The sequence below is a fragment of the Haliotis asinina genome, chromosome 12, assembly GCF_037392515.1.
Source record: "Haliotis asinina isolate JCU_RB_2024 chromosome 12, JCU_Hal_asi_v2, whole genome shotgun sequence".
Classification (NCBI taxonomy): domain Eukaryota; kingdom Metazoa; phylum Mollusca; class Gastropoda; order Lepetellida; family Haliotidae; genus Haliotis; species Haliotis asinina.
The window spans coordinates 4,888,057-4,960,145 of record NC_090291.1 but is presented as its reverse complement, the minus strand read 5'-3'; the positions used below and the strand labels follow the sequence as shown (position 1 = coordinate 4,960,145).

Sequence of the window (72,089 nt, the reverse complement as noted above, 5' to 3'; positions counted from 1 at the left end):
CTGTAGGTGTGTAATGTGTGCGAGCAAACCTGTCAGAGATAGCACTGATCCACAGTAGGAACAGTCAGATCAAAGGTGTTTTCTTCGTCAGTGTGTTTAATGATTAATATTCCAGTTCAAATAAATTGTTCCACTAAATGCCAGAGTTAATTAGTTTGGTGATCGGATATCCCGTTAGATTCTGTTTTGTGGTTATCGATGAGAACGTGTGATTGATTTGTGAGGATATTTTTGAGAACGCATAAAACGCCGATTCCTAAGTACACAACCATCCCTGCAGCCGTCGCTACAACAGGTGTGTGGAAATATATGGTGTTTGCTATTCCTTGCCAAAACCAGGAATGCTTCTAAGAAATGGCACACAGTCGTTCCATGGAAATGAAAGAGAATTTCAGACATCACCAAATATTCAGAAGGTGATGCACACTGCGCTTGTAATTATCCTCTTCATAGCAAATATACCGGTACCTCACTCCGCTTCATATAGCAAATATACCCGTACACGCACTGCGTTTCTAAATATCCTCAACATGACAAATATACCCGTACACGCACTGCGTTTGTAAATATCCCCAACATGACAGATATACCCGAACACGCACTGCGTTTGTAAATATCCCCAACATGACAAATATACCCGTACACGTACTCCGTTTGTACATATCCCCAACATAACAGATATACCCGTACACACACTGCGTTTGTAAATATCCCCAACATGACAGATATACCCGTACACGCACTGCGTTTGTAAATATCCCCAACATGACAAATATACCCGTACATGCACTGCGTTTGTAATTATCCCCAACATGACAAATACACCCGTACACGCACTGCGTTTGTAAATATCCCCAACATGACAAATATAGCCGTACACGCACTGTGTTTGTAAATATCCTCAAAATGACAAATATACCCGTACACGCACTCCGTTTGTAAATATCCTCAACATGACAGATATGCGTTTGTAAATATCCTCAACATGACAGATATACCCATACACGCACTGCGTTTGTAATTATCCTCTACATGACAAATATACCCATACACGCACTGCGTTTGTAAATATCCCCAACATGACAGATATACCCGTACACGCACTGCGTTTGTAAATATCCACAACATGACAAATATACCCATACACGCACTGCGTTTGTAAATATCCCCAACATGACAGATATACCCGTACACGCACTGCGTTTGTAAATATCCCCAACATGACAAATATACCCGTATACGCACTGCGTTTGTAAATATTCCCAACATGACAAATATTCCCGTACATGCACTGCGTTTGTAAGTATCCCCAACATGACAAATATACCCGTACACGCACTGCGTTTGTAAATATCCCCAACATGACAAATATACCCGTACACGCACTGCATTTGTAAGTATCCCCAACATGACAAATATTCCCGTACACGCACTGCATTTGTAAATATCCCCAACATGACAAATATACCCGTACACGCACTGCGTTTGTAAATATCCCCAACATGACAAATATACCCGTACACGCACTGCATTTGTAAGTATCCCCAACATGACAAATATACCCGTACACGCACTGCGTTTGTAAATATCCCCAACATGACAAATATTCCCGTACACGCACTGCGTTTGTAAATATCCCCAACATGACAAATATACCCGTACACGCACTGCGTTTGTAATTATCCTCAACATGACAAATATTCCCGTACCGCACTTCGCACGTGAATGTCCCCTATGGAACAAACATAACCGTATCCCCCTGCGCTTGCAAATGTCCTCCATATAACATTTATACCAGTACTCGCACTGTGCTTGTAAATATCCTCCATATAACACATATACCCGTATCCACAATGCACTTGTAATGTCCGCCATATAACAAGTAAATATCCTCCATATAACAAATATACCCGTATCTCCGCTTCACATAAGCATGTTCATGATGAGGTCTAGACTGGGGTATGTATGGACACCTTTACCTCTCTGTGCTATGTGCATTAAATGTTTGCTGGAATCATTCATAAGACATATGGCAACGAGAAATGATTATTGATGAATTTCCCCTGGCTAGAAAATGCAAATAATGAAAATAGCCAGAAAAAAATGCCTCATCCACACGAAATCCTGCCTATATAAACCTGTCGATTATACAATTTGGATAATATCCTGATCCTCTATCAAGTCTGTGAATCACTACCAACGAGTGATGATAGAGGTGTTCGAGAAAAGATCTTTCCAATGCAACTTTCCACGTGTGTTTGTAACAGAACTGAAGGTATAACCAAGTAGGACCTATTTCAGTGACTTATCGATCCCAGTTAGAACGTTTAACTGTATAACAGACATAACCCTTGTCCACATTAATGAGTAATCTCTACTGAAAGCTTAGTTCTTTGTACGACTCTGACTGTTTTACCATAAGCATGTGTGTATAAATCACTGATGACGACGACGACGCTGCTGCTGCTGCTGATACCAGGTGTAAGTAAAAGGTTGAGCATGTCCTACTTGTACAAAGATTTTGCAATTTTGAAAGAAAGTAATCTATTTCTTAACATCAGTACAAACAAAACCTTAGATAACAAAAGTAAATCTCAAGCCGATTAATTCGGCTAATTCTACCTTGTATTTACAAGGTATGTAAAGATATACACTAAAGATAAACACTAATGACACTGGCATATCTCAACGTTGGATAAAAGTATATGTGAAGTTTACAGGTTATTACAAATTATGACAACGAATGATTAACGATAGCCGGTGTTTTTGGAATTGATTATCTTTTTGGTTGCATCTGCAAACGACATTTTTCAAGGTGAGTGGTTCTTTATGAATCACGTACATATGTATTTATCAATCTGACACAAGATGATCCGACAAGACACACCTGTCTGTGCATTATTATTCTAAACCAATCAGACTTGAAAGCTGGGATCGTCTTCTCTGACGTCCGCGCGACTGTCACATAAGAGGATGACTTTGCATGTGAAATTTACATGTCATGTGTCGTGAGGAGATCGTGAGAAAACTGACAATTCACGTTTCACAAAAAGATACTGTCAAACTCATTAACCTATCAGTTACTTGTGCCAATAGTGTTACTTTGCAAACAAGGTGGCTTAATTGTGATTGTTCACTGTACCGCTTGAACTGCGGGAATCGGTAAACGAACAATATCTACAACTTGACTGACAGATGTACGATGTCTTATTTCACCTATACAAAAACAAGTGCGACACTCAATATAATTTGTTATTTTGAAATGTACAACGACGTTAATGAACTAGTACATTTTAATTTTTTTCTCGGTCAGTTATGTAAATGTTGATTAAAAACGCGATACAACCTGGTGGTAAATGGAACTGCGGAGCTTTAAGAAGTATTTCCTAAGTTTATATAATAAGGCTCAATAGTATTTATCAGGCATGCAGCCAGGGACACAATGTCGCCAACCAGCAGAATAAAAACCTCTACAATCTCCACGCTACCGAAGTACGTGTTGTGCCCCTTGCGTCTCCGTGCCCACACAGAAGCTATTGACAGCGATTGCAGGATTCCGTAAACAGTCCGTGCTCTTGCTATAAACAAGTGTATCCATTCTAGCCTTGTAGCCTTAATTAGAGCCGTACCTGGTTCATAGGGGACCGGCCCGAAATGCCCCACATTGAAATTCCTCATTTAAAGTAGTAGTGAGTATTTACCCTAAGGAAATAGAAATCTTCCACCTTCTACTACACCTACAATGAAGTGTCACTCACAGCTGCAATGTGTGTTAGCGACATGAAGAACATGGTACGTAGCTTGAGGAGAGCAGTGAAACACTGGTTCCGGTGTGACATATGTAACTGACCACGTCCGCAATGCATGACATTCATCAATCGTATTCTGTAACCTAATTTGATTTTATCGGCGATTATTCTTGCGACCTGTGGGGCAGGGTGGAAGAGCTAGCTGTCTAAGGCGCCGTAATAAAGTAAAGTGTCGGGGTCGATCCCCATTTGTGACCAGATGTAAAAAGCATTGGACCTAACATTATTTGCGGGTTCTTTTGATGATGTCACAACCCCTGGTGTGCATTACACAACCCATTCATCCGATTGTAGGTGACCAGATGGTGGACCGTGCGGACAACTGTTTGCGGGTATAGTAATGTGCAGTATCGTTGGACAAATACCGGCGTCCCTGTTCACCCAGATGCAAACAGGGTACATTTTGAGAATGAGGCTATATGATAACTGACTGCACCTAGCAGGCTGCAAGAGCTGAACAGTCCCCAAGGAGTTGAGTTGGTTAATAGATGGCCCGTACAAAGACATCCGTTGATCAGGGGACCACTCCAACGCCTTGAGCATGTACTAGCAGCGTATATACGTATGTAGTTATATAAACCTCCTATAATACATATCCTACAATACAATACCAGCACATAAGACTATCGCTTATTACCCGAGGCAGCTGTCCAACAACTGAGGTCATCCACCCCATGTGCCTATACTCGCCACGAGGTCAAGAAGGTCACGCTAACCTGTTATGTGACCATCGCCAGTTGTACAGAGGTCAAGGGTCGCTGGAGGCACTATAGTGACCAAAGATGTGTGCTCACTAAATAAATGGAGTGTAAATTAAGGGAGGTTGCGTTTATTTTAGGGAAAAAAGGAAACTGTGAAACACTCTCAAAAGCGTCTCAAGAACCAATCTGACATTTTACGCTAAACGCCCCCATTGCCTCTCCGATGCCTTGTACAAAGCCTGAATTCTTCAGCCCCACATGAAATCTTACGATCCAATCGCCCTCAGAGAACAAGTTTTCCTTTTGTACAAACTCAAATTGTGAAGCTTTTGTATGTGTTTTACCGTTCTCTTACTGGTGTAAAGTTCATTCCTTATCGTACGATTTGTCAGAATTAAAGCAGGTGATTACTGAGTGCAACTGCCACGGGTCAGTGTGTAATGGAGTGGTCATCTTGTCTGCTGGACACTACCGTACCTTACACGAAATGTACATGAACACGTGCTTCACAATGACCGCCGTTGTGACACGTAAACACCTCAGTTGGTCTACTGTCAGTAATTGATATGTTTACATTTGTCAAAGCCGCCGTTATCAGTGAGTTAATGAGTTCACTGTTGGGTTTGAACTAACGCACTGTACAGTTTGTACTAACGCACTGTACGGTTTTTACTCACGTTGGTAGACTTCGGAAGTTTATTTTTAAAATTGACGTCTAAAATAAAATTGAAAGGCGTTCAAAGACTGTCATTTTATTCTGAAGAAATCCAGACTTCCAGTTCAGCCTTCTTATCCGCCATTTAAACTTTGCCTTCCCGTCTTGCTAATGGCCGTGATCTGGTCATCAAAACATAGGTTCCGTCCCATACACATGCCTCAACTACAGTGAGATCGAGGGTTCGAATCCCGGAGTCGTCGTGAGAAAGTGTTTTGCTCTAACATTGCCAGGCCACGATATAACTGAAAACAATATAGAAGCTTCAATGAACCCAACTAATATCAGAAAAGCAAGATTCAGGAATGTCAAGTTCTTTAGGGTGAATTTCTCGAAGTCATTAATAACACGACGTTTCGGGGCGTGTGCTTGTACCATTTAAGAAGTTGACTGTCATCAATTTTGCTTTACCTATCCTTTCCACTTCTAAATGCTCTTCAAAGATTTGTGCCAACTACTTTAGTATTAAAAGGCATCAAAGATATTCCACATCTGTTATACATCAACAAACGAAAGGTAAGGCAAACGTTACTAAATTTACCGTCTACCGGGTACCCCGTTGACGGACGTTATTGTATAATGATGACAAAATATGTTTATTCCTCCATACCAGCTCGGTCTCCCTAAAACTGCATCAAACCAAACTACAACAAGCGACTGTTCTTCAGTATACTCTGACTATAAGGAAGCCGTTCCTCTAACGGCTCACTGCTCTCATGGCGGTGGTGGAATAGTTGCCTAATCCAAGTCGTGCATGATTAGCATGATAAGCATATATAATTCCTGTTTATACTTTGTGGTTAGATTGGGTCTATCTGGTGTCGATGTTGTGCCGCGTGTGGTAGAATTATAAACAGCTGTGCGAGACGGTGCTCGAAGAGGGTCCTCAGGCCGCGAGCACATGCTCCGTTCTAGCGTCATATATTTTAAAACTGACTTCAAGTTTTGTCGCGTGTTAGATGTAAATGTGTAAACGGGTGGGCATGTTGTGTAAATTTGAGTTTGGTCTTTTAAACAAATACGTCAGTGTTACAGCATCACAGATATGTCATTCAATCAACATAATATTGAGAACAATTCGTGTCAGCGACATTATTCAGCGCCATTCCCGCCATTCTTCGATCAGCCGGGCAAAAAGCTTTTGATAACTGACTTTACATCTTTTCATGAACAACATGGTTCTACATAGTTCTGTGATGAAAGTATTTGTCCGCATGTTTTAGCTTTCCAGAACCACAGTGAGCAAGTTTACGTCGTTATTAGCAATATCCCATCAATATCACCCCTCTCCTCTAGGCTACCTGCTTGGAAGGCTTCCGTCACACGCTTACTCACTCGGTTATCAACTGCTCTGGTTAACAACAAAACACGAGAATGTCGGTGGAGACAAACCATGGATTTTATCCAGGGATTCGAACATAGAAAGATAATCTGATAATATTAATCATCCATTGCTGCATTTAGTTGCTTTAAGACACGCAGCCATGACAGTGGCGTGCTTATCAGTGCCCCTTGTTCACTGCTACACGTGTTTGGAGAGTGATAATTTTCGCCTACGTGTGCGCTCGTGGATAGGCGAGGAGTCGGTTTATCAACCCAGGATGTTGTTTTGAACTAACTGGTTGTTTACGACGTATAAAGACTCCAAACAAACATATTTACTCATAACTGAAGTGCAATCACTTTGTAACTGATAATGACAACAGAAAATGTTTGACATAATTTCGACGTGGAATCAATTAGACACGGAATTCCTTCAATTAATAAAAACTATCTATTTCAAGAAACAGATAAACAAATGTTGATTTGGGTATGACGCTTCATCAGAGAATCAATATAAGGTGGCCAGTTTTCCATATGGGTTGTTGATGCAACATTCACTTTGCCATTCACAATCTCGTCATGCATTTTAATATGGACAGAGAGAGGGGGAGAGGGAGTGAGAGAGAGGCAGGGGGGGGGGAGAGTGAGAAAGACTGAGAGGGAGAAGAGAGGGAGAGAGAGATGGAGAGAGAGAGAGTGGAAGGAGCGGAAATTGTGTATGTGTAAGTGAAAGGCATGTTTATTATCAAAGTTTATTATCGTTCACTTAATGCTAGTACCTTACATCTAGAATCCTGAAATATCGGTTAATTTGGCCCGGAAGGAAATTGTAAGTGTCATTCACCTTCAGTGTCATAAACACTAGAATCAACTTATTTCTTAGACCGGATGTCTTGAAATCATTGCAGTTTATAGATACAATCTTCATTGATATCTGCCAATAAGACTCAATACGTCATCATGCCGCCATGTTTCCAATCAGGAGCTATCGATATATCTCCCGATAAGCTCTTCCTTTTCTAAAAGTCAATTCTACAAATGCGTTCTCCTAGCCAACGATCTGGCTTCAATTTGGGCCTCAGATAAATGTGCATCATTTCGGCTCCAACTGAATCGAGACGGCATCACATGGTCAGATGTAAGCGGATCACTGTTCCTACCTATATTGGAACAGTGTCTAGATGTGATGAAGGAGCAACCCATCTGTATAACTGTATCTGATAGCGGCGATAAGCCAGGCAGCTTAGGTGTCCCCTTAACGAGATCTCTCTGTCCAATTTATAGATATGAATAGGGTTGTTGGCTTGGTAAAATTAACTTTTTGAGTGAGTGAGTGAGTTAGTGAATGAGTGAGCTGGATCTACCCTTTGAAGAGTATTGTTCTTGCGTACTGTGATGCTGGTTTCACTAGTGGGGTGAAACCCACGAAAAAGGCGATGTTCCCGATGACCTCTCCACAGCAACACTGAACAACTAATGACTCTAGAGTGAAGTTGAAAAGAAATAACTACATGCAAGATAGGATGAGGTATTCCTGACGATTCTTAGACGTTATAATTTATAGCCCGATAAATGTAGCACAGTTTAAAAGTACTAGTTCATGATTGGTGGACAGCAGCTTATCGTGTCCAGATCGAGTATCGGTCTTTCATCCGTACAATACATGACTGCGGTACGTGAGAAATTGGAACTCGTGTGCATTATGATATTAGCAAAGTCGATTGTTTTGTTTTAACATGCTTTGATTTTGAAGCGGTTGTGTCATACAATGTTGAGTGAGTGAGTGTGTTTTGACCTCGTGTATTAACGTGCTAGAAGCGATTTCACCAACCCGAGATTCATCTCGAGAATCAGACATATTGCAGAAGGTTGTAACTGAGACAGAAGAACTGGAATTCATTTATACGCTAGGATACAGTGTATTCATATTTCACGTGTGACGTCTTTAATTGACAATGATATGACGATAAACTGTTCTAGGTATGACAAAACATTACCATGACAATCATGGATTACATTTAGTATTTAGACCCTCAGAGTGCCTCTTTCACATTCGCCTAATTATGACGGCATGTATTGAAACCTGACACTGTCAGGTCATTACGTCGAGTATTCAAAGGAACATCTGAATATCCAGTATTTTCACGATTCCACATTTAGCTGACATAATCTTAAAATGATTTTAGTATACGACATTAAATATCAGTCGCTGCCATTCCTCGTTGTTCTGACAATCATCATCTTTGATATTCGGTGCTTCACGCATTCCTCAAAGAGATTAACGGTTACCTTATTTGTTTCTGTTCATAAGACAAAAGAGCAAATTGGACTAATTTGGAAAATTCAAAAAAGAAGCCTACATTCATCCTATAAGCATCATTATTGTGAAAGTGGTAAATTAGGGAAACACCAAACTCCTCAAGTTCCATGACACTTTTCGTCAATAACGTATATACTTTCTTTTATACTATACCCTGTCTGATTCGGGATTTGGGATTGGGGATTCGAATCCAGTATGTATGCATGTAAGTATGTATGTATGTATGTATGTATGTATGTATGTATGTATGTATGTATGTATGTATGTATGTATGTATGTATTATGTATTGATTGATGGATGCATGCATGCGTGTGTGTGTGTGTGCGTGCGTGTGTGTGAGTGTCTAATCTGAATCGAAATTAATCTGATTTGAAACTCTGACGAACAGTGTCAATATGCATTATTTCACTCCTTTTAATGCATCAGGTGATCTTTGTGATCCTGGGTACATGAAAAACAACCAAAATGCAGTTTTCCATATTTGATCCTCAAGTTTGAGTTTTCTTCATATTCGGGTTTCGGCATTTGAATCCCGAATCTGAATATTTTGTTCAGAATTATGACCAACAGTGTCAGTATACAAAGTCATTGTCTCACCCCTTCTAAGGTACTAGGGGCCCGTAGTAAACCTGGGTATCTTAAAAACATGAACACCCAAACCTACATTTTTCCATATTTCAACCTCAAGTTTGACTTTTCTCAATACTTTTATCAGATTCGGGATTCAAATCCCAAATCCCCAATCCCCAATCCCCAATCCGTTTCTAACGTCATGTTGCTGGAGGAAGATCCCTTCCGATGTTATATTACGACAGTAAGAATGGCAGCTGGTGCGCGTGGACTGAATACCCCGAACTCAGCGTGATACACCAATTCTAGGAATCCCTACACTGGACCAGTGTATACACGACACGTAAAGACTGCTCTGGAATTTATCCAGATCAGAAGGCATTTATTATTTTAGGAAGATTCAGGATTAGACAATAAAAAGGTTCCGTCATACCAGTAAGTTCCGGAGCAGTCCCCTTGTTCCCGAATGATCGGTGTTCCCCGGCAGTGCAGAGAACCTGCTCCCAAGAGCGTGCTTTGATCTAGGCTGCCATCTATTCTAAGTAGCTTCTAACGCCAAGAGTTTCACGTTTTTGCCCTATGGGAATCTGCATGTTTTAAGATGTTTGAAGACCTTTGATAAACTAAAATTCCTCAGTTGTTTAATTTGGTTAATTTGTGTATAATTCGTCCAGATCTCTCTGATATGGCCTAATGTGTTTCTTTAACCGCTGCTTTTCTTGGAGCACAGCTAACAAGCAATGCGTGTTGGTGCTTATTGTAGCTGATCCACAGCTTTGCCCCCGTTAAAAACGTGAACATGGCACAGCATTGCTTGTGATGATCCATGGGCGAGAGTTAGCATTAGGACTTACAGGGGGAAAGATAAGGTTTTTGTTTATGCCAAACAGGACAAATTCCTCGTTATCTAAGAGTATTAGCATAGAAACCGGCTGCAGTTCACAAAGTAGACAGTTTGCACTCTAGTGCAGCTAAACTCGCCATCGGTAAACTTTCCATCGGTAGTGATAGATTGTAGGAATGTCCCCAGTGACAGAAATGTACGAATGTAATCATAGGCCAGGTCAGCCTATATTTTCGCTTATCAGTCTTAAGGTGATGATGACTTAATCTGTGACATCATTAATTTGTGACATCATCATGGTCATTAGGTCAGTAAACACGCTCTTACAAGGGGAGGCTACTCAGTCGAACTTCCTTCTTAGATTTGTCGTGTTGATTCTTGTTTTATGCCGCTTTCATGTATCTTTCAGTTATATCAAGGCGGCCATTAAACTATAGTCCTTGGCTATGGAATCAGTGGTTGATATTATGAGTAATGCCCAGTACCACCGGGCTTTTCCGTCACATTTCCCGAGAACCATTAAGTGTCACTTTCAATGGACAGACCACTTAATGAAATAGATTCTGTGTTGCGCAAATTGGAGTGAAACCTAACAGTGACTCAGCAATACATCGTGACACGTGTCCATACGTCATACACATTGAATGGAACCCTGAACTAAGACGTGACAAGTGAGCTTGTACTCTGTTACTGAGAGTACATCTTTTCTGAGAAGGTTTGATATGACGGAATCATCTGGTAACTTAGTATACTTGGCACCACACACTTACTTCTGAAGGGTGGTGGCGTAGCCTAGAGGATGAAGCGTTCGCTCATCAAGTCGAAGGCACGGATTCGACTCCCCAGGTGGGTACAATATGTGAAGCCCATTTCCTGTGTCCCCCGACATGATATTTCTGGAATAATGCTAAAAAACAGGGTAAAACTAAACTCACTCACTCCCTCAGTCCCTTACATTTCATTTTGTGAGTTGTCATTGTTAGTACCACCCTTTTTGTTTGAATATGTCACCTAACGTATCCACATACCTGCTGTATCTGTACATGTCCAATGACAAGTTAGGAGCCCAGTCCAGTTTCAACATGTTCCCGTTCACACTGCCTGTCGCAATACTGATGTAGGTGTGTTAATCTCAGACACGTCATAAACAAATTCATTAAAATGTTACGAGCTGTTACACTACGCACACAGACGCACACAGACGCGCACACACATGTACGCACGCACCCACACACACGATCCCATACATGCACGCACGCTTACACACGTGGATACACGTCGCAGTGGCCTTGAAGCTCCACATTTAAGCCGTCTTTACCCGACCAATGTACCCGCATGATGTTAACCCCTGACGAAGGTAAGCCAGTGTGAGCTTCCAGCATGCCGTAAAGAAATCCCTCCCTCGCTTCAAATTGACGATAACCTTTATCACGCACCCCAACAAAGAGATGTTGGCAAGCCGACAGTTCTTTTCTCCTGCTGTCAGCTGATAGATAGATATGTTCGCTGACATTCTATAAACCAAAAAATCCTGGTTGTGTCATATACAGCGTAGGTCGTCGCACATCGGGAGATTTCAGCAGGGGGTTGGAGAGACTGCCCTCTTGTGATCCTTAATCCCCTGAACAGAAGCACTCAGATATCGGGGTGAATATGGCAGTTCTGGACAGTGATATAGATTGGCTAGATAGAACAGACCTATCATGTCTCAGGATAACACTTACCTTAATAGATGACGCGAGATTATTGAGGGTGTAGTTTCGCTGAGACATACGATATATGTATCCAGTTTTGCTAGTATAAAAAGGTGTATGGTAAGTTTATACGCCCCTGCCATGTTACAAATTATGTACTTAAAGACCGGTTAGTAGAGAGTAGCTGCTTGAACATTTCATCCAACGTTATGGATAGAGCTCTGAAACACAATAAAGTACAAATATGATGCCCTGATTGGTTTATTTACAACAACTAGATGACTACACCCCAATGTTTACTTTGAGTCTGTTAACGTCTGTTTAAATGTGTTTGGTTGAAATGCAAGCTTTGTAGGTCTGTTAGTTCGTTCGTGCAAGGTCAAGTGGTCATTACCGCGCCGGTCACACAACGGTCAAGACCACACGAGCCAACGTTCAAGGAGAAATCTAGATATATGATATTGCAAATGTTGATCTAAGCTTTACTCAAAGAAACTTGACAAAATCATCGAGTTTGCTTCATCCCAATAACGTTGTTGTTTAAAATTAGCACATACATAAGATGTTATAGATATATAGAGGAAAAATGCAAGAACCATTGAAAAGCCTCATCTGTTTGATAGTTGGATCAGATTCAAAATGTAAGTGTGAAAAGTCTGTAACCGCGTGGAAACTAGATGACGTCGACTTTCCTTACTCGTGCGGCAATATCTCATCGGTTTCCAGTCGTCAGTGTGGACGGTGAGGTAGACTAGTGGGTAAAGCATTCGTTCGTCTCGACGAAACTCGGGTTCGCCTCCCCACACTGGTACAGTGTGTCAAATCCCTTTATGGTGTCCCCGTGTATATTGCTGGTATATTACTTAAAACAGCGTAAAAACTCACTAACCCACTCACCAAGCCGCTGGTATCGATGTTACCGTCAGACTGTGATATTTCTACGAATTGACTGACGTTACAGTCTGACTGTAACATCGGCACTTCATATTGTGGTACAGTCGAACCTGCTGTTTACAGAACATTTCACGTCGATTCGTATTCGTGCACAACATTTGTTCAAGGCCTTAGTTTTACACTATTGTGGAGCAGGATTCAAAATTTGACGTGACTTGGCATGTCATATCTTCCTGTGCCTGTGTGTCATTACACCTGAAGGATTAACTTGCTCTTGGATATGTTTGAAACGGTTCGCACCAGTTGGGTACATGCGTTGACAGCTGCTAAGGATATTGTGGTAATGATACAGTGAATATCTTTTAATCGGGAAATTGATTTTGTCGATTTTATATATGTATGTAATTTTCAACTGTAGCTTCTGATGAGAAACGCGACTCTTAAAGGGTCTGTTGGTATGTATTGAGAGACCCAGGTCAAGGTTATCTAGAATTATGTCATTTGAGCAAATATGTTTACAAGTACACAAGTACACATTCCTGGTCATATGTGTCTACATATACGCCTTGATATATATTCTTTTGCTTTTATACTCACATATCTTGGACACGCAAGTAGTGTTAAAAACGCAATAATGCATGTTCGGGGCTGGCTGATATTTGATGTGACCCTATGTGAAATCTACGTCATTAGGTACGCCTTGATTATTCTGACAATTGTTGTTATGAAAACTTGCTGTGTCTTGAAAGTATCCTGATGGGTCGACAAAACGGAAGATACGTGTGGAATAGCTGCTTGTTGTCAGCACAACACAGTATGCACAAATAACTCAGGCAAACTAGAAATGGTCGGTGGTGGCGTATTCTTTATTTTAGTTCCACATTTGTGCTTTGAATCTCATGTTTTCAACATTTCACTGACTGTTATGAGATCGTTATATTTTCTCGATCTAATGTATTATATAACACGTGTGTACTTTATAATGACCTGGCGTGTATTAAATCTTTGTACTGATGTTTCTACTCTTCAGTATCTAAAGTTTTCAAAATATATTTCTTGAATATTTGTTTTTTTACGAGTAATGTACTCATGTTCTTATTCAAACAAATGCCCAGTTCCTGCTTCTGTCCAAAGTAGGTCAACTTAAGGCATGGTCACAAACTACAAAGATTATGCTATACGTATTTTATGGTATATCAGTTTAGATACGCTATATCTATCTCGGATAACAGAGGATAAATCTGTTATTGCAGCCGGCGGAGACCATCCCGGAATCAGCATGGTCAGAATCAGTGTCAGGGCTTGAAATGTACATGCTGTCAGTGAGCCATATATCAACTTCCCAGACGCCCCTGACGTGCGGTATGCACTACAAATGCTCAGACACCTTTGTGTCTGTATGCAAATGATCACTCAGTGTACAGATAAATGACCATACCGTCATTAAAGCGGGGGTATATTTCCTCATTACAGAGTTCTCGCCATGTCGTTGCGTCATAACAGGTGTCTCTTGTATCGCGTTCTTGCTAACAGGCATTTATGACTTTGATGTTTAGCTGACCGAGGTGACGTCATCACATACCCAGACGGTGGTCAAACGGGCACCTGACCACCTGCATAAGTGATTTGACATAATGATAAGAGCCAGACCGTCTAGACATGTTAATGTCCGAATCTGGGGTCACGACCCCGGGTTTATGGTAGCGGGATCGTATGTGCCACGTGTGCATGTCTGGCATAAACGGGGCAGGCACGTTACCCTGCAACATTCCAAGTCTCTGGTGTTTTACGTATCGTTTTCTGAAAACCAAGACAAAAAACCCAAAACAAACAAACCCTCTGAGCAAGTGATTCTTGTTTTTATCGCTTATGTAATGTCCCAGAAATATTACGTCTAGGCGATGGACTGGACGTCTGAAGTGTGTTTGTGATAAGAAGCAAAATATCGAACTCTTTGTACAAAAAAGAGCATAAAACCTTCAGATGGTATATTTAGGAAGTATATTTAGGACGAAGACGAAAAGTATTTTCTTAATGTGTCAAGCATTTTCAATGTCAGACCTCTATGGCCTATTAAAATCAAGCACAGATTAAAATATATGCATTATTAAATATGGCTTTGAATAAAAAGAGAGTATATATTCCCATATGATGCATCACTATCCTAAAAGGAGTTAATACAATGCACAAGAGCACTCACTCGCAAAAGGTAAGTCGTTGCTTCATACATTTAATTGCAGTTGTGACTAAAGAGTTTGATAGTTTAAACTGCAGCTTTATGACTTGACTCCTCCAAACAGAACACACGAAGAAACAAAATCCCAAAACGACACAACAACAGAATAATCTGGCAAGACTTAATTGCTACAGCAGACTAACAACTAGTTTCTGAAATGAACATGTTTTCCAGAAATAAAACTTGCATGTGCTTGTTTTAGGGTCTGTATAGGAGACTCTTGCTACCCGTCCAGGGTTGAAACCGTGCGTTGTTTTTTTAATTTCATTTGCATTTCTTGTTTATATGCGTACATTCGGATAAAAATTTTCTTTGGGTGATCTAAATTTTATTCTAAAGGGGTGTCTTCCAAAGGCGTGGAGCTTTTGTACCAAGGAGTGTTTGTCCTGGGGGGCTTTTGGCCGCTCCCCCTTCCATCAAGGCCAGGTGTACTACGTGCTATAGTCTGATTCTTAGTGTCTGAATATATGCAATTATGATAATAACAAATATACCCTTTTGAAAGGAAAAGCAAACAAATGAGACGGGAAATTCAACCTTAACCTAAGGGAATCTAGATTTGCTTCATTTCGGGTCTTAGCACTGCAAGCTGTGTTAGGCTGTGGGGAAAATAATATGGTTTAGGGACTGTGAGACGTGATGGTAAATCTTCGTCTAATAAGAGAACAAGTAAGGCTGCATAAAAAATTAAATGTTTCAAACGTGACGAGCGCGGTAGGAGGCTTTTTAAAAGTTTTGATAGAAAGAAAAGTGACGCGGGAGGAACACACGTTTTCCTCTCAGAAATACAGTTTGGGAAGTTTAGCACGCGGTAATGAGTTGTGGATTCAGTCTCATGCATTCTAACAGACACTCTTTCTAATAGTCTTATAGTGGACAAATAGATGATTTTTTACGCGCACAAATAAAAGTGACTCGCCGATGCCCGAGAAACATTTCACTTTTTTATTTAGCTTAAATGATAATATCCCACGGCATTATATCAAAAAGATGCCAAGTACCAAATTTTGCGTGGTTAATTCCATAGCATTTTCTCAGCATGAAAAAGAGATGTTTTGTTTTGTTAGTGTTTTTTTAGGTACACCTGCGTGTTGTGGATTTTCGGCAACAATTTAATTGCGATTAGTTGTGACAAGCAAATGTGAGTTATAGATGTTGATAACCCACCCCAAGAACGATATAGTGTGTTCACAGGTACATTCTGAGGCTCAACAATACCATATCTCGTATGTTTATAGCGATCTGAACATATGTCCATTTCATGTGTCAATCAAGGCGGCCTGCTATCTACAAGTCTTCCACCTATAAATCACCCGATAAACACGACACGCTAGATAGGCAGTGATAAACGCGATCTCAAGTGATATGACAATCTGAGCGACTAGCAATCCGTTGCACTGGATGACATTTCCATGTTTCACCGTAGTCCTACTTTTTGAGGGACCACTTATCACTAGACACGACATATGTTGTTTTTTCACTTTTTTTATGACTAATTGTTTGGAGGTTCATGACACCATGAGTTCCATATTTAGACAAAAGAACTTTAACATATTTATATCTGATCTCAACAGTGAAGGCCTGTCTCCATCCTTTGGGATGGTAAGTGAGTGATTGTGGTTCTAAGCCGCTTCTTGCAATAATCCAGCAATATCAAGGCGAGAGACACCAGAAATGGGCTTCACATATTGTACCCATGAGGGGAATCGAACCCTCGGGTGTGACAAGCGGACACTTTAACCACTAGACTACCCTACCGCTCCTCTTGGTGATGGCTTGTGTGAACAATTGATCTCGACAGACATTCAGTGTTTGATACATTCATTTTATAAACCAATTGTTTCCGATCCTGTTTTTCACCAAAAAACCTTGTCTAGACTATATTGATCACGGCTGCCAATTCCCTTTGTCTAGATCCTGTTAATCTGGAAACCCCATTAATCCAAGCCCTGATAATCTGGAACCCAGTTAGTTCAAGCACTGTTAATCTGAAACACCACCAGTTCAAACTAGTTAATACAGAAATCCCATTAGTTCAATCACCGTTAATCTGGAAATCCCATTAGTTCAAGCGATGTTGAACGGGTGAGTACGGGTGAAAATGAAGTGTGTGTTTCTCACGGGTGGGTACCCCTCGTTTCCCCGAGAGCTGTATCCAGCTCTGAGTCTGGACACGAGAGTCAAACGAAAGACAAATGTCTTAGTCTGAGCTGTCACGGTAGTGTCACGCTGACGACGTTTGACGGTAATGAGGTTGTCACATGAACACATCCCCAGCACCTGTCAAGGCAGATCGAGCCAGTCTCAGCCAACGAGCACCACACAGTCCAACCCGTGACATATCACTGACAGATCATTGATACTGTAATCGATCTAACAACTGACAATTATTACAATAAAATTAATCCATATTATAGAAATAGAAAAGTTCAACTGTAAGTTTAAAAAGGTCAAATAATCAAGACGAGCGTCAATAAAAACGAATTTAAACACTTGGGTCTGAGGTTTCGTGTTAAACATACAGATTGGAGAGACTGGAACTAAATAAGGAAGTTACTGTTCTGAATGTCAGCTGATCGTAGGTTCGAATCCCAGGCGGATACCATTCGGCCCACTGCAGTTTAGCACCTGTCAAGGTTCGGCTCACTGATACACAGGTAAAACATACGACGTCAGTGACGACGACAGTGACAATTCCACACAATATGGTGTTGAAACTGCCTCACTCATTCTACCCAAATACTACTAAATATGTTGTCGTTACACTGAATTCCCAAATGAATGTAATACACGTATTGCACGACAACCATTGACAACGGAGGACAACAAAAGGTGTTTTTTCTTCCGAAACTGATTGAGGTATCTACGCATGTCCGTGATTCAGAAAGGCCAACGGTCAGCATGGCACAGTGACTATTCGCCACAGGAATACCCCACTGTTCCACCAAGTACGTAGATGTAAATACACACCAGTCAAACATTAGTTTGACGCCTGCAGTTTTTTTCTGTATTTCAATAACTTGACTCATCGACGCGACTAGTCCGGCTCATTTCATTAAATACGTCTATTTCAAGTCTCGATTTTTATCGTTGTCAATCTTACCACGAAAGAAAAGAACACTTCAGGTTGTATATTTCACTTCCAAATAAAATCATCCTTCTTTTATATCTATTGTTAATTTCATAATTGATAACTGTTGACTCATACTCTCTCTTGAAAGCTCTTTTAACGCGGGGAGACGCGTTCTCTCAAACGCTGTCATATCTCCACCACCGGGGGTTCCTCCGTACACCACGTATTGTCGTTCAGAATATGGGGTACTGTGAGGGACAAAGGGGGGATTTGAAGGGGTAAGCCCCAACGTGGAGTCGAATAGAACCTCCTTCCAATTCTTATGGAGAAAGGTATCTTCCGTTTGGACGAGTCAGTGACTTACCATCATTTCCATTCATAAGACATAGGTAGCCAGTAGAGGATGTAGACCTCAACAGAGATGATGGTGTTGAAAACCTGGCTAACATAGGGTAGCATCTGTAACCGCATCCACGGCTAGATTAAGTGGGATTAAATACGAACAGCGTGTTCATAGCGACGTGGTTTAGCCCTACACTTCTCGAGTTGCTGTTGGTTTAGGCGATACGTACATACACCAGTGCCGGGTGACTTTGATATCATGTATCGCTAATCTCTGTAGTTCGTACAACGATCCTGTCAGTTTCCTCTACTATTATGCAGGGACAGCATGGTCAAGTTGCTGACCTCCGAGGAGATCATCATTGTTATGCTGACCTTCCACGAGGTCACGTCAGATCAGTATTTCGTTTGAAGTACACTGGCCCCTTTGCATGATATTTACGTGAAGATACATGGCAGTCTAATGTAAACTTAAGCATTTTAGTTTCCATTCTCTCATTACGGCTTTGCAACAAGAATTAACAAAGAGAGTTTTCTGGCAGCAAGTAAAGTCCTACTGAATTAATAAATCGTGGTCTTCATATATTAATCACATGACCTCAAGGTTCCCTAGAATATCAAGCTAGGGAATTCATGAAACACATATTTCACAGATCCTCAATGGTCAAGGCTTCTGTAGAGTGAGTGAGTGTAGTTTTACGCCGCATACAACAATATTAAGGACATCTCTAGAGGATGTACCTTGGTCTATGAAAATCGGCCATGCATTGCGCATCCTGGCGGTCATGACCTTTGTGTGTTAGCAAAGTAGGTAAAAAATCCAACACTATACTGGAGATCACGACCTCAATGTGTCATAGACAATGCGATACGTGCCATACAGAGGTCACGACCTCTAAAGTAATACAGGTCATACATGGCATGGACTTAGTGCAATCCATCAAGAAATCATATTCTCCGAAACCAATACAGATCACACAGAGGTCATGACCTTTAGTAATACAAACCATACAGAGATCATACAGAGATCATGAGCTCTAATAAAAAAGGTCATTAGAGGTCATGGCCTCTAAATAATGCAGACCATGCAGAGGTCACGACCTCTAAACATATACAGGTCATACAGAGGTCACGACCACTAAAATAATGCAGACCACTTAAAGACTCTGAAACACGATTTAATGGCAGTGCGAGATGGGACGTGCACCTGAGAGATAACGGATCTCATGGTTGTATATGACAGGACAAAAGCAGTGTACAAAGTGATTACTTCTGTGAGTACGGTTCTTACGTGTCCATGTGACTTCGTGGTATGACGACCCATATATGAGGATACATGTCAAATGTAGGCAAATGGACGTTCCTTTCACCTCGCCTCGTTCGAACACCGAAATGATATCATGAGCGAATCCCAAACGTGGCGACTTCGGCAGTTTGATTCCACGAATGGTCGGTTAATGGGATTAAACATACCGATGTGGAGAAGTCTATACCCTTGCCATTTTGCAATTGTAAAGTCTTAAACTATATCCTTACCACCGGCATCCTGCAGTGTTCCTACCTGCCCATCGTCACATCAACCGTACATTTATATCCATTGTATGGAGTTTCACACAGCATATTTCAAAGAAGAAAATCAATTGGACGAAAACATGGTTCAGATTAAACATTGCAAGAGCTATCAAAACGTAACTTGTGTCGTGGAAACACTGTGGAATCTGTGATATCCATAAGACGCAGATCGCCATCGAATAACTGTTTTTGGTGGTGTGATTTGTTTGTTTCTTTTTTATTATTTTCTTGTTACCGTCTTGCTTTTATTTTAATGATCATCAAAAAATAGGCGCAAAGGTTCTTTTGCTGGACAGTGTATATGCATGGGCCAAGGACATGGTTTACAGGCCTTGATGTCCTAGCATGGAATCTCGGACAGAACAAACCCGATAATACAAGTGAATGTAACCATGATACCTAAAAACATAAATCTGCTCTGAAACAGACTGCCCCGGGTTCTCGTCTTTGCAGACTTGAATGGTTCAAGTCTGATGAAACCGTACCCCATTAGATGACAGCGCAGAGAACCGTGCATACCATCACACCCTCTTTCCATTTACCTAAACACATTTAATTTTGTATTTAAGAAGTGATATTCAAGGAGGGCCATACATGACGAATTTTCTGGGTAAAGTTCCCACCAAGTCTGATGCCCTTGATGTAGTACACTAAGAACGTAGACAGGTTGTGTGAGATGTATTTGCCGTTCTTTCACCTCGTGTTGTAAACAGACAATGGCAGCCTGTCACAATACAGAAAGGAGCATAGTGCCTGTTTTCCTCCGACGAAATTAGTTTTTTCCTTTGAATGACATTGAAGTTATAAGATGGTCTTGTGTTGGTTAAATGTACCCCTCATCTGTTGCAGCACATCTCGGTTAAATCTCAAACGCCTCATTTCACATTTTGTCCAGGACCTGTTGATTCTCTTTACCCTGTGTATGTAGCCTCACCGAGATGACATTGACATGATATAGTCCTGCTGGTTCCTGAGTCAATTTGTAAGATGACTGACGGTGGAAGGGTGATTGCTGACAAGTACATTGATGGCCATGTGCACATCTAACAAGGCTGGTAGTTTGTGAATTTATCATCCCGGGAGCACAATCGATTACACTCCTGTACCAACCTATCCATGATGAAACGTATTATAAATTAGTACTGGCCCCCAATGTGTATAAAACGTACGTTTGGGATTATGCATGCGATACAAATGCACGCCATGTGTTTAGCTGCAAGGATCCACACATGTGTGGCTTGTAATTAACAGCGGAACGCTGCTGGGGTAGGCAAGACGTCGACATAGGGAAGCCTCCCAACGCCTTGTAACTTTCCATCAAAGACGTCTTATATAAACCTATTTGCCTCGGAATACCTATTTTGCCAATGGTTTTGTAGAATTCTTCGAGGTGTTGGCACCCGGTAAGCAACAACCTTACGACAAACTAGGTATATCAACGGAACCGCCACGTCGATTTTGTTGGAAAACGTCCCTCGCCCCTCTCGCGTAAACGTCCAGTGCAGACACGGGGTGGGGATGAGTTGAGTGCGGCTTGAAATATGTATGCGTAAGCAAAAATAACGACAAAGGAATGCAAGGAGTTTTAGTCTCATTTGGAAAATAAAATACTGTAAGCAGTGCTTGCCAGGTGTTAGTTAAGAGTAGATCTGTAAGGTGCGGGAGAAAAGACATGGAGCGGAACATGAACATACGGATCTGCGATACTGAGTATTCTCACGATACTGAGTATTCCCATGATACTGAACATTCTCACTGAACGTACACGAACTGAAAATGTCCGTGTTAACAACGAATGGTCTGGATTTGCAACGTCTTTAATATGTATAACGCGACGTTTCTGGGCTACTTCTTGACTTCATCAGATAATCCATACTATTTGTTGTCATGTTACCTTCCAACTTCAAAATGACAAGCATTCTGTCCGCCTTGCGCAAGTTAAAGAGTCTCTCAGCATTACAACACCGTGTATCTAAATCATCTTTGCGCGGCGGTGAGGTGTGGTGTGATCGTAGCGTGGCGTGGTGTGTGGGTGTTGCGTACTGTGTTGTCTACCTTGCTGTTGTGTGCTTTTATGTGGAGTTCTTGTTTCTGAACACGCAAGACGACATGATGTGAGTTCAGAGTTTCGTGTTTCTAAACACGCATGATGATATGTGAGATCAGTGGTTCTTGTTTCTGAACACGCATGTATGACACCATATGAGTGCACAGTTTCTAGCTTCTGAACACGCTCACGACAGGTGGCTTCAGAACGTCTTGTTTCCAAACAAGCATGTATGACGCCCTGAGACTTCAGACTTTCTTGTTACTCAACATGCATATATGATGCATATTGACATCAGAGATTATTGTTTCTGAACATGCATGACGCGGTATGAGTTCAGAGAGTTTCTTGTTTCTAAACACGTGTGCATGACGCCATGTAATTTCACAGTTTCTTGTTTCTAAACATGCATGATACCATGTGACTTCAGAGTTTCATGTTTCTGAACATGCATAACGCATATGAGTTCAGAATTTCTTGTTTCTGAAAACGTTTGGCTACATGTGACTTCAGAGTGTTTCCTGTTTCTGAAAACGCACGCACGACGTCATATGAGTTCAGTGTGTTTCCTGTTTCTGAACACGTATGACGCCATGTGACTTCAGAGTATTTCATGTTTCCGTACATGCATTACGTCATGTGATCTAGAGTTTCTAGTTTCTAAACATATAAACACCAATCACATTGGTTCCGAGTTTCTTGTTTCTATACCCTCACAACGCCATGTGGTTCAGAGTTTCTTTCATCTTAACAAGCCCTGCGCAATGTACGTTCTGCTCAAAAGACGAAATTGTTTCCCTACGTCTGAGCTTACATGATGCGATGACTAAACTCACATGATGTGTGTTGACAGCTTAATCATTCACTGGGGGTCTTTCTAACGAGGCCTAACCAATATACTGAGCGTTGGACGAAGCCCGATAACGACCAGAGAACCACCGAGCGCTGTAATATTTAGAACAAACACTACTATCGACCGAGATACCAATCGGATCTATTTCATTCAAGGAACATATTGATTCTACAAGGATGGGACCTGATGATGCAACATACACGATATTGACACAGTTTTTGATGCCTGACCACACATATCTGATCAATAGCTTTAAGAAAACCTCTGTATTTCGGCAATGTAAAACACGATCAGGGCTTGTGAGTTACGTATAGGAGCCCTGATTCAGGTTACTGAATTTTGTTTTTCAGTAAACACACAAAGCAAAGAACGTTATCCGTCAATTATCGAACTGTAAGGGAGTAAGAAGTACCTTTATTGTGCGCAGTTCAATATTCCCAGAAACCGATGCACTCCTGTTGGACGAAATGTACCATGCTACACCCACATTGTCAGCCACAGTGGTACAATACCCTTAGCTGTTCGTTGTCCCTGAACTAAACCTAGTTTGGTAGGAAAGGTATATTTATAGTTTGGCTTGGCTGCATGTATAGTTCGTTTCAATCTGCACTAAATACCTCGACCAATTGTGCAATTTGTGTACTATTAAATTATTAAATTTCTGAAACCAGAACGTGTCTAAAAACGTAAATTGTAAAGAATTCTGTGTACGATTCTGTCCTGATAACGGCCATGTGATCATGCCACAGTGCCATCTAGCAATGACACCAGGTGTCCCTGATATTAAAGCACATGGACTCCACGGAACAAACAGATATAACCCAGCATACATAACTCAACCATGGACTGTCAATACTTCAAGGTTTAATAATTAAATATTGAATAAATATTGAATTAAAAATTGAAGTCATATGTACACTGAGGAGGTACACACACAAGTCGATAGTAATACTGTCACTGCGTTTTATCAACAACAAATAGCTACTGAGCGTTGGGTTTTTATGTACACAACTAACAACCACGACTGCTGCTTCTGCGTCTGGAAGTGACATGGTATTAGGTCTCGTATTTCAACCCAGGGCAGGGCAAACATTCCTGTTTATAAATACGTAACCACGGCTTTGAATATTTGACTAATCCCGCTTCCGATTGAAATACGAAACTAACATCACAGCCCTACTTAGTATCAGGACTCGAAAAGTGAGAATCCTCGTTGTGCAAACTTTGAACTGCAAAGCGTGTTAAAGTCACGTAATTTATAAATATTGACACCAGAATTACATGTCAACTGTACATTGTCTCTCAGTTGGTCGCCATGGGAACAAATGACACGTGAGACCTGTCTGTTACTGTCAAAGTTACATAGAACACTGTTTGAAATCCCAAGGTGTCTCCATAGTTGGTTTGGTATTCCTTGAATGATGCGACATTTTCACGTGAAGTCAAATATACAGCTTTGTTCAACATGGCGGTGTGTACACAGTTTTTGATGACGTAATACACAATGTTTGTTGATGAAGAGGTAGAATAAGCACAAGGATGCAAAGAGGTCATGAACAGTAGTGATCACATCCAACAATTGAAAAGTTGTGAAAGAAGTGAAACAGTTCTTGGTGTTGCATTATAATAAATTTCAAGCCGGTGCATTAAAACACGGCTCATTGCCGTACCCGTTACCCGTTCACAATCGACAACGTCTTTGGCTAAACATTCTGCCGTCACGGTGCAGTCACTGAAAGTGTTTTGCAAGACGCATCTCACCACCATATTACGTTAAAAACACGTCTTTTCTAGAGTCTATATTGCAGGAACAAGAGGCAGAAGTGAGCGTCCAATGAACGCTCGACACGTCACCATCACCTCACCATGCACGTGCAAGACATATGACGTCATGGCTTGGGTTACATCAACGTAACATCCCCTGCGAGGTAATTGATAATTTATCGATTCATCACCCTGAGAAAAATCTTCCTCTGTTCCTTATTTGGTCATGCAGGTTGAAAGTAGATGTCGATATTCTGCATTAAACGGCTATCTGTCAGTAGGCGATCTATGGCACGTTTTATCATGATCTGTGAGTCGGATTGCCTTCAGCCGTCGTTTACTATAGTTGGTTCGTTTCAGGAATTTCGCTCCCTCTTTTTTACCGCTCGTTGAAAAGCACCGGAAGTTCAGGGCCGGGTGTCAGCTGTGTTCGGACTGAAGGGGTGATGTCAAACTTGTCACTCAGCTGGAGACAAAAGTTCTGGCAAAGCTGCAACATGTAACAATAGACCCATAAATATAAACATCACACTTGTCAGTGCCTGCAAATAGTAGTAAGGGGGGAAGGCCCAACCCGCTAGTTGCACCAGATTACATGTCCACGAGATATGGGGCAACAACGTGCATTGTGGGTTAGTTATCGTAAATATGGCCACTACACGACAGGATAGAATGACTCATTATAACAAGGTTATGTGTGAGGGGGACTGTGTATATTAATGTCTCCTCTACACGAGATGGGGGATGAGCTACACCTCTTTCTATACTGAAAGGAAACTAGGTCAAGCGAAAGCCATCATCGACAAACGTTTGTGTGTGGAATAATTAAAAACCGCAAGCGTTCAACAGCAGGCTTTAAGTACATTTAAGGGATGTTTACAACGGTAAGAAGAAAACTACCTGAATTGTGGCGAGGTACATCTCCGTCTCGGCAATTCGTCGTCCTGAAATCAAAATCAGATCAGCTATAATTCTTCGAACTGGAGAGTGAATGAGTGAGTTTAGTTTTACAATATTCCACGAATATCACAACGAGGGACACCAGTAAGTGGCTTCACTCATATTACCCTGTTGGGAATCGAACCTGGGTCTTCGGCGTGACGAGCGAACGCTTTAACCATTTGGCTACCCTACCACCCTCAAAAATAAGGTTGCCGAAAGCAGATACTTTCCTCATTTCCGCACAAAATTATATTTCATGAGTGAACTATTTTGCATCTGTCTATTACCATTCTACACATTGTTTCAAGAAAATTCATTTTCTGTTTCTAACATATCTATCGTACGATTTGTGTTAAAAATCAAATGCAAACCACACATGTTGTAAAAGAGATGAACACTAATATTGTCGACGTTCACTCAAATAATGGAATGGACAGTCCTATGAACCAGTTTTTCTCTAACGAACGTGTACATAAAACGACCACTACCACCACTACGACTTTTACGACAACCGCGGCCTCTACGACAGCTTTGTAGCTTTGTACCTACCAACACAGCTTCTCGCGCCGTATCCGAACGGGATGGCTGAAAATGGATGCCAGTCCTTAGCTTCTTCCCTTAGCCATCTCTCTGGCACAAATTTGTCAGGATTGGAGAAGATCTTCTCATCTCTCGACATAGTGTAGTTGTTTAGGAGAATGCAAGTCTGGATAATAGGAAAGAATACCGATTAGCATGAAATTAGATTGACAAAACAGATATTAACGTTTTTTGTTCTTTATTGTCTGGAATGACGGTTTTGTTAATGTTCCTGGAAGTACATACATATGTATACGGTTGCTTGTTCAGCTGAGGGAATGGGTCTGGTGTTTGCCTGATCAATCAAGCTTACGGGGTTGGCAGAAGTAATTAGACACTATGATCCAAGGTACACAATAAATCGTGTTTGAGCTTAGGAATGAGCGATTTGTTTTGACGTGGACCATGCGTGGGATCGATCGTGACAGATCTAGAGTAAACGCGCTGTGATTTGCAGTAACCGGAGTGTCAAAAGGTCAAGGTTGAAATGTCTGCTGCTGAGGCCAGAATGTGGGTCACCTAGTTTTATTATTGAAAAGTGAAAAAGTGACTGACTGAAACCGATATTGGGCTGTTCAAATATTGATGATGCTTGCCAATAGCCGTAAGCTGATTACATAACTCGTGGAGTATTCATTAAAATGCAAATATGCCGTACAGTTTATGGAGTGCGGAACCAATTCATCTGCTACAAGGGCTTTCTGCTGGCGTTTTAAAATCCAAAAAGGTGACACAATGTTTTAGTAAACGGTGGGATGTTTTACTAAACGGTGAGATCATGTTCCACCAAAAGGTGAGATCGTGTTTTACTAAACGGTGAGTTCATGTTGTACGTAACGGTGAAATCATGTTTGCAGTGCACAATAACTAATGACGTGTGCGCAAAAGGCGATGAAACGTACCCCCTTGGGTATGAGGTAATTGTCCACCACGATCTCTTCCTGTGTGACGCGAGCGTTGATTGGGATTGGTGGGTAGAGACGCAATGTCTCCTTGATGACCGCCTTCAGGTAGGGCATGTTCTGTAGGTCCTCATAGTTGGCCGTCCTCCTGTCCACCACACGGTCCACCTCTTCTCGAAGCTTGTCCTGTACGTGTGGGTTCTTGGCCAGAGCATACACCAAGAACGACAGCGAGTTGGCCGCCTGTAAAACAACGTTCCATGAATGAAGTGACATTTGTTATTGTCCTTTGTTGCCTTTGCCCTAACGAACACGGAGTGTTTCGTCATTGTTTCAGTTGTACAACAGAGAGTCATAACGAGAAGAAAGACAAACGACATATCACATCTCGGAATTGTTTCCTACCGTAGTTTGGTAGACATGCATAAAAAAATTAATCTCAACACGATCTCTTTTGGTCTGACTAGTTGAAATTCGCCTCTCCTTGGGTTGAAGATTCTAAGGGTTGAAGTTTCATGACAGAAATAAGGGAACGCGAAATATCGTATGTAAATATATAGTTTTCCACGTCAGTGACTAACTTACCGTATCAACACCACCGAGCAGTATCTCAGCAATATTGTTGTTGATTTCTTCTTTTGTCAGGTTCTTTCCCGTGACGAGGTATGTGAGAAAGTCCACCCTCTCCCCCTCCTGGGGCTCGCTGACCGCCAAGCGGCTCTCCACCTCCAGCAACTTCTTGTCTAAGTGCTCCGTAGCTGCAACGTACATGAGGCTAAGTTCATTTCTGTCAGTTTGCGAAAGACGTGACAAGTAAGCTCATTTCACTTTCTCATTGTGATATATGAATATGCTTACAATATTTCAAATACATCTCAGCATTGCAGCATAGGCTTGTGATATTTTACATCTAAACCTTAAGGTTAATGAGTACGGCGGGTAGCTCTGTCGCTAAAATGTTTGCTTGTCACGCCGGAGACCAACATTAGAGGTCATTATGTGAATCTCATATATCGGGTGCCCTCAATTATCATATACTGAAGGAAACAATTAAAGTAACACCACTTCATGGCAGTGTTCCTTTATTTACTGTCAGATCCCCCTTTGCATTTATTCATTAATAAAACATCTTCGCCAACACTCGTTCTGTTGTGGAAAGTCTGTCATGATGTTAACTAATGCATACATACTGATATCATATATTGTATCCCACGCTTTCACGTGATCCCTCCAAATCTTTGTCCTGAGCAGTTTGTGGACACTGGCGAAGGCCACCAGTTTGTGTCCAGTGAGGAACAGTGTTGCCACGGACTTGATGAAGTCCTGTATCCGGGGAGACGTATCCTTCTCCAGACATCCCAGCCTCGTCTCCAGTATCACCCACGTTAACGCTGAAACATACATCACCACGTGACTAAGGGAGATCACTCTCACGAACTGTGAATACAGTTGAATTATGATGACTATGCAATTGTTTCGTTATTTAGAAACTGCGTATCAGATAGTTTGTATGTCATCTCGTAGGTGATGTTGGTATATTGTTAACGCCATCGTTAACAATATTCGAGTTATATGAATGTGTGCAAATAATCCCGTTTTGATCAAACAACCTAGTGATTGATATCATAAGCACCAATCTACGAAACGCGGATACGACATCTTGCAACAACCATGTGGCCCGATCCGCAAAGCGTTCGTGGCATTGCGTCATTGGTAATCCTACGATAAACTGTCATCTCGATAAACTACACGGTTACAGTACCTCGTAACGCTATGAACGCTACGAACGCTTTGCGGACCTTAACCTCTGATTCCGTACTTCTTAAGACAAGCAAAGGTTGCTGAATGCCAACCATATCTAGGATCTTCACTGATCACCTGAAGTAGATTCAGTTCTAACCTGGAGTAGGGATAACAGAGCCATCGGCTTCATTGTACAACTGTGTAGTTTCAACACTATCACTCGCCTTACAAACAACCGCCACGTAGTTTACACTTTCCCTTGCATATTTAACAAATCGGCGGATTCGAACCCAGACCTGTTATTCTGCTTGAACTTATCACCTATCACACACAGCTGTCAGATTATTGACACAATTGGGAGACACGCATGACACTGTAGGGACATGGAAAGGTCATCGGAAGCGGTTACGACCTTTCATAGCTAATTAAGGGATTAGTGTAACCAAACTTGTGTCACTTACAAACAGTTCTTCACTCGGCCTTCCTTTCCGCCACAATTAACGATCCTCTGATATCGGTGTTTATCATAATTTTCTCGACACCTAGTTAATCCTTTAATAGCCAATAACTTCTCCTAAGCCCCAATTCATGAGAATGAAGTTCTTCCTCTCTCCGGAACACACAGATGAGAGACATTGACTTACCTATACCTGTTAACACACGTCTCTCAAATGATTTATGTCCCGGGCAAATGTGAAATGTATACTGCGAATGTGCGAATTCACATTGACACTATGTGAATGTGAAACTCCACTAGTACTATATACCTGTATGACGTTTTCACATAGAGAGAGGGGGGTGGGGAGAGAGAGAGAGAGAGAGAGAGAGAGAGAGAGAGAGAGAGGGAGGGGGCAAGTGAAGATGGCGGTCAATAAATGTGTACACTTACTTTCCATTGTGAATTTATTGAGCTCGTTTGGTAAGTGAGGAACAAACTGCCCATCTCCCTCCACGTCCTTGAGGTATCTTAACCTCTCCATGAACGATGCAACAACGTCATTGATACCGTTGACGTACTCGCCAACAGACTTGGGTCTCAGCAGCTTGGGGTTCATGGCGCTCCGACAACGTTTCCACTGTTCGCCTTGTCTGAAGGAGAGATTTATTATTCTATAGAATAACGGTTTCTCCTCGGGTTCAAACAATGTCATGCATTTGCACACAAATAGAATATTTTCTTCTAAAGTGGATAAACATAACGTTCTTCGCCTGTGGAGATCTAAGGCCAGAAACAGCACCCAAAAGCACATATATGTACTTGGTTGTAAGCAAGTGGTTAAGTGTGAAAAAGACAGCGGGAGTGGCCTAACTGGACGTACAACCATGGACTGAACACTGGCCGTAAGCTCTCACTGGAGCACAATGACCAATCCGTTTTCCTAATGCTAATCTTTGTTTAGAGTAAATACCTTCAACGTATTTCACGTGAACATTAATCTAAGCTTATATGAATATGCGAGCATGAAGACAACTATGGGAACAGTACACCCATGGAAACTCGGAATATGTTGCAAAATTAAATTTAGAATTTATCAGATTACATTTTTAGTGGAACAATACACTTACATCAAACATATAATTTAAACATTATCCTTTTATATTTATTAATCGATCGTTCATATTTTAAACATCTTTCTACATTACTCCTTGTCATTCCCGAGTCGTTGATATCTAAATGTTGAAACCGTGATCAGTTCTTCTTCTAATTAATGCAGTGAGTAAAGAAACAGTTAACTGTCAACCGACGACGGCCTGTGTGGAATAGGGACTGTTTGCCTCGTGGCATGACACTATGGCCCATCAAGACAGGTCATTTACCTGACTAATATGTGACATGTACGTGTGTACTCACGCCGTCATGATACCGCCCTTCTTGTTCCTCATCTCGTTGTACAACTCCCACGATTGGTACGGGGGTCGGAACGGGTACTTCCCCTCAGACCGCAGGATCTCTTCAACAAGGGAGGGGTCGGCTACTGAGAGGTTGGTGACCGGGCCGAATGGCTCTTTGAAGATTTTGCCGTACTTTTTATGCGTACGACGCTGAAAGACATAAGAGTTCTAAGTATATAAGATGTGTCATAAACAATGTCACAGGCGCTGAACTGAAAGGTTTATCATTTTATTAAACAAAGGGGTGACTAGACATTTAAGACCTATATAAACATATACGGCTGTATACCCGGGGAAATTTTGAGAGCTCTCTTTACGCTAAGATAGTCGTGAGTTTATGTTAATGCAAGTCACTTACGACTATCTTAGCGCTAAGAGAGCTTCGAATATCTAGGGACGGGTATCCATATGGGAGCGGATAAAGATAAGCAGTTGAGATATAATAATAAACTATACATTTAATAAATTGTACATTCAAAATATATCACCAAATATTCATCAACATCTATCATGACGAGGGACTCCTATCTGTTACCACGTCATTTTAAACAAGCCTGGGGTTAGAATATTTCTTGACTCGGCCCTGTTTCCTGATTTCTATCCTAAACCTTTCCTGTTTCTACTCGGATGCAATAATAGCGCTTCCCCACCCTTCCAGTTAGATAGTCATGTCATTGACGGGATCTGGGCATTGTCGGTGAATCGGGGCTTTCTGTGGGCAAACCCTCAAAGATCCCATCACGATAGAGGGCAAAGTATCTAAGTATGGAGTCGTTTAATACAGCTTTATCTCCGCTTAATGTACATAGAGTGATAACGCCTCCGTTATTTGTTTCTTCTGTGTAACCGAGAACACAATCAAAGCAAATATGACACATTCAAACAGCTGCTGGCATACTTTATACGGATTGTAGCGTTTCGGGAGAAAAAGCAGTGTATCTTTTCGACACGCTCGATCATAATGGAACAGTAAAAAAGTTGGATGGAGATGTCTCAAGCTGGAACGAGATGTCCTACAAGTGATGATTGATAGCAAGACTTGCCCTAGTGGGTCTTATTTGACTTTTTTATACACGATCTCTTCTGAGGTGAAGCAAAAAAAGTACGATTTAAGACTTTTACCGTAAATAAAAAGTGTAAAGTGGAAATTATTGATAAAACGGTTGACTTCAGGGAACGGTTTCTGTCCCTGAACTAGATATAGAATGCAAGCTTTATGTTTTGACCAAACTATAAAATTCACAATCAGTGTTTGCGCTATCAAAACACGTAAAGTTGACGTTATCTTCAGCGGCTAAACAAACGACGGAATGGTAATCGCTGCTTGAAATAATAAACTTAATTCCACTACAAGAACAAATGGTAAATGTTATGCTTTATCGGTAGAAACTTCAAGATTCCAGACCGTTTTGCTTACGTTATGCGTATAAGGTTCACCTTATCATATACTCCATGCATGTTCCGACTAAACAGGCAAATTAGGTTTATGAAAAAAATACGCTTGGATTGTTTAGATTTACATTCTGCGAAACCTACATGGGATACTTTATATGGGTGTCCTTACAAATGATAATCTGGATCTTGAATATTAGCCAGACAAGATTCAGGGTGATTATAACCCTACATAAGAACTACGTCAGAAAAAAAAGACAAATGCCATCGGTTGTCCCACTGAGTGAATTAAATCCGGGTAAAGATAACTCTTCTCAACATGAAACACTCGAGAGTGGGCAATATCTCAGATATAAATACATTTGTTAGCGGATGTCACATCAAAAAGTGAAATGACATAATTAATACGTGTTATTTCAGCTGACAGATTGTACGACACGTGGTGAAGAGTTAAAAAGGTACGGGATTAAATATGAGTTGATCAGCGGGGAGGTGCTTGCTGCTTGAAGACGTTTTGTTGTGTCATTCAGACAGAAGATCATGAGTCCTGCCAATAAAACTTTGTATTATCCCATATCTCTCTCGTAAAAACTGACGAGGGCCCAAGTACGATACTCATTTTATGAGGGACGTTGGGAATCTGAAAGTCGGGGACGTCTTGAAGCAATGTGCCTACATAATGTTCCCAATTTGCCGGTCCTGATTGTTTTTGCTAAAGGTAAAGCCTGGTAGGAGGCCGTATCTCATGCATGCTGTCTCTGTTATTCCATGCACGAAAAGAGAAACATTCTGTGCATATTAACTGGAATAAAACCTCACCTCCTCGTATACTAGTCATGTTTAAGCCAACGTGATGAGATGGGGAGGTCACCTTGGATCGTAGCATGACAAGATTCTTACGTTACGTTAAATTAGTAATGTAAGGTACGACAGTTGGGTGACATTACGATATTTAAATTGTATTTCGGGATGTATGTTTGAAAGGAATTGTGCGACCCAACGTTGAAGAATCCCGTATAATGTCATAACGTGAATACTGTGTAAAACACCTCTAGTGGTGAGGTATAACTGTACGAGGTTAAGGGGATTAAGGGTAATTCAATTGAAAATCTTTCAATTGATTTAAAATATATATGACAAAGGAACAATGGTATCGACAGTTTCGCGATTAAGTCATGTGATATACGGGTGTGATTGCGTCGTACATATTGCTTCAGCTTTAGTCAGGCTGTGCCCCACGTTGCCCCACAAGGCCGACATTGAAACAAATTTATGCATGTTTGAAAGTGTTGGTTCAACTTTATCACAAAATCGACCGATAAGGACGCACACGGTGTTTGTTTGAGAGTCTATTAAAGTATAGCGTGTTTGAAGGGCAGCCAACGCACCATGCCTGATCCAGGCCACTGTGTAGTTGGTATTGCTGTCTCAGGTTGTTTTCTATCTTATCGGTTAAACTTCGAGGGTGGCAAAAGGGTGATCGCATGTCACTCCATAGAACAATGACGTCAACAATGAGTGAGTTAATGAGTTTGTTGGCCAGCGCAACTCTCAATGAACCAGCCTCTGGTTGTCGGTTTGTCAGACGGAAAAGAGATCACCAAGGTCAGAGATCCCTGTAAAGTAAGCTCTGTGAACACAATATATTTTTTTCAAAATGTCCTTTGCACGTTAGGGTGAATTTACCAATAGTATTATGTACACGTGATGTCACACTGTCAGATGGTATGGTTAACCCTTTATGGACTGGTCCTATTAGGGTCAAACACTGTCACGTGTGGTGCACAGGAACACCACGACAAGAGCCTGCTGAATGGATATGCGCATATTGCTTAACCCTGAAAAGTCTAGAATGCCCCATACCTTAGGAGATGCTATTAAGGTAAGGCTGTCATAAGGCCATAGGGTTAAAGGACATTTTTTATGTAGAAGACACACGGCAAGGGTAGGACAATGGGTCGGCACAAACCCGTATTGTCCTCTCGTGTATTGTCCTCTCGTTGCAAAGGACAATGCAAAACCCTGAAGCTGACCCCTACAGGCAGTTAGAATGCTGCCACGCTAGATGATGAATCAATCACTCAGTTCAGCTTTTGTTAGAGATCTGGGCACGTGGTCGTAAACATCCCAGGCTTCGCCTTGGCGTAGGGGTAACAGCAAGGTTGTCTTCTCCCTGGGCCCTTATTACAAAGACCCCTCTGATCCCCCGGATAGTGCGATGGCTGTGACTAACAGTGGGTAATTGGGGGCTTGCTAAGTGCGAAAAATGACAAGGGGTTACGTTGAAGGACCTCATTCGATACCCAGGGAACCTGCAAACCCTGTTTATTTGCTTACTTTAGGTGACTTTGTCCAAATACCTGACACTTCTGAAGACATTGGACTCCACTACAAAGAGGTGGAATGGTCCTTGCACGCAAGCATAAAACTGCCTATAACAAGAAAGGTACTCGAAATTCTGTTTGGTTTTAGATTAAACTAAAATTATATAAAATTATTTGCTGGTAGCACAATTTATGTACAACACTACGTCCTGTGAAGACGTAAACTGACCCTCTTAAAGCGCCTATCTCGGGTTTTCAATTAGAAGCCGAAGGAATTTCTTAAATGCAAATGTCCATTGCGACGTTACACTTAAATTGTTAGGGTTCAAAGAAACTAAGGGATTGAGGAGGATGAAGCACGTTTTCGGGGGTCGGAGAAAACTCGCGTCTTATTCGGCCAGCGCAAGGGACAAAGAAAACATAGCACAGAGACTAAACTCCTATTGAAGTACGGTAATTGCCCTGTTCGTCCATTCCAGCCTGTGGAAACAGAGCACACTACTACAAAGTCCCGACCCGCGAAATCCGATACCGAAAGGATAAAGAAGGCCCCTCGGACCCCAATAAAAACCGGGGCGATTTGCACGAATATAAACAACTGCAAAATACATCTATTTTCACTTCCCTGCGTTGTTTAACATAGGAGTGCTCTCATCCTGTGATCTGATTAAAATATGGGTCAGGAACCATGCAGCTTAATACATGACGTGGAATTGCAATATTTTTGTATGTTTTCGAACAACTGTTTCTTTCACTTTAATTTGAGTAAAAGTCACGACGAACAGTATCCACCTAAATTAGCCACTTTTACAGAAGGTGTGGAGTGTTGACTTGTTTGTAAGAAACGTGTTGACAGTTATGGGGTTAAAACAATTTGCGGGGGAAATACCCATTCATACGTTGGGGATGATGTATATCTACTGTTCAAAATCTCTTACATCGCTTGGAAAGAGAAAAGCGTGCTCTCTTTTTTTCTCATTGGCCCAAAGACGTGTGTAACAAGGAGTTGTGGATGTGGGGAAGATCTCTCGCAGATGGGAGTTCAGACATCTGCAGCTCGATGCCACTCCAAGTCTCGAGGCAACTGTTCGTACAAATACACTTGTAAAATACCTTCCTTGCCACAGTTTCAGAAGGAGCGTCTGAAAATAACATCGTATCTATTCCTAAGGGGCACTGCTACGAATATTGTCAAGTGTTTTCACAATTGTTTACAGAAAGGTGTACTCCATTCTAGGCCAGATTCTATAGAGGGCACGTGTGAATTGTTAAGCTTGCTGGTTACCTTGTTAGACATGAGGCATTAAAAGGGGTACTGACATCTAAAATTATCACCCTACATTATTTTACTCTCTCACCTATGTGAAATTTGAACAGACAATAATTAACCAATTCGATCATCGACATTTTATGCAAACAAACTCACCTAGGGAGTAACAATACCTTGCATATATTATATCTCTCCCGAAATCTTTCAAGAGGTTTTTTCAGTGAACAGTACCCCAGATTCATTACGCATTCGAGGTATGCGCCGTGAAAGAAACACAGTGCCACACGGGGGTTGTTTGGAGTCCGACAAGGATATGTTATCCGTCCATACCTCTTACCTATGACCAGCAATATTTGTAGAGAAAATGCCACTTAGTTCTGGATTAAATGGCGGTAATGAGGAAGCGAAAGGTGTCGTGTAAACGAAAAGATCTGTCCCCTGTAGTAGACTATGTAAGCCCCGGAAAGGCGCGATAGCTAATAAACGCCAGAACACTCTCTACTGAGCTGACTCCACTTTAAACAGACGGCGACCTTTTGAATGTTTGGCCGAATCACAAGTCAATCTTAGAATTGTTTTTGGCTTGGTTTGCCGGGGTAATTGTCAATGTTTGAAGTACTGATTCTCTACCGATATTAAGGTCTAGCGTTTAAGGCTGTCATTTGTCCTCTTCTCCTTGCTGCTGGTCGTGCTGGGACCTTGTAACACTTTCCCGCAAGGCGTAGAACTCAAATAAAACCTGCTAAATCTCCGCTTGACCACTGACTTGAGGGAGATAGCCTATTTCATTTGACCACCTGAGCTTTTCAAATATGATGGCACAAACAAACAGGCCTTCACTGAGCCGTGTGCGCGACCACAAAGATGTTTGTAGCTTCCAAGCAGAAATGCTAAGAACGTGATGTGAACTTGGAACTAAGTTTGGAGTTGGACTTTAAGAAAGGGTTCTAGGTCACAGCCTGCTCGTGAGTGAGGTGATGAGGTTTGTATATTTACATAGTATGTCCATGCTGTTATCCTGGGCGCTACATTGGAAATCCGATTTGAATCCTCTTTCATTCACTAAAACGGCCCCTGTGCTTCTCTTCCCCACAGGAGGAATGCTAAATGAACGAACTGATATCCCAAGTTACACCAAACCAAAACACAAGTTGTTGCTTTTTTATTTGGGTCATTTCGTTAAAACACCATTTTACTAAACGTCTTTTACAAATTAGACAAGAAGCAAATCGTGTGATGAACTTTGGAAACTATGTATCATACATTTTGTTGTGAATACAGGGGTGGCAGCATGTCGCCTTGCGGTCACATACCAACCTCAGGTGCAAGCAGGTTGGCAATGACCATTTGCATCTGTTTCTGCCGAGGATTGACGGACCGTACATCAACAAACAGGAACTGAACCATATGTTCCCCATTCACACACCATTTATCTGTACCACACTAAGCTAGTCCCCCGTGTTGCACAACCTGAGCTTCCTTTAGCCTCATGTGCTCACGATCCTGACAGTGCATGCCTACTTAACGTCAGTCACTCCGCTGACGTTAACGTCTTTTCAGTTTTTTCAATAAATTTAAATGTATGAAGAGAAAAACGCTGTAAAATAGTACAGCCTTCGGTGACAACTAAATTCCCGTAACCTTGACAACGATGAAATTAATTAACATGATAATTTAGTCTCAATTCTAATTTTCAAAGTGATATGACGATTCGGAAGAAGCCAGCCACATTTCCCTGAGCCTCATAACACACTTTATATACTCAAATTTGCGGCATAGCGTTCCCCAAATTGAGATAATGTTAATGCCAAGCATCCAAAGGGCATGAGCGTCAGAATCTTCAAGGCCAGGTTATTTCATGTCAATATGACTAGCATAGCTACCTCACACCGTACTCTTGGAGCGTCACCTATCATATTTGCCATCAAGATCAATCCAGTGGAGTACAGGTATTTAGGGCATCCAATTGAAACACTGAAAACAACCCTCTCGTGCACACAATAACGTCTAAACCACGTAACGTCTCTCGTTCTTCGGTAAAAACATTCCAATCATTTCTTTGAAAAATCTTTTAAATATTATCATTTGGAGGTAAACTGGTTCAAAGGGTGTTTTTACCTTGAAGACATTCTACACCGAAATTGGGTCGTTCAGCTTGCTGCGAATAAACGAGAATTTGGACCGCTGCCCCAAGCGGGTAATTGGTACAAGGCACGCTCAAATAGCCCACTTCGAAAAGAATAATATTTCTAAAACTAGCTGAATTAAAGAATTGTAATGAATTATCACGTTCGTCGCAAATGGGAACCATTGCGTTTACATCCATACACTGACGACATGTGGTGGACTTCTTCTCAAAGACAATAACGTTTACTGCTATTGCCATGATACGCGCTGATATCAGTACCTCAATTAATTTTGCTTTGAAACACTACAATGTTATATTGTTGTCATTCTTTAATTTTTGTTCGAATTCGTTACCTTTAACAGTATCAGATTTGACCTCTAAAAAACTCCCCCGTATAGGCTCCTGCCATTGAACCAATACATGCGTAATGCTCGGCAAACGTCATCTAGTGCAAGAGGTTCAAACAACGTCAAATGCCGGTGTGTAAAACACTAGGCAAATGTCCCGGATTGTTGAAGCCAAAGCGTTCCTCTGGAGACATTAGTGGCGCTTTGATGGTGGATTATCACAGCTAATCAGCCCAAACCTAGGCCCGGTTCGGCAGAAACGAGTGGTACCGAAAGTCGGAAAATATTTGGTTGTAAAATATGATGAATGGAAGTAAGTTGGAGGTTTAAATTTTTGTTATATTTTCATTTGTTTAACATTCTGTCTTGCTGAGTACGTGATGATATATATTCAGATACATTATCAGACATGATTTGTGAATTTGTAGTTTTATAATAACGAAGGAAACCCAAGAGTTCACTGCATGACAGAACAGACATTGTGTTAATGATCCTTTAACACCCAGAAATATATGACGGAAACAACCTTGCAAAATCACGCTACGATTGGTCTTTATCTCAAAGAAATTTCTTCCAAGAGATTCCTAAGAGAGATTATCCAATATGATAAACTCCAAATGGTATATACTAATACACGCCATAGTTATACGATGATCTCTTAAAAGATGACAACGAAATGACGACAGCATGACAAAGACATGACAATAACATGACAACGACATGACAATGACACCACATGGGGTGCGTTATCAAGTTCTGTGTTGGAGTGAGTTAGTATGACAGTTTTGACGTTCCACATGGCTACCTCCACCAGTCGAAGGACACGGGCTATAAGACGACAGGTGAAACATGAGGATAGTTCCTGCTGTTGTCAGCCATCACAATACACACACGTGTCCCCTGGCGTCACGCCCTACTGCCGGGTCTCTCTATCTTACTACACTATCTTCCCCCTCTTTCCTACGAGGGGCATCATCACAACAGTGACTTTGCTTTTTTAACAATTTTATTACCACGAGGTTCATTTTACGTCCACGCCGACAATAACTGATTAGAGAAAAGTGCTAAATATAAAAGTGCAAATTAAAATATAAGTTATTGTCACATCACATAAGAGATAATTTTAGCGTGAAGGAATGGGACAGCAGGATGTTTCGTCACTTACATGTTAAAATCTGCGCCTATAGGTAAGAACTAGGCCAGGAGTGCACTACCTTGCCACAAACCTGTATCAGTGTCATTCACTTAAAAGTCGATAAAAAAATCACTTTCAGCAGTGCGGTGTCAAAGAAAGTCACAAATAGGGCGTTTGTTAAAGAGGGCACAAAGGGTTTTCTTTGTTAATCAGGGAGTAGGTTCATCGAACAAGTGAATAATAACAAATCTGTGCGCATGCCGTTTCTCATCTCTTCGTAACAGCACCATGTAGGTAATAAACAAGCCGGCAGAATTACAATTAAGTAACGATTGTTATTCTTGGCACGCCTGTAATGTATTTAGAACCAGTGAGAACACTTCCGTATTCCTCCACATCCTCCCACGTATCTTGTGTACCCAGAAAAATTACACACCAGTTTAGTTGCTGGCTCCGTACTCAACAATCTCATCTCAAGCCCTTCTTAACGGCAGTAAGATTGAACGTATAACCGACACGACGGGTTCGCCAGGTGAACACGTCGTGGCGTTTTCTTCAGCCCCACCAATCTCAAAAACTGCCTGATTTACCGATAGAAATATGCCCCCCTTATTTTCATTCAGAGGGGAGATGAATTACGACGAGTTGTTATCGCGGTATAATGGATGAATCCATTCTTATCATTTTCCACGCGCAAATGAGACTTAGCGAGAATATAAAGGCATGTATGGGAATTTCAAATGAGAAACACCCTTCTGATGGGACGTTTCAATAAGTATTTACGTTCGTGGCTGTCTCTCTCGGATCGGAGTCGACGTACAACGATTATAACCACTACCTGCTGCGCGATGTCCTCAATGCGCTTTCATACCAGTGAGAAATCTATTAGCACGTATATAATAGGGTATGCGACTTTGGTCATCGGGAGGCCGGGTTTAGAGCCAAGCAGAATGAATACTACCCGACCGACAGTGTCTTTCTGCCCTACGTTACGGCGCCCACTGACCCATCACCGCTGTCAGCTGCTAGTGTCAGTATATCGCAATGTCATTTCTATTGAAATTCAAAGGTACAGAGTAACATATATATTCTATTGTGTCGTTGTGTTAAAAAAAAAGTTGGTTCAAGCCAGGCTCCGATTTTCCTGATATGACATAACGAGTACGTCAGTGAACTTAAGCCCAGCTTTTAGATAGTAGCATGTCGGCACTAAACAGGGGCGTGAACAATTCATGTAATGAAATAGTAAAATAGCCTGCCGTTAAACACCGTCGGAATCATTAACGTGTTAAATGTGCCTGGGTAGCGGTTTAAAGGAAAGTTACGCTGTGGCGTTTGTCTAAAAGAGTATCAATGGGAAAGACGCCTTGAGAGGATCAGCGTTGAAGGTATGCGAAAGGTAAACATGAGACCCAGCCTCGTACGATAGACGACGGACGTTGCTCAAGCCGCCAGCGGTCAAGACGTAGAACGCCCTGCCACGGACACAAGAAGCTTGCACTGTTTAAGTACATACCAACCCCCTTAGTGCCGACAAATCCTACCTTGCCCTATAGAAATGTCATAAGAAGTATTGTAAGGAAACGCAACGTGCTGCTAGCTAGGCGATTCAGTTACCTGGGTAAATGTTTCAGGAGGTAGGTTGGCTTATATCACATGTTGAGTTATCCGAGAACTCCTTGTCAATGGCGTGAGATTTGGCGAGGAGATCGTCTCCTCAAACGCGTGCATACAGCTGATAAGATTTTCCGTTTCTCGGGCATTTCTATTGAAAACCTTCAGGTTACGTGTTCATGAGAAAGAGTTGTTTACAGGTATATTTTTAGCAGTGGTGGTTGGGTTAACCCACGTTTAATCGCCGAAATGTTTAAAACTTGTTGAATGGGAGTGACGTTCTGACATGCTTGTTTTAACACCGACAGAAATCGTATTTTCAGATTAGAACCCTCTTTTACGTTGCGTTCCGATTCTAAAGCATAATGGGCAGATGGTGTTCTTTTTACCGACTAGGTAGGACATGTTACGCTGTCAGTTGCACCCCTCGGGGGGATACACCCCTCCCCTTTGTGAATAGACGCTACACCCCTCCCCCTTTGTCATAAGACGCACCCGGACAAAGACGCCAGCTCGAACTCGCGACAACACGAACCTTGTATGTCATTCTACACTGCCGGGTTTGTCTGATGCATTTCTTCCACGGCGCCTTGTCTGAACATTAACACAAAAATACCATACAAGCGCACATATCCACTCACCTGAAGCGCTTACCTGCCCAACGCTAGCTTATATAATCAACAATTACGCGTACCAATTTACACAGGTAACACGTGGAGCTAAATCAGCGGTGAGTTACTACACTGCTGCAGAGATTACTACTAGAGAGGAAACGTAAACTTATTTACCTGCACCTCGTGCATCTGTCCCCTATTAGCTTTCCGAAAATACTCCGGTAGAGTCCCAACAACGGGCAGTCCCGTGGGACCAGGCAAGTCCTCAAAACTCCTGGGAGATGCATCAGTTAAAGATAGGTCCGAAGATTCGGACGCTTCAGTAAAAACACGGCGAACCCCAACGGAGTTTCTATGTCCACGGACAAGGAGTGTCCGGCCATGTGATGCCACTCGTCTCAACACTGACTCGGCCATAGCGTCAGAAAATCCCACAGAAAAAAAAACTTCTATGCGAAGCCCACTAGGCCAGAAGATAGCGCCCTCCGAGGCGTGGAACAGTCGTCGTAATGCAGCGATGGAGTAAGAGCTCGGGCTAACGGTTGTACTGAAGCTGCAGAGCTGCTCCTGTCTTCGCACTGTTGAGCTTGTGGGCCGGCCGCGTTGTGGCGTGCCGTGACTTCAGCCAGAGAGTTGTTCGCACCTCGGCCCGATCTTACTCGGAGCTTGGCGGTCCGCTTACTGAGAGAAGCTATAGACGAATTCACTTAAATAGGGTCACCCCGTACAGTGTGGCGCACGTATATACAAACACTGAAGGTGGAGATGTTAGGTTTGTAACTTGCTGCTCTGATCCAATCAGCTGTTGCTTCGGCTGAAATACCGGTCAATCATGAGTTCTCCTTACCAAACATAGAATTATGCCATAAGAAAATTATAGGATTTGGGGTTTGACGTTTATGCAAATCAACCTTGCAAAAATTCGGAGTTGGAAATATGACAGTGGGGTCTGGTGGGCTGGTATGAACTTAGTCTCCGTGTTTCCATAACAGTTCATTTCATACTGGATTTAACTTTAACATAAAGATGTAAATATCGTGAGTATTGGAATGATTAATGAAATACGTTTCGTTAAATAGGGTTGATGCGCATACATATTTTAACTGTAATCTTATTAATTTATAACACAAATAGAGAAACACTGTGATTTTTCACAACACTGGAGTTAGATTTCTGTAATTCAAGCATGCGGGAAATGTAACAATCGTAATACATACCGGTGATTGATTGAAATAAAACCGGATCAATTTCTCTCAGCTGTCGAATGACAATAGATACTGAGGCTCGGGATCTTAATTTCTGTTGACATACATCCACGATGAACGGGTTTCAAACTGGTGTGGATGTTCGGCTCGCCTGTTTTATGTTGCACGATTTCCCGTTGGTGATGAAATCTACACAAGGGGCATGCATTTCACGTTTAAAGGTCTCTTCGTGTAATGATCCCTATTATATGATAATTGAAATGAACGCAAAAGTTTCAATTGATCTCTTGTATTATTTTTATGAACTTGCTTGTACTTGAAAGTTCGATATTGTATCAAAGTTTACACGTTACCCTATACGTACGAGCGACAGAAAGGTGAGGTCAGTGTAGTATACATATATGAGGGAAACGCGGCGCGAATACTAATCGTATACAGGGGTATTATAGTCTGTCTGTTTCATACCTGCGCTGGTACCAACCTTGTTTTGAATGCTATTGCCCCGTGTCCGTCAGACTATTAAGTCACATGTTTTGTTTCACGGGACATAAAAACATGGAATTGAATTGACATTTATGTAAGTAACATGAATCTCCAAGATTTTGCAATGGTGAAATAGCAACATTCTATTTGCAGACATTACGAGAATTTGAGCTCCGTCTTGAGATGTTCTAGCAATATTAGGTTGATGAAACTATACCAAGTAACTTTGAGGTGGACTTTCTGAGTTTTTCTGCCGGAGAATCACTTCTCGTTGATTGATGTGCAATATACGTGTCGGGGTCTTTGACCTGGGTACATTTTCGACTGAGAACTTTCTTAATGAATCGTTTTAATATCAAACATTGTACTAAAAACGATTAAAAAAGAAACCACCCATTTTTCGAATGAACATATTTATCAACACAGATGCCTAATAAGGTTCACACGCAGTGTTGCACAGATAATACTTACGCGAAGACGTATCTCGATAGTTACATAAATGTTTCCAAGTTGTAAACAATGGGTTCATGGAGTGCAACCTGGTTTAAAACGATTCTGAATGAAAGATCTTCATTTTCATTTGTTTCTCACCGAGGACGGAAGAAAACGTGCGACACCGAGTCTGTCCGTTGATCGTGCACCTGAACTTGGCGATGGTATTTGCCTCAAATTCCTTCGTTTTCGTCAACAAGACATGTATCGGCTTGTGTTTGGATGCAGCGCTTATGAAACAACACCGACATCGGGAATCACATGCTGGAGAAACAGCTGAATTTAACAGGACAAGTTTATGGATAAACACAGTAGCGGCCCAGAGGCGAGGGTCTCCAAAGGATTCGAATAGCAAGCATTGTTTAACATGAACTGTAATAGGTAACCAGTGGGTCAAATTATGTCGCTATCACCTTGTTGTCCCATACCTTTGTCTTTATTCAGATCTTTAATAACAAAACAGTGCAAATTGTTTTCAAAACACATTCTACCTGATCGTTGTTACACCCGCCTGTCTCACTGTTCTAATTCCTTATTGCCCGTAGTCATCGAGCAGAAAAACTAAGCCTTGGGTTTATCTACTCTAGCCCCGCCCCTCAATTCTGATTGGCAGGAAGCCCAACCAATGAAATGGAAGCTATTCAATTCTGTCAATGGCTTCCCTTGATGACAGATTACCCAGGTCATTCGGTGCAAATTGTATCGCTCCCAGTGAGCGAGTGGCTTGTGGTGCTGCGTGCAGCAGTTTCGTAGCGCTCATTCGAATGAGTGGCTCGCTGAGTATTTAGAGTAGAACATGTTACATGTAAGCCCATTCTTATTATCGACACAAGCTAACCACTTGCACAAGCTATCTAACCACACGGTCACGCTTACGGTGGTAGCACAACCGCCGAGCGAAGCTAACTCACTTGAGTTGTAGCGTGGCTCTATACGCGTATTCAACAGGTTGTTTCGTTGTACTTCAACTCTTAGTACTAGTGGTAGTTTTCAGCGGCGTACGTTCACAAAGCTACAACCCTTTACAACACTAGCCTGGTACTAACATATATTCTAGATTAAGTCAGCTCACACATTTTAATTTTGAAATGAATTGTCTTCATGTATAGGTATAATAGTGATCGGTAAAATCGTCCGACCGTTTATAAATGTATCATATTTGGGTCTGTTACTTTTTGGCTATGCTGAATGAAATAATAGACTTTTAACCCCGTCACTAACCATTCCCTCAAAACGGCTATGTCTCCCAGTGTTGTAATTTAATTGAAACTAATCACGTCATATATTGTTGATTTCGAAATTTGTTAAATGTGGAATCCAGAAACCCTCCCAAACACACATTTAGGTAAGTGACATCAAACACATCACTAAGCTGCCCCCATCCCACCCAGATTTGAACAATTGAGATGATAATCTAACAAGTGAGCGATCCCAGGAAACGAAACTTCGCCATACCTCGAAATACAATAAACTAACTGTATTGTGGAAATGCGTTCATTTTTTTTGTCAGAATCTATTAAAATACATTCTCCCGGAAAGGTGCTTAGTGTACAAAATATCAACTGCGCAGATCCATAAAATAAAGTCGCGAAGCATGCATGTGGTATGTTGGGTGCACCCAGACAATGCTATAAAGAACTTGGTCTGCATTGAGGCAGACGTACTGAACAAGGAGGTCACATTGAATCATAACTCATTCACCTGAATCACAACTCATTCACCAGTTCATTCACTATCAACCAGAGATGAAAAATCCTCGCAAGCTATCATGGCTGGAATAGGTAGCCCGGATACCAGGGACGGGTGGGTATGAGTTGGACACGGGTACCCGTCTCAATACCCGGGTCCGTTATGATTATGTGACTTACAGATTAAACAATGCTATATGTTATTCTTTCAGGATTAAACGGAGGTATTGTCTTTGAAGTTTTAGACACAATCACATTCTCTTCTTTTGAATCTAGTACTTGGCTAAACTATTGAAAATCTCGAAGTTTTACCCCGCGACTTGAAGAACATATTGCTATTTCATGCGAATTTCATGTCAGAAATTAACATACAGGGTATTCGGGAAGGGTAGAGTAATAGAGTACCCGAACGGAAAATTTGTACCCGTCCCAACCCGACGCAGGCTATTGTATAAACGTCGCCCTTGCTCTCCCCCGATACACAGGTACAACATGACGCAATGACGCCGAGTCCATCTTTGTGATTCAGATCCCATGGAGGCAACAGATACATTTACACAAATTGGTATAAGATAATAACGACTGTGTCATATGCAAGCACTTTTATATACCCGTCAGAGAGATTGTGTTGAGCAATGCCGTTACTCATGAGGATGACATGCACGGTGAATCACAGCGGATCTCCAAACGTTCTGTTCACATGACAGACGTATCTCACACAAAGTACGACTACCTACGACACTGAAAAGTCAAAAACATGACTGAAAGTTCAAATGTTTATCGGCTAACGACACCTCGTTAACATTGACGTGAAAAAGTGTTATGCATGACATTGTCAGTTTCACACCGATTGATGTTAGGATTTGTTATGATTCATCTAGGCGTCTAGCTGGACTTGACCAACGGTACACTTCACCGAGAGCAATGGCAGGAATCTATTGGCCATCTAGGTACCGTAACACGTAAAACGATGTAGGCGGATTACCTGTCACTTTCACAACATGCACATCATGGTGTTATTTACAAATCATGCACATGTGACAGATTGTCACACATCGCCTCAAGGGTGCAGCTTCGTAAAGGACAACTTTGCGCATCGTCATAACAGCGTGATATCGAGGAATTACCGATTTGCTGTTGTTTCACCTGTGTCTTACGTGTCTCGGGAGTTTTGCGCTGTTTTAATCACCCGGGTTCTTTTGTAAAATGATATTCAAATGTCACATGACCACAAACACGTTTAGACATGACAATGACATCGCGAGACGCTGTCACATGTGAACGTTAAAGTTGATTCATTGAGGTGTACGCACAAAGTTCAATCATTGTACGCAGTTCGCGATTAAATGTGTCAAATATCAAAATATGAGCTTATTGCCAACTGAATGAAGTCACAAGACTAATACGAGCTTGCTCCTGGTATATGGTTCAAAGACTTTATTGGGATGTGGTTTATAAATGGCTGTCGTGAGTTAGTGAGTGAGTTAGGTGTACGCCACCTTTAGCAATATTCCAGCAATATCACTGCAGGTGACGCCAGAAATGAGCTTCCCACATTGTACATATGTAGGGAATCGAACTTAGGTCTTCGACTTGACGAGAGAACTTGGCGAGTCTGGCTGTTCTCTTAACTCTGTAACAGTCCTTTTCAGGGAGATGAGAAGCTGATTTTAATGAACGGCCAGAAAGACAACGTATTAATGGATTTCACGGTTCCTGGAACGAAAACCACAGGAAGACGATGGTTGTCATTTGACGCTGATATTCAAGCAGAGTGATACGTGTATTGTTCTCACTTTCTTCAGCCGACTTTCCATACTCACGAAAGTGTGGAGGCGACAGCTGTTGGTCACGGATAGTTAAAGACAGCGCCTTTGTGTATATATTTGCTAGAGACGAACTAAAATACTTCGACGTGTATGATATATTTTTAATCGTCACAACATGATTTTCGAACTCATGAAAATCTGGATTAGAATTGGTCTTCAGTAAGCCATGCTTGTTGTGAGAGACGACTAACGGGATCGGGTGGTCAGGGTCGCCGACTTGGTTGACACATGTCATTGGTTTCAAAATGCGTAGATCGATGCTCTTGATGTTGATCACTGAATGTTTTCTTTTATTTTGGCTCAGACTGGTTATATCTCAGCCATATAGCTGGAATATGAGTGCGGCGCTAAACAGCAGAACAGAAAAAAACACATCCTTATCGTGCACATGGGCAGGTCTGACGCCACCTGTTCCGGAAGACACGCGTGTAGATTCGAAGACAAATAGGCAGAATCTATCTACGTTTTTGCGTTGAGAATCTAACGTACACAGTATTGTCATTTCGGAAAACATATTGTATATGGATTTTCGTTCTGTATTACCAGCATTGCAGAGTTGTGTGTATCGAGAAACCGTTGCATTAAAAATGTGTCGAGAAAAGAAAGTACACTCTTGAATACTGGACTTGACTAAACGTTACTGACCTTATCAAAACCACACTCGGCTTAAACGAAAACCTTCAAAAATTCAAGTTCCTCACATGATCGTGATATATCAAGTACATACTATCTACCTGATAGTCATTACTTGCTTATTTCGTCAATCCCTTTTTCTTGCGGGCAGTTTAAGCAAGTTCCGAGATTCACGGTTGAAAGTTCTATTCAAATGTATGACATGCACCACGACAAGGAGAGCGCATCATGGAGCTGGCTGTTATAGTATTCTATCCGGCCCCGAAGGTCAGGTCAGCGACCCTGTCCAGTAGTTTACCTGGCGTTCGGACTCGATTACAGCCGCCGACTCACTCACTCAGTCACTCACTCAGTCACTCACTCACTCAGTCACTCTCTCACTCTCTCACTCACTCACTAACTCACTCACCCAATCACTCTGCATGACACAACTACCTTTCCATACAGAATATAAAGTGCACTGGATTCAACCATCGTCTTCTTAATCATCAAATACCTGTTTCATGTCTTAGATTGGCAAATTTACTTCTCACTCCTTACTTTCGAACCTCGGTAATTACCCTTTCCAAGAAATTCTTTCAACTTGATTTTTTTTTCGCACTTTATGTTTTCAACATAAATCACCCGGTACAAGATAACACAGCACCCATCCAAACAAATAACTTCTCGAAATTATGATGTCGACTACACTTTCGGACCACAATCAAGTCATTCTTGATCACGTCCCTCTTGAAGGAAGTGCCACTATCACCAATCTCTTAATAAGTAACCGACTTCCGAGATAAATTCCAGAAATGTCTGAATATAATTCCCGTCAATGATAAGGTGCGGAAGTGAAAGGTCTACAATGAAAACACATTACGTTCAGCGGCAAGATATATTGTCTTGTGTGTGAGGAGGGATGAAGTGATATGATGTCACGCATTAGTGGCAATTTACCTCCCGTGGAGGTTCGTATCGTTTGCAAATAAAACTCTCACAATGTCGCTATTCATTTTTGTTCGTAAACGTTTTCTGGCATTTTCTATCCCGGGACTATCTCGTGCCAGCCGGCCTGTTAGAGATGGAATTTGCTTGCTGGGTTTAGAGACGGTAGGGACTTTATGTTAACACAAATGGTTCGTAAACAACGTGAAATGTCTCTTGTGCCGTAACACGACACAAGCCCAAGAAATACGACGTAAGTCCTAGAAACGTCACAAGAGTCCTTCTAACATGACGTAAGTCTAAGAAACACGACACAAGTCGAGGAAACACGACATAAATCCAAGAAACATGACACAAGTCCAAGAAACAGCACACAAGTTCAAGAAACAGGGCACAAATTGAAGAAACACGACACAAGTCCAAGAAACATGACATAAGTCCAAGAAATATGACACAAGTCGAGGAAACATGGCATAAATCAAAGAAACATGACACAAGTCCAGGAAACAGGACACAAGTTGAAGAAACATGACGTGTGTTGAAGAAACATGACACAAGTTCAAGCAACACGACAAAAGTTCAAGAAACATGACACAAGTTCAAGAAACACGACACAAGTTTAAGAAACACTACTTAAGTCAAGAAAACACGAAACGAATCAATGGAACACAACACAAGTTCAAGAAACAGCACACAAGTTAAAGAAACAGGGCACAAGTTGAAGAAACACGACACAAGTCCAAGAAACATGACATAAGTCACAGAAATACGAGGCAAGTCCTAGAAACGTCACACGAGTCCTTGAAACATGACACAAGTCTAACAAACAAGCCCAAGAAATATGGCACAAGTCCAAGAAAATGACACAAGTCGAGGAAACACGACATAAATCAAAGAAACATGACACAAGTCCAAGAAACAGCACACAAGTTCAAGAAACAGGGCACAAATTGAAGAAACACGACACAAGTCCAAGAAACATGACATAAGTCCAAGAAATATGACACAAGTCGAGGAAACATGGCATAAATCAAAGAAACATGACACAAGTCCAGGAAACACGAAACGAATCAATGGAACACAACACAAGTTCAAGAAACAGCACACAAGTTCAAGAAACAGGGCACAAGTTGAAGAAACACGACACAAGTTCAAGAAACACGACGCAAGTTCAAGAACCAGAGTGCAGGTGATCAATCACGGGTTTGTCTTCATTTGAGTGATTTGTGAGTGAGTGAGATTCCTCTTTTAATATGAAGTCATATCGGGATTCCTGGTTGAACGTGATCGTAATGGGTCTGATGGCCTGACTCAAGTAACCAGGGTGATTGCGCGCCACTGTGCACCCGTTGGCATTGTATCGAAAAAACATATACTATTTCAAACATATGCCTCAAACTGTCAGAAATACTATTGCCGGCTATAATAAGGGGTTACCTGTGAAGATCCGGGTTAGAATTTATCTACAGCAACCCATGTTTGCCGTAAGAGGCGACTGATGGGGTTAGGTGGACAGGTTCGCTGGTTTGGTTCACATACATGTCATCGTACCCTCATAGCGTAGATCGATGTTCATATTACTGTTATTATATATTATATTATTGTTCGTATTACTGTCATTATGTATACTGTTAGATGCATAGAGGAGTAAGTGATTGCTCTTGTTTTCGGCCGCATAGCCATGCTCGTGCAGTGACCTGAGGACCAACTAATCTAGTGATGGACAGATAATCCTGTGACACAATATGGTTCATTTACGGATATTGTTGAAACCTAACCACGATATGTTAATGTGGGAGATGTTCTACTGTCTGTAATATGTAATATTAGGGATTGCACTTTCTCAGTGAAGAACACATTCTTGTGTGCTTATTAGGTCCCTCCGGGATTCGAACCCATACTCTCAAAGTCAGGCAGCACACAACGTCCGCGAGCTTACACAATGCGCCACCGACAGACAGAACTAAGGAACGTGTCAACACATGCACTAAATATTAAGACTCCTATTAGTCTGCCTCGACAATGCCACCAGAGGGCATACTGTGACCACGTGTCGTGGTGGGGGGACCCAACCCCAATACATGTAGTACTAATAGATGTACTTTACGGTGGCAGTGTAATCCGAAGTAGAACACTGTCCACTTTGTAAAGGGACTGAGAACCCAATGGAGCCGTACTGGGTACGCTTGTCAGAGGGGTGCGAAAAGTTCGTGATCTAGTTGTTGGGCTTTCATTTTATGCAAACCTCGGTGGTTGAGTGGATTGGGAATCGCTAGCTTTGAATGGCATGGATTTGGTGCCTCTCTTTCTGAGAGTGTAGTTTCGAATCCCCCATGGGTCTGAACACAGTTAAAGTAAATTTATCCTCGGTACTTTTCGTTACACTCCACTACTGAGACTCAGTGATGGCGTGTAGCGAAATACACCGAGAGACTAAGTTTGCTTAGACTGGGTCTGAACACTAACAAATAGTAGAAACTAAGTCTGCTTGACAATTCCCACTTACAAGACTTGTTGTATCAGCCTACACATACCTAAATTATAGAGCAGCTGAATTTGTGCAAGTAATTTTCCCCCATTGTTCTATTTTAATTATAAAAGTCATTGCAAAATTGCCAATTCTTAAACAAAAACCCAATCACTCTGTCATTTGACCGGGAACGAGGTTCCGGGACGTGACACCTCATTTCACAGCATGACCTGGTGTAGACAAGTGGTTAAAGCGTTCGCTCACTCACTCACCCACTCTCTCATTTGCAGATCATTTACGCACGCACTAATTAAGTTTGGGGAGGTAGCCAGTGGTTGGACAGAGACAGGAACTGATTTCCCCGTTGTGTTTCTGGTATGATTTATTTGGACAAATCCTGCAAGGTAAAACACCACTAACCCACTCACGGACGCATACAGGTTGATAACATCGGAATTTAAAGGCCGCAGCTCAGTGAAAGTCTGTTTCACGTTGAAGACAACGACAATATTGAGTTTGCTTCCTTAATGATCTGGCACCGCTGAGACGGTTACAACAAATACATCGTGATCTAAATAAATAAGCAATATAAATCAGCGTTGCACGCACTCACTCACACTGACTACAGATGACATGTTGACCACGGAGAACAGTAACAGCGCAAACTACGTGCACAATCGTAACATCATCAGAAGATTAGTAATTAGTCTGGCAATTAATTCACTGACTTGTTAACCAGGTTCCTAGTTATTTCATCAACAAATATGTGCAACTGATAATTAATTCCTACATTACTGAGGTTTTAAGTGAGTTCATTATCCAGTCACAGAGATTGGTAATTAATCATTTCAAAACCTTAGTGAGGTTGGTGTTTAGTTTATTTCTAAGTTCTAATTACGTCATCAATAAACTCCTGAGGTGTGTTATAACTTTATTTATCGATTGATACCTTTAGTCCTTGATTCAGCGTGTGATTTTTGAGGTTGCTACTTGTCTAAAACATTACTGATATTCAGAGTAAATTAACAGATTATAAAGGTTGCTAATAATTTCATATTGAGGTTGGTAATTGATTCATGAGGTTGCTAAGGAATCCATCAAGCGATTATAATGGGATCTAATTAATTCCTTGACAGATAACTGAGGTTGACAACAGATAAGGAGGATGGTAATTACTTAAAATCATGAACATGTTATGAGGACATAAAGAAATCCCCTGATAGCTGTCCTTTTGACCCCGTCTACCTATAACCTGTGTGTGAAAAATCAACTGCACGTCGGTGAATCTATGGAGAGCGCGTGAGTATAGTACGGCGCTTTTAACGTATTCCGTCAATATCAAGGCGAAGGACACCAGAAATGGGCTTGGTGCGCTGTATCCATGAGGAAAATCGAACCCGAATCTTTGGAGTGACGAGTGAACGCTTTGACTCACTGGGCTACCATCCGCATCTACGACTGTATGTGTGAAAGGCTTGCCACCTGAGCTATGGCCACGTATCTGATCGTAACGATAACAGATCCGGCCTTACCATGAAATCCATGCCATTGCCATTGAACTTGTAGCTACACCTTACCACCAGTATGAAGACACATTCACAGCCAACTCTTCACCTGTGATCGTATTACTATCCCAGAGTCCGGACACCTGATCAAAAGGTCACGTACGTCTTTCGTCTCAAACTGCACCGTGACTATGGAAGGAGAAGAGATTTATTCAGTATTTGAGGTCACATGGCCAAGAGTACAAACATGTAGAAACAATGTTGTGCGGATGGACAGAAAAAAATAATGTAATTAGTTGATTTCATACATGCAAGTTACGCTTGGGAAAGTTTGCAACGGACTTCAATAGATTTGTTGTTGTTAAAAGTTGTTCAAATCTTAATGTTGATGGAAGTGTATGGTAATAACGAGGTAAATACAGTTTACTATAGACGCTAATGTGTCATGTAAGGCATTGCACGTACCGCCACAGGCACTGAGCATGTCGATTTCCAGCAATAATCCAGCAATGACGGCGAGAGACACCAAAAATGGGTTTGACACATTTATCTGGATTGAGGACTGTGCTATCATCTACACTGAGCTAAGACATCTGTCAACATCGATGAGAACAATTGACCTTCAGCATGTTCCCATGTTCAGCTGGGTACATGAACCGCAAGACCACTTAAGTATAAGCACATTGTGCACATGAAGGTCAATAACATAGTATGGATCGAACACCGCCCACCTTTGAAAAGGGAGGGTCTCACTAACGGCCCCTGTAGGTGAACACCAGGAACGCTAATACCGGACAGTGCCAGACCGAACACATCGGGAACCACGTGGGACAAAATACTAACCTGAGCAGCTATATAGGTAGTGTTAAAGAATTGCAAAACCTTTCAAACAATGGCATGAGGCTATGGAATAAAAGTTTTTTGTCCAGATTATCTATACGTACTTGGGTGGTTGAACACGAATCCTTCATTCATATCAGAAATAACCTATAGCATGTTTTATGGGTTTGTTTTATCGTATCCGTCACCTAATATTGAAGATAAGACGTGGTCTGGCACGTGCGTTTTGAAACGGTGTTTACCTTTGCTGCCAAGACTCGAAATGAGGGAAGTGGCGCAAAAATACATGCCACTTTTCACTGCTCCTGGGGCTAAAGAATACAGATCCCTATTTTGACAGGTGGCGGAACACCATGGCCATAGCGCAGAGGTTAACAACTCCGCGTGAGAAAATAGTGCCTTTGACCGCAGGCTAGACGTGCTGTAGACGGATCCCCTCTAAGATGGCATTGTATCAATATGCTGTTATCATCACCTAGAGCTAAGAAGAAAACATTCTAGAGTCTAAACAAAGAATAATTGATATCAAACAATCCGCATTCGTCCTTGCACGGAGTCTCCAGTTGATATCATTTTTACATGCTTGCGGCGCAGGGGTAGAGCATTTCCGGTATCACCAAAATGCCTACGCTCACTCCAACTGCGATGAGCTCGTATCAAAGAGAAATCTCGAATATATTCACGCTATGGCCTAAACATTGTATCACGACTAGGTGTTCGCTAAATTATTTGCGTCATAAGCTAACTCTTCCTTTGACATTAATCGTGCCACCTCCGGCTGTACTTTGAAGTTGTCTGCACCAACAGGTGGGACTTGCTCCTTCGTCTTCCAGCACATAATATTACCCAACACAATGGGAGCGTTGCGTACACCTTGTTCTAGTTAGTGTGTGTTACATATTTCCATCGCATGCGATATATTAATGTCCTCGTTAAAGTAGACAGATGTTTATACACTATATGGTCAAGTCCCTCACGGTTAAATCAAAGAGTTATTGTACTCATTACGATGGTTGTATTATACTATTGTATGCAGGTGTTGTGTGTCTGGCAATGTCGGCGTTTGGTGTGAGATCTCAGGAGACATGGAATGGAATTTTAAAGATTCCCGTTCAAAATTAGAGTTCATGGTGCGCCTGTACGCTTGTGCCTGTGTGTGTTCGTCTGCGTGATTGCGAGACTGCGTGTCTGAGTTTGGGCCTGTCTGTGTTCTTGTGGATGCATGCTTGTGTGTATTTGCGTGTCTGTGCGCGTGTCTTGTCTATGTTCGTGTGAGAAAATAAACATTATACTGACTTCGACTCAGCGACTTGCAGCCTTTTAACGTCTTTTTGGTATGTCGCGGTTTGGAATCGAACCTCGGACCTTCCGTTCCTCAAATAAAGGCTCTGTTCAACAAGCCACATAGACGTTCGGTGATACCGAAAGTTTGAATTTGCGCTTTCAATTCAGTTCATTTAAACTGCAAAACATTTCCCCCCAAAGCCAAGCATCTCTTTAAGAGAGTTCCGTCTTGTTGCTCTGCTATTCAAGTGTCCACGTATCTCATTCTCACCTTTGTCTTATCAGTCTTTTGGAAATGAAGCAGCGTTCAGGGAGGTCATTCGAATGTTGTTGTTTCTCGAATATGAGTTATTCATCATGTGGACCCTGCCTTTCTGAAACATAGCAGCGATAACATGTAGAGGTACTTCGTATACCATATGTATATGGATTTGTGATTTGGTACATTGTCCACCCCTTGTCTTCTAACAGGAAGACGTACCAAAATGGACATCATGTCCAGAAAATGTCCTCGGAGTAATACTTGTAATAACCCTTACCGAATCAGCCATGAATGTTGATGACCGTATTTTAACGTAGAACCAACGTACCCTCAATATGTGCCGATTTTGACGATAAAGCCTAACGTACCTAGTCATGAAAACAGTGGCATTGACAGTGAAGCACCTCGTCAATAACTAGTACAAAGGAGGGAACGTGGAAATAACACTTTCCCCACCGACATAACACGCCTTTGAAGTCATCGGTACTTGTGACCCAGATGTTTTTCAGGGCGACCTTGGCATTAGCACTTGAAACTAACACATCTTTTGTCTTGTCGCCTGACGAACAACAATGTGCATTCAAACAATTGATGATAATAATAAATTCCTTCGCTGGTTTAAACAAGGTGACTATGTCTGTGATATGGAATGTCAACCGTTGTGTTTGCCCTACATGGGCGGGTCCGTGAGTGATGCTCACAGTAATATTGAGCTTTTTGAACCCGATAACACTACCTGTCAAAAATATCATACCTGTCAAATACGTATGTGCATACTTTGCTTGGAATTTTGCCTTATTACCTGATATGAATAATTTATAACCGCGCTAAGTGTCGGCTTAAAGTGGTTATGTTTGTGTGATCGATTTCATGTATACTGACACTCTTCCCGTCTGTTTGCTTGACGGAATAGATACAACGGCTTGCCGCTAATACAAGCCACGCCCAACTTTTCAGTGTTTTATACGTAACCAGGGGCTGACCGATACAGTGTTTTAATCAGCCCGCATACGCACGCACACACGGACGTACGCACGAGCTTCACCGTAAATAGTCTTGTAGGTGTATTCGCGTTATGGTGACATTTTAGTTTCAGGTATTCGTGTTAAGGCGACTAGTGGTAGTCTCAATGTTTTTACACGCTAAAACATTTGCCTTAACGCAGATAATCTAATCCATTGTGCAGTAATCTTGAAAGCTACATTAAACTGCATTTGACCTCACATCAACACCCAGGGTGTATTTCGCTGTGTGTGTTTGTTTTTAGTGTGATGTGCCCCGTCCTGGCAAACATCACAATTAATCATTGTTCCCTCTATGCTGTACAGCTAGAAAAGCAGTTTGGGACTCTGGGGAATAGTAGACTAAATATTTAAATTACATAAATGACCTCCGTTGACATTTTGAGGCACATATCCACCTTGTTCATAGCCACGACATACAATCAGTTATGCTAAAAATGTCGACAATGTGTAATAATCATAAGCATAATTACCTAATATATAATAATAGGCCAAATCATACCCATATATTATTATAATACATATTACTCATAAAAATGTATCCCTGGCGACGGGACATAAAAGAAATGAGTGATCGCCCAGAAATTTGCATAATAAATGTCTCACTCATTATCACCTTTAATGCTGATAGATTTGTTGGTGCCTCCCGCCGAGTAACCACTGACAGACAACCATATCGACTGGGCAACAAACAGACTTAAACGTGCCTCATATACAATTTATAAACATATATAAACATGTCAGATGATTATACAAACGAAATATGACTACATGTACATGACTTTTAATAAGCCCAGTTTAAATCCAAGTCTTACTGTAGACTCTCATAACACCTCTTCTCTACGTGGGTTGTAAATTATTGTGTAACACAGCCGTCGGCTTCTAACAGAACATAATGCCGACTTAAGTAGGCTTTAAAGGGAAATATATTCGCATTTACTCTGTCAATACACATTATAAATCATGTCCAATATATCTGTGGGATTTTAAAATGCACTCAACACCGGGTGACCTCATCGCAGTGAAGACCCTTGAGTCGCTGGGTAAAGTCATGTCATGGAGTTTAAAGACGTTAAATGGGGAGACATTTCAATGATATAAGACATGCAAAATGGACATGGGCAGAAAACTGGCATATTCCAAAGAATTGTATTACAGTCATATCTCATGTAGCCCATCTTTGTGTGAAAACTCATAATAAGAAAATACTGTCTAAATACTGAATATGTACGGCCATTCTTGCTTTTCATGAGCGAAATACACCATTACTCTGTCACAACAGATCAGACCCTTTGAGAACGTTTTGGCTTCCACAGTTTGAGTTGAAGTATCAATAGCGATATGAGAACCGGAAGTACTGGCACCAACATAACCACAAAACCGGAATAACCACTCAAGGATTGTAAGCAGTAGCGGTGCTTGAAGTACTTTGTCGGATACTGTTTTAACACTTTTTTTATCAATCTCGTTGATTCTGCCCTTTTTCCGTTGGTTTCGGCAGCGCATGACTTGAGGCAAGGAAATGAGAGAGATAACGACAGAGAAGGAGGCGATTGGCCCTCTTGTAACTATGAGTCGACGTCCTTAACGGCTTTGCCCTTGAGTATCACTATAGCTGATCTAAAGCACATTCGGCAAAATCACTCAACTCTTACTCCTTCACCAAATATCGTCATTAGCTACCTAGAAAATCGCGCAAATTTACCAACCACGTTCTATTTCACACTTACCGTCATCAGGGGGTTAAAATCCCTCCAATAAAACACCTTCTTCCTTCGCAAAGACCGAAATGTCTTCGTGAAGTTTTGATGCTATTTATCAGTTGACATGAGTTAGGTCCAGTCGACTTGTTGATATGAATGACATTTATTTTCTCTGTATGCTTTATGTCAAAACAATCCAAGGAAAGCCATCTGTTTTCTCAATGTGATATAGCCAGTAGTTGAATAACATTGTACAAATCGCAAGAAGAGACCTTGGTATGACTTCGACTGCTTTTTAAATAATTTATGTATTTGAGCATTCCTTCGAAGTTTACAAATTTACGAAAGTCGCATTTCAAACCGATGCAAATTTAGAAAACAAATCCTGATTATTTTTAACAAAGTCTCATAAACAAGGAATACATTTACATGCGCGATGACGCTGCCTATAATAGGGTGTCTTCATCGGAACTCATTCTTGGAAATGTCTGCAAACCAGTGAACAAAATGGTGTATAAATAATGTGGCCATATGTTTCAAAGATGTTTTATATTTAACAAGTACACATTAGGACAAATACTGTATTTCGTGTTTCGTGTTTCGGAATCTGTCCCTGTCGCCTGCTCTGTCAGAATCGTTCTCTCTGCACCAAAGTACGTTCTGACGCTCATTAGCAGCATGAACGTGTTAAAATGACACAAACACATATTTGATAATTTTTGTATGTTTAGTCATTCTTTTTCTCGGAACTCGAGTCACAGTCATTCTCGTGAACACCCGGTGTTGCGTACGTTTCAGTCTTTGTATCAGTCAAGTAACCTAATTCGTTTCCCTTGAAAATGTTAGGACATGACTTAACACGAAGAACCTGGGATTTTATATAAACACACGTTTATAAACAAATACTACGTTACACATGGCAATATAAACATGATGTTTTGTGATTTTGGGGGTGCTCCGAAACATAACACGGCTGTAAACACTGACGTTGAACAAGGACGCACCGACATCCATCAATCTAGTACCCCGTTAAACAACGCACAAACACATTCCAAATCGCCACCACAGATTCACCTGTAATGTATTACATAATTATAGAGGGCGTCAAGACAGGTGTTTTCTATGAAAACACCTTGACTGGCAGTTAATGAATAGATGTGCACTGCTTGACCTAAAACGACAGGGACGTTGGGCCCTAGGGAAGTTGCCTTTTTGAGTTCATTGTCGTAACTGCGTCTCTCGGCGACTCACGTTGCCTAATGAGCCACAGTTACGTTAACCCGTCTTCGTGACGAACATCTCTCATTGTTAAACCTGGCCTACTAATTTGATGAATGCGCCGGGATGAAGAAAAACGAGTCGTTATTTGGTATCTACGAAATACATAAAGTTATATCTTTGCTATCAGAACGCTCCGAAAGTGCCGTGTCTGAGACTGATGGCTATTCGTCCAGCAGAACTGCAGGCGGGATGAGCCACATTAACAAGTGTTGATCACAACCGTTTGTTCGTCACTGGGTATGATCTGTTTTGAAAATAACCATTTATCATTCCGTGCAGGTGGGTTACATTGCTTTATAGCCACGGTCTATAAGTAACGAAGTAAAACTTGTTTCTTCAAATATGTTTAGTAAATATAGCAAGTAGGGTGGATGGCTGCTGTGTATGAGGATTTAAACTTAGCAACGTTAATATATGTGGGTTGATGAGGTCTTCCAGATACAAATACCTGCGTGCACATACTGATACAAAGGAAGAAAATAGGATCATGTAATTCAGGCTATATTTGTTGTCCAGTACAGTAATAAAGTGATAAGACATGGTAATAAAATTAATATCAAGACAAAACCTATCTGTATCAGTTGCAATCTTTTATGAATAATATGATCATCATATGGTCCTTTTGTCTGTGTATGAACGTCAAACACGAGCTGCTGGGGCACGGGCATATCCCTAAGGTAATGACGTTGTCATTCGAATGAAATATAATTTACTTGCTTGTACATACATATATATACATACATACATACATACATACATACATACATACATACATACATACATACATACATACATACATACATACATACATATGTATGTATATATATATGTGTGTGTGTATGTGTGTGTGTGTATATATATATATATATACATATATATATATACATATATATATATATATATATATATATATATATATATATATATATATATATATATGTATGTATGTATGTATGTGTATGTATGTATATATATATATATATATATATATATATATATATATATATATATATATATATATATATATATATATATATATATATATATATATATATATATAAAACATTATATATATATATATATATATATATGTATGTATATATATATATATATATATATGTATGTATGTATGTATGTATGTATATATATGTATATATATATATAATGTTAGTTCTGAACGTTGTCAGGTGTGGTGGACAGAGGTATAGCGCACGGAGCGAGACGTGAACGGAATGACGCAGCGATCCATGAACGGTATGAGTTAAACTTTAATTTTCTGTGCTGTGGTTTGACCCTCAGAAAATATGACATTTCTGAAGATCAAACATCTCTGTCTTTCACATCTATTTATGCGATAACTGTTATACTCAGCTCTAAGCAACATACCGGCAGTACTGCGGTGGGGACACCATATATGGACTCCATACATTCGTTCCATTAGGGGAATCAACCCCGTCCAAGGCGGTGACGAACAAACGCTTCTACCGCTTTGCTATCCCACCGACTTAAGTCTTCTACCACTTTGCTATCCCTCCGACTAAAGACGACTTTTCATGTCAGTTATCGTTATCCGAATAGTGAGACTAAGTGACTTGAGTTTTATGCAGTTTTTTTTAAATATTCCAACAATATGAAGGCGGAGAACATCTGAAACTAAGCTACTGGCTACTCCACCTCACCTACTATAGACCTAAACAAAGTCAGTGTGAGCAGAACTCGTAAACTGCGAATCGGAAATACGTGCAAATCCACGCTACCAAGTGGACAGTGGGCAGATCCAAGATGCAGACGTTTTCGTTTTAATGCAAACGTGTTGGGGAACAATTAATGATCTTTGTCTGTCGTGACGTTACCTACAGCTACATGCGAATTGCTGTACACATATTTATATGTAGATGGGTCAATAAAGGATTGATGTTTATTAACAGATTTACATGGTACATTTTGCATAGCCTTTACAGCACACGAAGAATTTGTACATGAACTCCTTACGACACATCTACATTTTGTATGTCCTTAAATACATATCCTCTATATATTATATATCTTGCAGAGACATTTCTCAAAAGTGCATATTCTTCAGTAGTGAGTCGTCTATACGGAGATAAAGGCGCCTGTCCGCTTCACTGGCTACAAAATATGCAACTTCTCAATGCTACTGCTACTTTTTTACTTTACGAAATTTCAAAATACATTTGTCTTATTTACATAAATCAAGATAAGTGTTGACAATAGTCATCCGTCTAATTTCGTCTGAATGTTCCTTCATAAATGTTACAACACTGTCATGGATACCTGACCTTGTCACTTTAATTTCACTCATGGTCCAGGCGCGATTACTGACCCACTTCTTGTAAGCGAGGGTGTTCGTATTGCGTCGCGGCTCCCATGCTGTCTTATTATGTTTCCAATCTCGATAAGAAGGATATACGATACATCACATACATCCTAGCAGTAGTCGAACGGTGCACTCAGGGCCGCACGGTGCACTATCCGGACAGATGAGAAGTACCCGACTGAAGCGCCACGTTGCATTGTGCCAGAGACACGATACCTTATCACAATCATAATATTGTGTTTTGTTGCCTTCATCTCGCGAGAGATTGGTTCACATGTACTTGGAACATCGATAAAGTTTTAATCAACAGGCGGCACAACTGGTCAACATTCAGTGTCCTAAAGTGCAATTCGTTTATAGCAATAATTGTCTCATGAGACTGACGTGGCTTACCACGAGAGTGATTACCAACACTACACCGTCACACACTGAAGTTGAATATGGCGAAATAATCCACGTAACAACGACTGGAATTTGAATGATACTGTATAATTGCGTCTTACTATATATTGTGTGACGTCATGTCGTGCCTATTCCCTTCAGCAGTAAAATTTGACTTGATACCATGACGTCAGAATGTTTGTGTTCAAGTGTCCAATTATTGGCTGTGGTCTGACTGGTCCATTTAATTTCTTGTGTAGTTAACTGACCTGGTTATAGAGTTCGGTTTGGAAGTAATATGACCAATAGTTTCTACATGACTTGCATCTGCTTATGCCTGAAAAATATGACACAAATTTAGCTCTTTTATTGAGTAAAGATATTCGGTTATACTAGGCACCCTTCTCATCTACCCACACCTCATTCCCCCTACACACACACACACACACACACACACACACAAGCGCACGCACACACACACACGCGCATGCACACACATCACATATGCCACAAACATGTACCTAATATGATACACACATAGGCCAGGCAATACACAAACCAAACATACATCCACTACATGCGACGCACACATGTACCACAAGCCACACATCCTTTACATACATACCTCACATACATATCTATCTGTATCTACCGCACACAACGCACATCGACCACACGCGGCACACAACCACCAAACACGGCACACGCATCCACAAAACACGACACACGCATTCCCCAAAAATAACCACACACGTATGCACCAAGCACGGCACACAATCACCACCCATGGCACACGCATTCACCAAAAACATTCACACACGCATCCACCAAACACGACACACGCATTCACCAAACACGACACACGCATCCACCAAACACGACACACGCATCCACCAAACACGACACACGCATCCACCAAACACGACACACGCATCCACCAAACACGACACACGCATTCACCAAACACGACACACGCATGCGCTAAATACGATATACATACACCACACATTGCTCAAACCCACCACGCACTACACACACACTACACACACACACACACACACTACACACACAAACACACACAAACACACCACACACTACACACACACTACACACACAAACACACACACACAACACACACTACACACACACTACACACACACACACACACAACACACACTCACACACAACACAACACATATCCACCACACACGCAAACACATCCACCGATGTACATACAGTAGAAAGTGCTAGCTGACGGTACGCTTATGGCCATACCACAAGACCATACGTACACCCTATCTCTTTATCTGATAGAATATCGGTGGTTTATCCCCCCACCCCCACCCCCACGCCCACTCCAAAAATAAATTAATAACTAAATGACAAATTGCCTTTAACTGATGATGTGCAGGGCGTTATGTATGACCCGTCAATTCTGTCAACAGTGTATGTGGCAGATACAGTCACAGGCACTTAGTTGACAACCGTACCACTTTCCACTAAGTCATCCTTACAAAGCATGACATCCCCTCGAGTAAATGGATTCATCATTGTGTACTCTCTGACACGTGTGCTTGATTCAACTCGAACTACTTTTCACTACCTGACATTCACGTGCATTAAAAACATTTAAAATAGTCAATGAAAACTTCCGTGAAATTAGCAAGCTCTCACGCCCTCAGTAACGTTGAGCAGCACCTCGTTCAGTGCGGTGCAAACGGGATGTCGTTGGCTGTGTCAGTCAGTCGTACAATGCTTGTTCATATCCACAACCCCTCTGTCGGTACACGAAGTGTCCGTACTCGTGGCTTGTCAATTGCATGTACATTACGAGTTGCTATGACTACAGCATGTCGCTTTTCACATTTATGCTTCACAGTATTGTTTTTGCTTTCCTCTCCGAAATGCTTTTTGGTTATGTTACAGGCCGGAATGTTCAATAAAACCAAGAAAGCTAATAGGTCTTACTCCAGCGCGTTTTGCTATGTGTATGTACAACAGTTTCACCATTTCAGTTTCTTCTTCTGAGATCTCTAGAAATATCCTTGAAATAGTATTTTTTGGTAAAATATCGAAACTCTTGTATTGAAAATGAATAAAGCTTATATGGGAAAATAAATGTTTGTGTTTCATGTTTTGCTAATTGTTACTGATACTTTAGAACCAATGAACTCAGATCTCTTCAGTATTAACCTGCCCTGCTTCTCCCGTACGACCTACCCTGCTGACACACAAAACGCTTTCTGGGCTATCTGAAGTTTCAATATAATGGTTCGAGACCTTTCGTGTCTTAACACATATACTTTTTACAAGTAGCGGAAGTCGTCCATCTGTCATTTCCTTGTCCCTCGTGTACCAATGCGGATTAAGATGCACTCAGATTGAGGCGGTGACCCTACTCCGAGGCTCTGGATAATTAAAGATGCACTCCGCTCATTCACAAACATGAAAATAGGTCTAAATAAGCGTGTGTGTTCTTCCAAACCACTTACCGTAAAATCTCGTTTGCGCGAGATTACATATTTTTTGTAATGGCGGTCGCCACGAATCAAAGTAAATCAAAATGGCCTATTGAGTGCCTTGCAGCATGAGTGATCTTACACAAAGAAATTGTCAAATGCGTTATAAGTGTATGTCGGGTTTGCTTGGGAGAGGCGCCCTGCTCCTAGACACCATTGTAAACCTGCACGATAACAGGCGTACACGCCGAGCCATACACGTATCGGAATTATCAATCAGTGTTTATCTATCATAAACACAGCTAAAATTACTGAAACTGTTTTCAGTGACAAATTTCACTTGTATTATGCTGTCACCAATGGGTTTTCATTGAGGTAATCGAAAATACAAATCTTCATAGTTGTTGTTCTGTCGGGAGACGCAATGGTGTACCCTGTTGTACATTAGCTACCTTGAAACGCACCTGGACTTTGCGATGTGAGTAGACGTCTCATTCAGATGAGCTCACAATACAAACCGTCCACTACTCCAGTACAGGCGTCATCCATCCTGTCGCGTCCTAGATACAAAACTACACAGGAATTAATTATGTCAAAGATTAGTCGTCGACATATGCAGTTCTACGAGTTTAGGTAATAATGTCGCTCGATACAACAAATGGAGTTGTCACCCATAACGTTGTAAGCTAAGTAACCGTTTGGGAAACTGCTTAACCCGTGCTGTGGGTTCATCTCTCATATAAATAGCATTCCACTTGCATCACTGTGTGCCAGGACAAAGTGAAGCAGGTCCTCGGTGTCTGGCACTTTGGTGAAACCCACCAGCATGCTTATGGTGCCGTAAAACATATAAACATACCAGAGTCGAACCGGGTTTCAAACCCGTGATCAGTTTTGAGTGCGCCCAAGAGACACCTCTGTGCATAGACATCATGGTCACCCGTGCCCCGAAGCATTCGGAGATGTCTGCCACAACCTTCAGGGAGATATGAAGCGTTCAGTGCTCATGTGCAGTCAGTTCACCGGAATTGAAAGGGATTGTGTGGTCATACCAGGTACTGAAAGTGGACACAGCCACCTGAGACTACCTACACCCTCAGATGTTGTGCAAATCTGTATCCGAAAGCTTACATATTTTCATAATGAAACAAATATCGGGCAACTAATCACCAAACGTATGCGTGTTTAAGATCATTATATCTGGGTTTCGCATCATTGTTGCCTGGGTATGATACTCCTGAAGGCTGGGTAAGCATTCGTGTGTCTGGAGTATGGGCAGGTCAGTTTATTGCTTGAGATCGAACTAGTTACATTACTGTCTAAAGGTAAGTCCAGTTTCCATGACGTATCCCTTTTCCTTTCTGTCACACGCTAATGTCAATTACGATATCGTTTTTCACATGATGACGCCTCACTGTCGTTTAAGCTTTACATAAATAATGACGTAGTACACGATAGACCAGTTCCTTCACCTTTCAATGCAGCAATGAATTTGTCAAGACTGAAAGGTGCGTGAAATGCGTGACTTTATTTTTAATTACAGAGGTTATATACTGTAAGAAGCAGACTCTTCAGAAGTAGCACGATCAAATGAGTCTGACATAGAACTTGTCAAAACTACGGAACCTACTTTGGCCACGTACAAGGTGTCAGTTCTGGACAGGATGGTATGTATTACTCTCATAACGATCAGGCTATATTTAAGTCTACGGCCCAGATATATTCCATGGGGTGATCAGACTGAGGGTTCTGTGTATCTTGTCTTCATGATGGACGAGGGAAGGGCATTCCTTCATATCAATTGTCGAAGACCCACCTTAGCCTAAGAGGAAATAACTCCCATTGAGCCCTCTGGCGGTTGATACTCAGTTACTTTGGTGTCAACGTTGGCGATTGTGTGATCATCGTCGGCGGCTTTGTCACAGGCGTCAGGTTCTGTCGCCACTTGTACACTGTTGTCGCTTCAATATCTTCGTTTAAGAGCATCTGTGTCACATTTAATCAGTATGAGGATTAAATAGTATTGATGTGACTCTCCAGAATATATTTCATGATGTAACAAGACCTGAAAGAAGCACATAGTTGAAAAAACGCCATGGCTGAAGTTGATGTCTTCCTGCCAGTAACTGACATGTTCGACACTGGGATTGTCTCCAGAAAGGCGAATCATAGTAGTAGTAGTAGTAGTAGTAGTTGCTGTTGTTGTTGTAGTAGTAGTAGTTGTAGTTGTTGCAGTAGTAGTACTAATAAAAGTAGCTGTAGCAACAGCAGTAGCTATGGAGAAGCAGCAACAGAACAATGATAGTTGTTGCAGTAGTAGTAGTAGTAGCAATAGTAGTAGTAGTTGTTGTTGTTGTAGTTGTAGTAGTAGTAGTAGCAGTAGCAGTAATGGTCGTAATGCTAGTTGTAGCAGCCTAGTAGCACTAGTAGTAGTAACAGAACAGAACATTCATTGTTACTAGCTGTTGGTGTAGTAGTAGCTATTGCAGCCTTAGCAGCATGTAGTAGGAGACATGGTGATAGCAATAGCAGTAGTACCACTGTGAGTAGTAGTAGGAGGGGGAGGAGCAGCAGCAGTAGTAGTAGCAGCAGTAGCAGCAGTTGTTGTAGTAGTAATGGTAGATTTTGCAAGAACGTATTGCAAGAAATGTTGACGAAGAATACACTCATCCACCTCAGATTGTCTATCGGAAGCAATCGGAAATTCGGTAATGTCCGTGACGTGTCGGAAACTGTTTAAGTGTCAGTGGGAGATAAGAGAAGACCGTTTCCTTCCCATCAGTTAATAACACGTGGGCTATCTTTAAAACATGGGGAAATAAACAAGGGATACTCCCGACCCCCGCACTGTCAATACGCTGATTAACGCTGGAATTGCGCAACAGATGACGGATGACTAGGCGATCACAATCTGCACATTTCAGATTGTCATCAGACAGTCGTTACGTGTAGTATATACTGTAACACTGGACTGGATTAGGGCCAGATTGTGTAGGCTGTTTCGTGAAACTAAATAGCATTGCACATTAAGGAGGTAATCTGTCGATACATGATACACTGAGAATGGATTATACGACAGGCTTAGAAACAATAAGCTATAAAAAGTACGTGATGCAGTAGGAAGCCCTTAAAGGAAACATGTTATATTACATTCACTCCAACACGTAACGCGTAATATCATTTAATTAGTTTTTGCAATACTTTCATTTGCCGTTTGGCCACCAGGACCATGAAGCCTTAAAGTCTGCAATGAAATCTGCGGGCCTATTTCATTAAAGTCAAACCAATAAAGTGAGTGAGTGAGTTTAGTTTTACGCCGCACTCAGCAGTATTCCAGCTATATGGCGGCGGTCTGTGAATAATCGAGTCTGGACCAGACAATCCAGTGACCAACAACATGACCATCGATCTGCGCAATTGGGGACCGATGACATGTGAACCAAGTCAGCGAGCTTGACCACCCGATCCCGTTAGTCGCCTCTTACGACAAGCATAGTCGCCTTTTATTTCAAGCATGGGTTGCTGAAGGCCTATTCTACCCCGGGACATTCACGGGTCTCAAACCAATAAAAACAAAATAGATTACACTGTACACAATTTCACACTGTTACAATTAGCGAAGCCTTTGACGTTGAGAGAAGGTTTTATTTCTTAAAGACTGGTATAGACATTTCTACGCACAAAAGCTGAAAAATCAGGAAGTGAAACTGTCGGGTATCCTTCGAGGATGGATCATGGATGATTAGCGAATGGTAAATAAATAAAGAAAGACATTAAGATTCCAGATTTACAAACCACAAACTTAAGCTACATGATTCATGGAGAAGGCTTTAGGAATAAGTACAGGATGCATTTGTAATCCATCAGATGAAGTTGTAAAACACACCTGATGAAGGTATCTGATATATTCAGCACATTAAGACGTCATGAAGTGACATAACACTTAAAAGGCCAAAACACATAATATCGTGGTACATGTAGAAGTCATCAAATAGCATGATACGTCCAAGTAATTATATCATACGTTAATTTTCCATGCCAAGGTGTGTCAGCTTAATGTAGAGGAAGACCCAAATTAATGCTGGCTCTAGACACTTCCTTTGGTGAAACGCATGGGCTTGGGTACGGTGCGATCAAGCCTAGACACATAATTTGACAACGATCATAGACGCCAGGCGAACACAAGAAATGCAAATCCTATTTCAGCGAATTACGGAGGCCAAGGCGCCCGGCAATCCATGCCATCAATATGTTTAGAGGAAGTTACAAGATACGTATATAAGTCATCATGTGAACTTACAAGATACAGTTAAAGACCATGAGATAAAGTTACAACATACAGTTAAAGGCCACCAGATTACGTCACTTACACAGGTAAAGGCCACCAGATGACGTACGTTACACAGGTAAAGGCCACTAGATGACGTCAATTACACAGGTAAAGGAAACCAGATGACGCCAATTACACAGGTAAAGACCACCAGGTGATGACAATTACACAGGTAAAGACCATTAGATGACATCAGTTACATAGGTAAAGGTCATCATATCACGTCAATAACAAAGGTAAAGGCGATCAGATGAAATCAAATACACAGATAAAGGCTTTCAGATGATATCAAATACACAGGTAGAGGCCACCAGATGACGACAGTTACACGGGTAAAGGCCACCATATGACGTTAATTGCACAGGAAAAGGTAATCAGATGACGCTAATGACAATATGGAGTTAAATGCCACCAGATGACGTTACAAGATAATTTCAGGCACCAGATGAAGTTACAAGAAACATTTAAGAGGCATCAGATGAGATTACAGGATACATATAAAAGATACCAGATGCGATTACAGGTTACATATATATGATATTAGAAGAGGTTACAGGTTACATATATATGATATCAGATAAAGTTTCAGGATGCAGTTAGAATCCTCAGATGAAGTTTCAAAATACACTCAATGGCCATCACATGACGATGCAAGATACATGTAAAAGTCATCAGATAGAGTTGCAAGGTATATTCTAGAGATCAGCTGTTCGAGTTCAGACAGGTAAATCACTTGATGGTTCTTGGACGATATCAGATCGACGTACCTGAACCTTCAATCAATCCTCTTGGCCAGATCGTGGCAGAAGGTGTCAGATGGGGATTTCTACGTCTTGTCTAGATGTTTTGTTCCCAAATGTTACTGAGGTGTTTGAGTCAAGTTAGCAGTTGATTGATTGCACTTATCAATGGTTTTGGTAGGTTTCTTCCTGAATTTACTAACTGGCCAAGACGCTTCTTTAAAGGATAGAATAACTATATATCTATGGGCTCAGCATTCAGCACAGCCCTGGGGCAAGGCTATCTATTGGTATGCACCTTTGGAAGCTATCATGTGACCTTGTGCATATGATACATTTAGACGTGGTCAAGCCATTGATCGATTTCAAAAGTCGTTTAATTAAACTATGCGATACACGTGCAGAGATTTGCATGATTCACACAAAAGGCTGTGGGACATAGTCACACTACAAATTACGAAACTACTGGATATAGTTACGTGTTACTTGCAGAAAGTCGCCAAAGGAAGATACACGGCGCGGTTTGGAATTTTAATGCTCCTGCATGGAGTGAATGAGATGGAGTTGGATTATTTTCGTAGACACCAACTAGTATATAACACACCATGGCATATTCAACCGTGATACGTTGAGACTATACCTGCAGAAGTCTCTAAGGTAAAAAGTGATAATTATATAAATATATGATAATTTCGAAGAAAATATTAAATAACAGACAGGCGTCCTAGACTTGAATCTTGGAAGGCTAGAATTACTATACATCCATTGACTCAGCTTTGAGTACAACCATGGATAAAGACTATTGAAACCTTTTTGTCAGGTTACGTGGTGTCTCTATATAGACACGGGATGAAGCTGTTAAGAGATCATCTGATACAGGTTAATGATACTCATGGATTGCATCTGATGACGTCAAAACATGGAATCGGTTTTACGATTCCATCACAGCTGCTTCAAACACACAACAGTGAAAGGAAAATAGCCCAAGTTTAAATATTTATCACCAGATATGTACCCGTTCATGAAACGTGTCAAAAGTTTGTTGTCGACTGACACCGAACTGCCGTTCTTGATGCCGACTGTTTCACCGCTCCCGGTAAGCTACACGATGGTAGCGGTACCATCCATGAACTTCATGCCGGGGTTTGGCAGACAGTGGTGGATGCCCCTGCCAGGGGTCCCGGCGTAAAAACACCGGCTACACCGCATGTCAAGAACTTGGTATCCATGGAATTTGCCCGAAAAAACTCCTCAAGGTGGCTGATGCTATATGCGTATTGTTTTGTATGGGCCACATTACCTGTTCTAGGGAGGGTGTGGGATGAAGGAACTGCTTCCATCACGCTGAACAAACGCCTAGAGACAAAATATGCGGGGAATGAGAGTATTTACAACGTATTTTATAAACAAGGTTCTGTGGGTCATTAAATTCATACTTTACTGTTTGACACATTGCTCGACGAATATTTTCACCTATCGAAAGCAATGATGTGCGGTTCAAAGTAAACGTGTAATGTCAGAAAGGAGACTTTATGTGATACTAAAACAGACTTGAATTTGGATTTGTAATAGTCGTGGGTTGTGTGATACTGACGCAGTTTTGATTGATACTGTTTGAAGTCACTGGAAGAAGTGAAATAACATACTTCAATGCCATCATCAAGGGAAATGACAAGACAATTATGAAGCCATCAGATAATAAACATGCTTCGTTTGGTTGCTGCCATATGAAAGTACATTATACATTAACAAGCCATTAAAGTAAAGTTACATGATACGTTCAGCATCCGTCAAATAATTGAATTAGTCCGGAGTGCCGGAAACACATTTCATGCTTCTTCTAGATCGACGACTTCAAACGAAAATGTCAGAAGGTTGAAAATGCTTCGATACGTATTTTACTTTGAAAAGTTGAACTGTTTATTCTACACCTTCTGTGGACTAAGATGACTCTAAATATATTTTAACAAAAAGCGCAACCGTACAGGTTGGAGATAATACCGTATTGTTCCCAGCAATTGCTCCACACTTTCATAGCGAGGTGAAATTATGTACATGGCTGTTTGTGCAAGTATCACCTAACGCAGTCTGTACACTATGAATAAGTATGTATTGAGGTGCTGACAACACGTATCTGTGTTCATCGTTTTGACTGTTATTGGCTTAACGATAACAAATATACCAGCTCAAACCAGTAGTAACAACAATATTTCGAAACATATGTTTAGTTTAGTTTAGTTTAGTTTAGTTTAGTTTAGTTTAGTTTAGTTTAGTTTAGTTTAGTTTAGTTTAGTTTAGTTTAGATCCGATAACATGTGTCAACAGGAGCCTGATCATCCGATCCCGTTAGTCGCCTCTTAAAACAAGCATGGGTTTCTGAAGACCAATTCTAACCCGGATACGGGTTGGAAGAGCAGCACAGCCTACGAATATGGCTAGGTATATCAGCAAGGCCAGCAAGTACACTGTATGTGATATCTATGAAGCCCTATCACACAATACTATCGTATAAATTTTACACAGCCCAGTGGTTAAAGTGTTTGCTCGTTTCGGCAATGGTCCATGTTCATCTACCC

The 72,089-nt window shown here is 41.3% G+C and overlaps 1 protein-coding gene across 1 annotated transcript; it reads right to left on the bottom strand.

Annotated features, from left to right (window-relative positions):
- Positions 1–23,841: 23,841 nt before the first annotated feature.
- Positions 23,842–42,935, bottom strand: LOC137257948 (cytochrome P450 27C1-like). The gene is made up of 10 exons (XM_067795462.1): positions 42,859–42,935; positions 41,816–42,455; positions 30,777–30,967; positions 29,814–30,013; positions 28,372–28,572; positions 27,767–27,939; positions 27,182–27,424; positions 26,250–26,406; positions 25,659–25,702; positions 23,842–25,248 (listed from the first exon to the last, which is right to left on the bottom strand). Exons 2-10 carry the CDS (start codon positions 42,056–42,058, stop codon positions 25,138–25,140), a joined length of 1,563 nt encoding a protein of 520 aa, XP_067651563.1. The 5' UTR covers positions 42,059–42,455; positions 42,859–42,935; the 3' UTR covers positions 23,842–25,137.
- Positions 42,936–72,089: the final 29,154 nt, after the last annotated feature.

Excerpts from the sequence above, each read along its gene's own strand:
- LOC137257948 (XM_067795462.1), bottom strand. The coding sequence starts at position 42,058 with ATGGCCGAGTCAGTGTTGAGACGAGTGGCATCACATGGCCGGACACTC. Across the intron at positions 30,968-41,815 it reads GACAGATGCACGAGGTGCAG|CGTCGTACGCATAAAAAGTA; the intron begins GTAAATAAGTTT and ends TATGTCTTTCAG. Across the intron at positions 27,425-27,766 it reads TGCTCGGTGGTGTTGATACG|GCGGCCAACTCGCTGTCGTT; the intron begins GTAAGTTAGTCA and ends GTTGTTTTACAG.